This window comes from Spinacia oleracea, chromosome 1 (genome assembly GCF_020520425.1).
Source record: "Spinacia oleracea cultivar Varoflay chromosome 1, BTI_SOV_V1, whole genome shotgun sequence".
NCBI classification, from domain to species: domain Eukaryota; kingdom Viridiplantae; phylum Streptophyta; class Magnoliopsida; order Caryophyllales; family Amaranthaceae; genus Spinacia; species Spinacia oleracea.
Window position 1 is genome coordinate 17,771,668 of NC_079487.1, and position 58,351 is coordinate 17,830,018.

At 36.2% G+C, this 58,351-nt stretch overlaps 2 protein-coding genes and 1 long non-coding RNA gene across 9 annotated transcripts; 1 reads left to right on the plus strand and 2 right to left on the minus strand.

Moving 5' to 3' along the window:
* Positions 1-5,791: 5,791 nt before the first annotated feature.
* On the minus strand, positions 5,792-8,723 carry LOC130463030 (uncharacterized). The gene is made up of 3 exons (XM_056832050.1): positions 8,717-8,723; positions 8,412-8,607; positions 5,792-8,263 (listed from the first exon to the last, which is right to left on the minus strand). The coding sequence occupies exons 1-3, from the start codon at positions 8,721-8,723 to the stop codon at positions 8,014-8,016; spliced, it is 453 nt and encodes a 150-aa protein (XP_056688028.1). The 3' UTR covers positions 5,792-8,013.
* Positions 8,724-10,864: 2,141 nt separating this feature from the next.
* Positions 10,865-33,901, minus strand: LOC110803563 (uncharacterized). Of its 6 annotated transcripts, none has more exons than XR_008926355.1 (6): positions 33,092-33,901; positions 21,826-21,957; positions 21,560-21,753; positions 21,277-21,386; positions 11,305-11,386; positions 10,865-11,052 (listed from the first exon to the last, which is right to left on the minus strand). XR_008926355.1 is itself a non-coding variant. In XM_022009082.2 (5 exons), the coding sequence occupies exons 1-4, from the start codon at positions 29,136-29,138 to the stop codon at positions 21,311-21,313; spliced, it is 447 nt and encodes a 148-aa protein (XP_021864774.1). In that variant the 5' UTR covers positions 29,139-29,192; the 3' UTR covers positions 17,420-17,732; positions 21,277-21,310. The 6 variants fall into 6 exon arrangements, 3 of the variants coding, with proteins under 3 accessions (XP_021864774.1, XP_021864775.1, XP_056691099.1); XR_002537509.2 differs by lacking the exon at positions 33,092-33,901 and adding an exon at positions 29,107-29,192 and having other exon boundaries at positions 21,560-21,766; XR_008926354.1 differs by having other exon boundaries at positions 21,560-21,957; positions 33,092-33,900.
* LOC130466283 (uncharacterized) lies at positions 12,200-17,722 on the plus strand. Of its 2 annotated transcripts, none has more exons than XR_008926356.1 (5): positions 12,200-13,473; positions 14,817-14,910; positions 15,004-15,071; positions 15,455-15,498; positions 17,589-17,722. It is a non-coding gene; the product is annotated as an uncharacterized lncRNA (long non-coding RNA). The 2 variants fall into 2 exon arrangements; XR_008926357.1 differs by having other exon boundaries at positions 14,817-14,878.
* Positions 33,902-58,351: the final 24,450 nt, after the last annotated feature.

The window sequence follows — 58,351 nt, forward strand, 5'->3', positions numbered from 1 at the left end:
TAGAAATATGCAACATATAATACTATATCGATCGCGATTATCTGATTTAAATAGCATTAAGGGACCTAGAATGATAATCTAATTTCCCAAAAATATTATATTTGTTAGGCGTGATAGAACAATCAGATTTAGTTAGTTTAACAGTTCATAAAAAGGGCGAGGAAAGCAATTAAATCATCGAGAAGGGGCACATTACGACGCACCCTTGAGAGGTGCGTCACGGTTCTCAGAAAACTAACCACTTTGACTTTGCTATTTCTCCTTTTTATTTAACGAATCTCAATTATGGGACAGGATACGTTCTGTTCGATTTATGGATCGATTGCGACAGAACGTGTGAACAATTTCGCAGCGTGAGGCTTAGGCTAAGGGTTGGAGTCAATACTTAGAATATAATTGTGTTGTGTCGTGTTTCACGTCGAATATGGGGCTGTATTTATAGGGGAGAGTTCGTGGAAAGATAGAATTGCAAAGTTCTAATCAACAAAGAATTAGGAAAAAACACGTACCCAGGTACTTTCAGCGCCCAGCTTTGGGCGTCAAAGATTTCGGCGCCCAGCTCTGGGCGTTGAAAATAGGACCCATGCAATTTCAGCGCCCAGGGCTGGGCGTTGAAATTGATGTTTGGGCTGTTTTCTTAGTCAGATTCGGATTCCTGAAATCCGTAGTGTTTGAGACTTAATCGAGTCTTTTAGTGCGTATCAATTTCATGACGGAATGCGTCTGGGCCCGTTATGAACTCTAGGCTCGTTAGGATTTTAATTAATACGTAACTCTTATTTCCGAATCATATTAGGAATAGGATTCTCGCAGTTTTCTATCTCATTTAGGATTTACGTTGGAGTGCAATACCTAATTCTGACAGGTTTCTATCTTTTATGACTTGTCACTTTTAGAAGCTACCCTTTACGGCAGTTACTATTTTTAGCAGGTTTCTATAAATAGCAGGTTTCGGGTGAAATGAAAAGGGGAATTGAGATTCGTTATTTTATAGGAGATGCATTGTCAAGTGGAGATTTATGCTTTCATCATCGAACCTTTCCCTTTCGGGAATGGGGACAAAAGTAGCTGTCTACCCTCGCACCTACACGAGCGGAACCCCAGGGCATCTTTCTCGAAAGAAGCTACAAAAATCGTACGCCAAAAGGAAGCATCCCAACATACATACTTGGGGGCTCCAAGCTACGAAACGACTATACCATAATAAAAAAAAAAGGTCTCGAAGAAAATGTTTGAACAATCGAAAGGGTACGATGTTTGAGCCCACTTCATGTATGGGCCTGAACCCTATCAAGCTTCTAAGCAAACTATTCACAATCAGTCATTGCTCAAAAAACAAAAAAATGATTCAAGCAAACTGATTAATGGACCGCACACAACGGCCATTCTATGAACACTCGTTCACACATACATATCATCATTCACGAACGCGTTCAAAAGGAAAAATATACAACAACAAGAGCGGTCAAAGTCTTACGCCTCAAGGTATGTTCCTCGGGCCATATAGACTCGCCCAACTATCGCAATAACTGTACGCCTTAAGAGCAACAGTTCCTTAAAATAATCGCCCCAAAGGGACAAGCACCGTAGTCCACCAATCGGCTACGGCTTCTCAAGAAAATCATCACGTTCTAAAAACAAAGAAAAAACAAAAGAAAAGAGAATACATAGAACTTCCAAGTGAGATAAACGAATGAACAAGAGGCCAAACAACACTTTCAACGCCCCACCTGGGCGTGAATTATTTCAACGCCCAGGCCTGGGCGCCGAAAATGAACCCAGGCTCAAAAAAGGGCCCTAACTTCTACTGGGCCCTGCCGTATTTATTCGACTTGAAAATTGCCGATTCCTTACTGAAAGTCGCACCTCACTGCTTTGTTAATAGTAGCACACCACTACAAAGATCGCTCGCACTTACGAACACAATCCCAAACACGATCAAGGACATTAGAGAATGCGTACCCCCAAGGAACCTCTTTAACAAGAAATGACCGTCAAGCACGAATGCTTGGGGGCTCGAAGGAAAATATATATTATGCAAAGTAAAAACAATATTCCCAGAGTACGCTGTACGAAGTCCCGTGTTTGGATGACTCAAAAAATAAAACCGGTTTACGACCTCAAGACAAAGGTCGCCGTTGATGCTTATACATAGTCCCCTAATCAAGGACCCAGGTAGTGGCAAGATTGAGCCGTAAAGACTAGCTCAAAACCATGAAAGATGATGACCACAAGACAAATGGTCCGTCTAAGCACGTTGTCAACCCACAATCAGGTTACAACTAAAACCGAGCATCCCTCGAAAGAATTCGCTCCTGCGAGAATAAATAAGAAAAGAAATTCTCAAAGAAATCACAAGAACAAATGAAATAGGGATTCGCCCACCTCAATTGGGCAAGATCGCGCCACGAACCACACGAATCCCAAATCGAAAAGACGAATTCAGGTTCGCTCACCTCCAGCGAGCGGGGCGTCCACCCTTAGCGGACAGGGCTCGCCCACCTTCAGCGGGCGGGGTCTGCGTCACTAGCCGCGTAGGTCCTTATTTTCAAATTTCAAAAACAGATTCGTCCACTTCTATCGGACGGGGTGTCCACCCTTAGCGGACAGGTTCGCCATCTTTAGCCGGCAGGGTCTACGTCACAAGCCGCGTAGGTCCTTATTTTCAAAATTTCAAAAACAGATTCGTCCACTTCTTTCAGACGGAGTGTCCACCCTTAGCGGACAGGCTCGCCATCTTTAGCCGGCGGGGTCTGCATCACTAACCGTGCAGGTACTTAGTCGCTGCAGCGATAACCTTTTCTGGTTTTCCCTTTTCCAAAAATTAAAAGGATTGGTTTTCCGTTTTTTCCAAAAAAAGGGCGATATGCTGGATTTTCCTTCGTTTTACGTCCCATAAAAACAAGGGGGTTTTCTCGTTTAGCTAGCCCTGAAAATGAGAATCTTTAAAAACATTTTTACCTCGTGGTTGGGCTTGGCCAGGCCCAATTACACTTTATAGCTTTGATTTCGAAAACATCTGTAGCTACTCCCAATGACAAAGTGAGGGAGTTTCTATGCACCTTTAGATCCTTCCAATGACAAAGTGAGGAAGTTTCTATACTATCAGTTGACAAATCCCAATGACACGTGAGGGATATGCCGACACTTCAAGTGATGACCCTTAAGTCAAATGTTATCACTCGGGGGCTCGTGAGACCCTCGCAAAACAGGTCACATACACCATGGCTTGTGTGACGCACTCCGTCTAAAACTTTGACCATCGTCTCATCCCGAGACTCAGTCAAAGTGGGGGCTAACTGTAGACACCTACTTTTGTCCCCATTCCCAAAAGGGAAAGGTTCGATGATGAAATCTTAAATCTCCACTTGACAACGCATCTCCTATAAAATAAACGAATCTCAATTCCCCATTTCGTTTCACCCGAAACCTGATATTTATAGAAAACTGCTATTTATAGAAACCTGCTAAAAATAGTAACTGTCGTAAAGGGTAGCTTCTAAAAGTGACAAGTCATAAAAGATAGAAACCTGTCAGAATTAGGTATTGCACTCCAACGTAAATCCTAAATGAGATAGAAAACTGCGAGAATCCTATTCCTAATATGATTCGGAAATAAGAGTTACGTATTAATAAAAATCCTAACGAGCCTAGAGTTCGTAACGGGCCCAGACGCATTCCATCATGAAATTGATACGCACTAAAAGACTCGATTAAGTCTCAAACACTACGGATTTCAGGAATCCGAATCTGACTAAGAAAACAGCCCATACCCTATTTTCAACGCCTGGCTCCGGGCGCCGAAATCTTCGACGCCCAGGCCTGGGCGCTGAAAATACCTGGGTACGTGTTTTTTCCTAATTCTTCGTGGATTAGAGTTCTGCAATTCTATCTTTCCACAAACTCTTCCCTATAAATACAACCCCAAATTCAACGTGAAACACACAACACACAATTATATTCTGAGTATTGACTCCAACCCTTAGCCTAAGCCTCACGCTGCGAAACTGTTCACGCGTTCTGTCGCAATCGATCCATAAATCGAACAGAACGTATCCTGTCCCATAATTGAGATTCGTTAAATAAAAAGGAGAAATACCAAAGTCAAAGTGGTTAGTTTTCTAAGAACCGTGACGCACCTCTCAGGGGTGCGTCGTAATGTGTCCCTTTTCGATGATTTAACTGCTTTCCTCGCCCTTTTTATGAACTGTTAAACTAACTAAATCTGATTGTTCTATCACGCCTAACAAATATAATATTTTTGGGAAATTGGATCATCATGCTAGGTCCCTTAATACTATTTAAATCAGATAATCACGATCGATCTAGTATTATATGTTGCATATTGCTAAAATCAACTCAGATTATTTTAATAGTTAACGCATGTCCCTTCAATTATTTATGTTGAGCTAGTAAGGATATCCTGCCTCTGGAGTTATCGACGAGCGAAGTACTCCTCTCGGTAGTTACAGTCCCCCGAACCCTCAATTTCCACCTTGCGGGTGTATGTTGAGAGATCCCCACACCAGGGGTCACAAGGGAACCTACGGCCGTCGTGGTCAAACATAATTGCACTCCCTTTATGTCACGATAACCGGGTTTTGTCAGTTTTTCTCATTGTTGTTAAAAACTGAATGGCGACTCCTATATTACTAGTCAATTGGGTGTAAACTCACAGGAAATCCAATTACACTTGATTGAATAAAAAGAATCGTCACACCCACGAGGGACGAGGTCACGCATTAGCCTCGTGCTTTTTCGACCCCCTCACACTATTTCAAACATATAGTAACTATATAAACAATATAGTAACTATTGATGAAAATAAACATATGGTAACAAATCATGATAAAATAAACATAGTACCTATTTCAAAAATATAATAACTATATAAAACATATAGTAACTATATAAACATATAGGGACTATTATTATAATATAGTCACTATTGTACACATATAGTAACCATTATAATCATATAGCCACTATCTAAGAAGCGAACAAAAACATACTCTAAATAACATAGTACATAATATAATCGCATAGTAACTATTATTTATCAAAAAGTCAATATAAACTGTTCATAACGTAATAACTATCTTAAGCACATAGTTACTGTTTTAAACTTATAATAACTTTCTAAAAAATATAGCACTACTAGAAAAATTGCACACAGGGGCAAGTCAAAGTTGCCTCTAAAACGGGGATGTAGCCTCTAATGAGTTTTTGAAGCAAAAAAGTGGATGCCTCTAATAAGTCCGTCGCTAATTAATGGTTGCCCATAAAGACCCTTTTTGAGGCAATTTAATAAGTTGCTTCTAAAAACACATACATTTAGAGGCAAGTGTATAATCTTGCCTCAGAATATAATTAGAGGCAATATAAAAAGTAGGTTCTAAAAACCACATGTTTTTAGGGGCAACCATATAAATTTGCCTCAAAATATAATTAGAGGCAATATAAAAAATGCTTCTGAAAACCACATATTTAGGGGCAACTCTATAAGTTTGCCTCGAAATATAATTAGAGGCAATATAAAATGTTGTTCTAAAAACAACATATTTAGGGGCAACCATATAATTTTGCCTCAAAAAATTATTAGAGGCAATTTATTATATTGCAAATAAATTATCTTTTAGGTGCAATATGAGATTTTGTCATGAAATGTTTTTAGAGGCACTAAAATAAGAAATATATTCTGCATATTATTTCATACATTTTCAAGTACAATCACCTAAAAGAAGTAACCATAATAAAAATAGCAAAAGTAAATAAACAAATTTCATGAAAATCAATTGTTTTATTAACAAATATATGAAGTCATTACATAATTAGTCCCCTAAAAAACTGTCACGGACAAACCCCGAACTATGTACATCGCTTAATATCGAGATAAGTACATGACTAATTATTAAAACCAAAGAAAATAGGAAATAAGTTCTCATTTAGAATTATAGATCTAAAATAAGATGTTATTTTCTTCACCCGCTTCATGTTTGGTGACCAGCTTCATGTCTTTATCTTCACACCTTTACAGAAAAGAGTTGTGAGCATCTGACATGAGAAACACAAGGTTATTACATAGCTAACCTTATTCTGGTATATGCTGAAATTGCAGTCTCATTCAGCCATAAAAGAACAGCCATCAATCAACCTAATGAGAAAGTTAATGGTTGTTCATTGCAGAGAAAAGAAACATTCTTGGGTGACTGAATAAAGGAGGATAGTCAACATACGAGATTTTACAGCCAATGTGAAGGGTTGAATCTATGAAGAATTCCAGGGGAAATTTCAGGAAACATCAGTTATTTATGCATATTTCGATTGGGAATGCAATACTGTAGACTGCAAAGACAAGGTCCATATAGCAGAAAAAGTCAACAAATACCATTGATGTGATCGAACTAGAAAAGTAAGGTACGTTATAAAGAAATTAGAAGAAAATGTTGTGATATGCAGTTCATGGAGTCTCTGGTGTGAATGTCCTCTATGATTAAGAGAAATAGAAGAACTCACCCATCCCTTACCAAAAATATAATCAAAACTACTGTTAGGAGGAAGTTGACATAACATTTACCTTAAAGTATCGAATACCTTGAGGCATGGTGCAGCCAGACTCCCTTTCCACCAAAACAAGATAGATGCAACAAAGCACTAGCCTAACTCAGCAAAGTAGACCCATCTAACACACACACAAGTCAACTAAAGTCATAAAAACTCAGCAAAAAGTCAACCAAACTGCAGCCACATGATTGCTAGATCTTGTTAGATAAGCTGAACAAAAAACTGGTAAAAACCAAAAATCAACGGGCATGACAAACAGAATTAATAACCAAGTTGTGCCAAAATGACAAATTTGACAATGCAATTAAGCTACAAATCCAACTAGCGTCTAAACCATGATATCAATTCGAACAAAATGAGCAAACCCAAATTCATATAAATTCAATTTACAAGAGGGGACAAAAACAATTAAAAAAACAAAGAAAACCCAAATACCAACAGCTAAACCCCACCAAAATTACTTGCTCGTAAATCAAATTAAAAAAGAAAGCATTCAAATACACTAAATAAACAGCATTATGACGCTAAAACAAGTATAAATCTGCAATAAAACCAAAAGTAGTACTAAAAAGAAGTGGGAAAGAGACTAAGTATAAAGAAAAAGTAGCATATCTGAACACCAAATCAATTCATAAGGTTGGCTGCTTATTGATACGCCAACCTTTAGAGGATGAGGTTCCTGGACTTGTTGGACTCTATATACACCATACTTGAGCGCTTCGTTTTTCTTGAACTCTGCAGTGCCCAAGCATAAGTTGGCAAAAATTTGTTGTAATGATATGTCGAGGACGGTATGTTATGCAACTGGAGTCTAACTACTAACAAACTTACTTACTCACAGTTGACATCAAAATTGGTCCGCTATTCAAGTAATTCAGCCCACTATTATAATCCAAAACCACACAAAGCCAAATTAAATTTGAAATGTTCTTAGAAACAATTGGACATTTGATACAATAACTGGTACCATAATTAAATTCTCCAGTAACTTCAAATTAAATGATTTCCATTCCAAAACAATAGAAAATTAACCTAGAGAGGTGCAAGACTAGTACGATTACAGATTTACAGCCAAATCAAGTCAATTTTAACATTAATTATCAATATTAGGCATATCAACTGCTTAAATTTTGCTTCTTTGTTTTAGGTTTTGTAGTTTTACCAACCAGAAAGAAAATTGAAATTATTCAGATGAAAAACATGTGATAAATTCCAATTTAGATAAGGAAAAGTCTCACAAAAAACATTAGAGTCATAAAAAATGCCCTCATAGATCGACCAAATTGGAGAATTGCTCAATTAAAAAAGGGTTAGAAAACTTACCTGGGTAAGGAAAGGGACTCGATTGTGGACTCGAGTCACCCTTCACAGAGCTTTTTTGCTTCAGAAAATCCAAATACATTAAATTTCCCGAAGGCAAATGACAAATTGAATAAAAGCCAGTAAAATTTAAGAAATCCCCAGATAAATCGAACAAAAAGGAGAGAAAAAGAATGACCTCTCACCCATAATGGTGGGAAGAATAAACGAAAGGGCTAGATTTAGCAGAATTATCATGGATGTCGGAAGAGTCGATGTTGATATGAGAAGCTTCAGATCTGTTTTTCTACTGCTATTCCCATCACCATCGCCGGTTATTAATCGTCTCCCATCATCAATTTTGAGTTCTGCAACTGCAGGTAAGGTCTGCAAAACCCACCTGAATTAAAAACATATATCTTGTCAAACAAAATTAAGAACATATAAAACCTAAGATCTACACCGTAATCAGATACTAATTTAGAAAACCTATGATATAAACTTGAAACTAATGCAAATCAATAAAAGTTAGGTTTAAAATTACAAACCTTGAAGCGATAAGGGGAGAGTAGAGCGCGGCGGCGGTGGGGGAGGAGGAGCAGAGAGCAGCGGCGTCACGATAGAGGAGGGCGGCGAGGCAGAGAAGGGTTAGTGTAGGCTGTGATTTTTCTTCAAGGTCGCTCTCAAGAAAAGAAAGAATGTGAAGGAAGGAGGAGCGGGAAAATGAGAAAAAATCGCCTCTTACTTTGTTTAGAAACCAAGTTTGTGATGCCTCTATTTTTAGAGAACTTTGTGCGACTCGTTTCTAAACGAGCAACACTCGAGATCAAAGCCCGTACTTGAACTCAATTACTAACCATTTTTCAAAATGAGTTTTTATTTGTGAAAATGCATTTTTATTTTATTTTAATAGTGTCTTCAAGTGCTGTAATTTTACTAAATGAGTCGTACTCGACGATTTTTCAACTAGTACATGATTGTATAACAAACTTGTGAATTTTCCATACTTAAGTCGGAAACATTCATCTGGTGAAATTTGTAGGGTTGGAGAACTATAAGTCTAGTACTACTGAAAACTGAAAACAGTCGGAAAAATTGCAACAATATGCAGATCAATGATTGTCAATATGCCTGCTCTATAGGTTCACTTCGCTTTAATTCTTACCGGTAAAAGTTCATGGAAATTTTAATGCAGATTAATGGATTAGCAGGGTTTGAAAACTATGAGTCTTATCTCTGTAAACTAAAAAAGTTTGGCAAATTAAAATTTGTTGTAGGAATATAAATGAAACAACCACTACATGATAATCTACTGAACTGCTCACAATAACTCAACATATTACAAGCTAACGTGCAAGGTATAACAACTCACATTAGATTATTAATCTCGACCCATTCTATGAGGTTATGTATTTATCTCATGACTATTGATTGTTATCTCATAACTATTGTCATATATTTATACGAGAGTAGATAGTCGTATCCTACTAGAATTAAGATAACCAAAACCCTTAGAATTAGGATTTAGGTTAATCAAAAATTTGTAGACTTTAGGATAATCCAAACACTTAAGTATTAGGATAATCATAAAACTCTTAATCATGTAGGATAAGGAAAACGGATAGCTTGTGGCCCAAGCTACTTGTCGCGCAAGTAGTCTTGGTGCCCAAGCATAGCTTGCCTCACACGCCAAGGCTATTGGCTGCTCGCTGGCTTGCCGCCCACGCTAATGATCGCAAGCCATGTGATGGGCGTTGGGCGTTGGGCCTGGCCCTGGCTCTGGGACTTTTGCTCGGCGCTGGCTCATCGAGTGATGGGCTGACTCACTTGGATGCCTGTCGCTCGTCGTGCTCCCGATTAGTTTTCTGATTCCGAAATTTATTTTCGGTTCGAACAATATTTACAAAATATTTCCGATTCCGGTAATATTTCTAATTCTGAAAATATTTCTATTTCCTTTTAATATTTTCCGAAACGAATTATTTTTCCATTTGCGGCAGTATTTTCGACTTCGATTATATTTGTATTTCCTTCATGAATCATATTTCCGTTTCTGGCAAAAGTTCAATTTCTGAACAACATTACTCAATTAAGCAAACACATAATTTTCTCATCTAATAAATACTCAACTTAAACAACATTAACATTGAGAAAAAACAGAATGGCTAATTTTGATGTTTCCCTATATGCTCAATACAAGGTTTAATTAAGTACTTCACACATAAGGTTCCTACTTTTGCAATAATTACTTGATGCTTTCATATACCAAGCGTCTAACATAATCTCATAAGTTAAAGAGTTCCTTGGAAGCTTCAACAAGAGGCTGCAGGACTTACATTCATTCTATTTTATTGTCGATTATCTCAATAGGATGCCTAAATAACAATTTTATCAAAAAAACACAAAAACAAAACCTTCAATAAATGTTTCAATCATAAAAACAACATTATGATCGGAGAGAAAAATAAAATTATAATATAGGACACAATTGTATAATTTTTATTTTCAAAGATACACTACTACAAAAATAGGAATATAGAGCTGTTAAAATAGACTTTATAAAGCGCCTTAGAGGCGCTCTCCTGCTCAACGCTTTATAAAGTTTAAAAAGCAGTTGGAAGAGGCGCTTTATATGTCTAATCATACATTACAGTGGTTTGAGAAGAGCGCTCTATATACCCTTCCTAAAAACAATAAATGAAGAAGGAATATAAAGCGATTATCATAGTTATCCGTTAAATAAACATTAAAGTACGTAACGGTTGACGTAGACAACCGCTTTATATACTATTCCTTTTCCATTAGCATACAGAACAGTTGTTAAAGGCAACCGTTCTATATTCCCTGTTTTTAAATTAAAAAAAAATATATGTTATTTAGTAGCAACACGCCACCATTTTTGGTATATTATCTCCATAAAATAAATAAATATCTAAATTCTCAATCTGCAAAAGTGGAATACAAATTATATGGAAAAAATAAATATATTAACACATCGGAGTACTTCGTAATTGAATTTTCATATAATTCAACATTTAAAATACATAGTATTCTTTAATGGACAAAAGAGGATCTTCAAAGTACTACGAAAATAATAAATTGTACAAAGAGACTAAGAAAATATAAATTGTACAAAGATCTTCAAAGTACTCGATTCTAGTTCTCTGATGAGTTCTTACTTTGATTAATCTGCATAAAAAAGGAGAAAATTAGGTTCAAGCAATTATAAACAATGTTGGATTAAATCATCATCATTTTTGAAAGTACAACAATCAAATTATCCGTACAAAATTTAGAAAGTTATGTACCAAAAGAAAATTTAGACCTAAACGAGTTAAAACTCCGTAATATTTTGAATACATTCAAGTCAACTGAGAAATTACAATCGGAAAAAAATACAGATCTAGAAATAACCAAATCATGGAAAATATTTTATTTTACCTCTTAATCAAGAACAAATACATACGAGAACAGAAAAAATTCTTTGAGTTCCGGCTAATCTTCTCGTCTCCTTTAATTAAATCTGCAATAGACAAAAAAAAAATAATAAGAAACTTTGGTTAAAACTTACCGGAAGATGGAAAGATAAACGAATTGAGGCAAGGAGATATAACGACATATTTCTTCCACCAGGAACACCAAGGCTTTCAAATGGTGAAAGAACCCATTCAATATATTCGTAATTAACCAAAACTAAAAACCCAGAGATTCCATCACTATTTATGTTTACAAACCAACGAACAACAAGGATAGAGCGTTAATAAGCTTAATATGAAGATCGAAAGGTTGACGAAAACAAAGAGAGATAATCTCCCCATTTTTCGAATAAAAGCACTCTGAAAACATCGAATAAAACCATTTTGAAAATAGGTGTTAGGGTAATTTGACAAATTAATGTAAGAGAGGGGAGATCTAAAGTGACGATTTATCCATGGCAGTGAAGAAGGGTGAATGAAGGCGGATGAACCGAGGTATAGGGTGTTGGAGTTCTCAAGGAGGAGGCGAGGAGCTTTAGAAATCTTTTGGGGCTTTTATTCTTTCTTCTTTTTTCTCACCAGAGGGTTTCTCTCTCATATGGCAAATTCAGTATTTATTTATTTATTTAATTTGGTAAAAGAAATGAAGCAATTAGGTTACGACTGGGTATCGTAGAAAATTTATTGTTGAATTAAATTTTTTATTTTTTTTGTTCTTTATTGTTTTTGGTAATATATATATATATATATATATATATATATATATATATATATATATATATATATATATATATATATATATATATATATATATATTGTGAGAACATCACTAAAAACAGTTATCAAGGTAGGCGCTTTGTATTTCTTTTCTCAAATAACAGTGAACTAAGATAGGCGCTTTGTATACTTGCGGAAAACACTCTTCTAACTTAACCGCTCTATATCTTGCGTTTCTTATTCCAACTTTTTTAGTAGTGATAAAACACGTTTGAGATGTTTTCAAACACATTTCGCGTTTCCAAAACATAACATTATGAACATAAACGCCACATTTTCTTCTCTATTCTCGTACATTTCTTTTTCTCTCCTCATACTGATCTTCTCTCTGTTCAACTTCCTACAAATAAACCACTATCGACAACACGTAAAATTGAGATGAATATAACAGTTCTGATGTAGACAATTTTATCCTGGTTTGGACATATCGGTTCTTGTCTGGACATGATCTGGACATACTAGTTCTGATTTTGACATGACTTAGATGATATGATATGGACATATTGGTTTTGGTCTGGACATGATATGGACAAATTGATTATGATTTTGACTTGACCTGGATGATATGATCTAGACATATCGATTTTGCTCTGGACATGAGAGTACGTAATAAACAAATAGAAAAAAGATGGCCACAAGTGGTATATGTTAACCGTAAATAATACGTCCGCAAGTCGTACTCTTTTAGATAAAATTTAAGCGGGAAATTTCCTTCTAGCTATAATAAATCATATACTCCACAAAACACCGTAATTAGTTTTAAGGAGCTCGCTAATGCCGCTGGAATTCATTTCAATAGCCCGTTTTGACATTGTGCACTATTCATATATTAACTTTGATTCTCTTTTTACATGTACATAAATTGATAAAAAAAAAGATAAGATATTAAGAATAAAAGTTCTATATAGACAAATATAAAAATTAAAATAATACAACTATTTCTAAATAAAGAAAAGATAATAAATATAATATTAAAAATCGTATTAATTTGAAATTGTCATATTAAGCTCAAATAATAGAGATCAAATAAAATCCAATTAGACTACCCGCCCACTTTTCACGAATTTAACTCAAAACTAATACCCAATTATACTACCCGCCCTTCTCTTAGGCGAATTTCGCTCAAAAAATTCATTTCCCTCTTCGCTTAGCCATTTCAGCGCCATTTCTTCTGGATCTAGGTTTAGGAACTCAACTTGATTCTCCCCAAATTCTGAACCCAATTCTCACTCGAAATCCTAGCGAGAGAGCTCTTACTCGTTAACAACAGGAAATGGTTTGATAACTCTGGTGGTGTTTCATTTTGATTTCATTCATCTCAAGGGCTTAGATTATCACAAGTCCGCATAGTTTTCGGGTGATTATTTTCTTCAATCTTGTTCGTTAGTCTTCAATTGATTTGAAAGTTATGCTGCTTTTTTGTTATTCGTAATTGAATTTTGTAGATTTTGAAATTTGGATAGTTTCTCTTATGAGAATGAATTTTTCTCCACAATGAGTTGTGATGATTTAAATACATGTTCTTGTTGTTTACAATTTTCTTTGGGTCATTTCGTTGAACACTTGACCGGTCTAATTTTGTGTTTATTTTATGGGATTGTGGATGAACCTTCGTGTATTGGTACCATGAATTGGGTGCAATCCAATAGTTTTTGTTCTTTTGAGGGATTCTTGAAACTAATGTTTGTGATTGAGTAGTTGAAATTTGAGAGTTTTTAGGGAGATGTAATCCAATATAATCTTTTTTTTCCAATATAAGTGGGGTAGCGCGTATTGAGAACTTTGATGCCCATTTCGTATGAAAGGGGATGGGGATTGGTAGTTGGGCTGTGAACACATTTGAACCTTGTGTAAAGAACTAATTTAATGGTTCTTATTTTGTAGTTAGACTGTGAACATCTCTATAGGTGTTTGAAGTAACCTTCACCATTTGCTAAACTAATACAGGACCAAAGCAAAACTGAACATAACCAAATCTATAGGTTCTGATCAGTCTGCTACAAGACTTCAAGAACTCAGAAAATACATTCGAACTAAACCAGGCGTGGATATTCTTTTAGTTTTGGTTGATATGATTAAGAGAGGCAAAATGTTTCTTCGCATGATCAGGTATTTAGACATAGTGTTCAATTTTCTTTAATTTCAGGGTGTTAGCTAAGGCTTGTGATTATGAGCTGTAGCACAATTAGTTTATTTTTAGTGTACTTTATTTATGACAAAGGAAACTTCGCATAATTCAAAGGAAACAATGCAGAACCAGTTTGACTAATATAACCGGATAGGACATTCTTACTTGAGCTCATTGACCGTGGCGTCATCTGGAATCTAGTTATGGACGTTCAAGTGCCTGCCTGGTACAGAAATAAAGAGGCAGCTTATCACCTTTTAGCTTGGTTGTAAGCGGTGAATAGTTTTTTTTTTCTTACAGGCATTGTTTCCTTTGCACTTATGTAGTCAATATAATGGTTGTTGAGAGTTTTTCTTCAAGGTCGGTAACTGTTTGTTAGTTCATACATCATTGGTCTTGAAAAGGATTGTTTGGAAGTTGAAACCCTAGAATATCCGGAATGAGTTTTAACTTGACTTATTTTCATGTCACTGAAATGCTGGATCTGCCTGATTGAATCTAAAAAAGGAATCTTGTCTGTGCCTGTCTACATTTGTCAAACAATCTAATATAATTTTTTTTTTTAATTTCAGGAAAACAAAACTGCTCAAGGGGATCGGTGGACTGGAAAAGTTAACTTCGTTGAGATTCAAACGTATTAGCACGTCTTCAGAAGTTTGACAGAATGTGGAGCTTTTTTATTTTGGCTTTGCAGGCAACAGTCTCTTTTGTTATCTTAATCTGAATGTGGAATAATGTTGCATTTCTGATTATTTTCAGGCCATGATTATTATTGCACTGGAATGGCACAGGCGACCCAAGTGCAATATTCCAAGTGCAAAATTCTGGTATCTTTGCGTTCAATATTTGCAAGTTGTTATCTTTATCTTGGTTTATTGTCATTTGCAAGTTGGTTTTTCGACAATGGAAAAACTACGGGCTTACTTTGTTTATACACGACTGAATTTTGCGACTGAATTTTTGAACAAGATGGATTCAGAACCGTTTGAGAAGAGGACCGTGTCAGGTCTGAGATGATTCAACTACCGATGATGGTCTGACATTTAGTCTTCAGCTTAGATGTTAGCCTGTGAATTATTTGTAATGATAGATGAAATAAAAGAGATGGAAATTGAATAAAACTGGCTTCATTAATCACTATTTTGGTTTATTGCAACTGTTGTTCTGCTTTATATATTTATCTGCTTATTCTACTGCGATTCTTATGCAGTGTGTGCCATTGCAGCTGTTCTTAGAAACCTCTGCATTGCTGAGGTAACTCCTTCTATTGGACATTCAGTATGATAACCAGTCTTGGTTTATTGCCAATCCTTTTGATGGTATAATTTCCTTTATATTGATAAAGACTGTAGATAAATTAAGGTTTTATGCAACATGAGAAACTGGATTGAAAAGGAAAATTCTGTTGTCTTGCGTTTAATATTTTCTTTTTCTTTTGAATCCAGTTTGCGTTTAAAATTCTGTTGTCTTTGCAAAAGACTAATATTCACCAGCAAAGCCAAAAACTAATATTCATACAACATGACTCAATACAAAAGAATATTAGTCTAATATTTCTTCTGAAAGTCTTGATATTAGTCTTGATATTAAACTCTTGATATTAGTCTTAATAATAATATTCAGTAGTTATCAAGTGCCCCGAGACTTCAAGGTACGCCTCTTTGCTTCAATGGTTACTTGATGTCTGATGTCTGAGTTGAACTATCCTTTTATTTTATGGTAAACGCTACACTATTTTCTTTCTGGTTGTGAGCACGCAGGGGTCGGATACTCAGATGTTATAGCCTTATCTGCAACTACAAATAGTTTGTTGCATGAGAAGCTTGACTTGAATAATTTAACTTTACGCCATCTGTAGTTCGTTAAAATTTTGGTTACTACAAGAGAGATTTTAAGACCAAGTACTTATAATATGTTTTAATATGCTTTATAGGTGTCTTACTTTGGTGTTCTTTTTCATCTTAGTTACTTCAAGAGAGCTTTTAACTTTTTAAGACAGTTTGGATTCTCGTTTTTAAGCGATTGCTAGAAGTGCGTTTATATGGCACTAGCTGAGCAAAGCACTGGAACTTCCACCCTGGTTGTGCTCGACTACTGTGTCGTTGCTCATTAGGTTTGGTGCCTTGAGTTGTAATGTAACAATTTGTTATATGTTCATTCTCAGAACATGTTGGCTTAATCTGCTTTCTTACAGAAAGAAATAGAATAGACCATAAGTTGTTTCCTACTTATTACTGTGAGACTATCTGAAGGAGTCGTCAGTAGCTAAAATGTCCAACCTTTCACCAGTTTATATATCATGTGAACTTGCACACAAATTTAACCTAAAATAAAATACTACCTCCATTTCTTCTAAAAGTATACATCTACCATATTTGAATTTCTTGTTTTAACATATGGCACTCTGCATTTTAGTAATTTTGCTCTCTGTTTTTTCTATACTTCAGCTTATTTTACCCTGAGTGTTGTTGGAACTTCTGCATGTACAATTTCCAATTGGTCCTATAAGACTTATAGGTCATTAAATCATCTTGCATCTGTAAAATCTCTTTACCTCTTCTAAGGCTTTATGCGAATGAAACCCTTACCCTCGCCCTTTGATGGTTGGAAGATAATAGATCTGATAATTTTTTGAAAGTTGTTAGGGTGAAATATCTACTAGACTCCCACCTGGTTAATTTAATTTGATTAGCAGCCAGAAATGCTTCATATTCATAAAGGCATTAATACTTTAACCTTGCTGTTATTGAGTGAAATCTAGGAGGAGGATCTGACCTTTCTTGTTTGTTTCATTGTTCTATCTATAAGAATAATTTAATGAGTTATTAGTTTATGGTTGATAACCATGAGCGTTGGCTTTATATGATAATATTTCATGCTCCACTCTTGGATCTATACCTTAATCCAACAACCATACCCGACCATGTTTGTGTATTTTTTTTCTTAGACCGTATAACATCTATTTGGATGTATTGCATTCATGCCCGACATATCTGTCTTCTGCTAAATGCAGATATAAAAGTGAAGGAACCCTCACTGGAATCCCTCTGCAGGTTAACATTTGTTATCGATTGAATATATCATTTTTGTAACTGTTTCCTGTTATTGTGTTCATTGAGAGAGCTAATTTGTGGATTAGCTGTCCTTATGGCTGGGTTTTAATGTATAAACCTCATTTTCTTTTGGCTTTTTGTCACGATTCTGTCATTTAATGCTGGAATGTGTTATTCTTTTGCTATTGACCAAACTTTTAAATGTATGTCGCCTTCAGGAAATTTTGATCAACCTGCATTGATTCCTCATATAGCAAAAGCAAGTTCTCAGAGATATCCTTATGATTGCAGGGCAGCGCACTGAGGCAACACTTCTCAGAGATTCACTTTCAGTTGGAGGGTAGGAAAAGGAACAAGCTAGTTGATCAACTTGCTAGTATTACACGCCAGGAAAGCAGGAGATGAACCAGATCATGCAACTTCAGGAACCTACAGCTGAATCTTTAAAATTTTATTATGAGGACATCCATAATCGTAGTAGTAGTAATCTAGAAATTATTAGAGCATCTGGTTGTAGCTAGAAACTTGCGTTTTTGGAAGTCTCAAACAACTTGACCATTGAAGTTGAAATAGGAAATTTGTTAAGCCAAGCTAATAATTTGCTTGAAAAAATCCGATGATGGTTGATTGACAAGTGCGACACATTTGAATATCAAGCTACTAGCTAAACATTGTGGTGTAAAGTTTTTAACTACCTGAAAAGACAGTAGATTAAAATTCTATGTGAACTGACAAGCTATACAAACTAAGCTTACCATTGTACCTCAAAGTGGAGATATAAATTTACCGATATAGATAAATCGATGTTTTGGCAATGGTCGGCTTAAGACATGCCGAGTACTTCGTATATATGTCCTATTTGAATATTTACAATTAAGTTTATGCAACCCTTATTTTTTTGAGGGGGCTTGTAGTATAATAGGTTGGTGAGCAATATTGAAATAACACGAAATATCCGTGCATCGCACAGGGTTAAAATTAGTTATTTTATTAAAGCTAAAAAAATAGTTTAGGGACAACTAAAATTTCACTAATGTTAACATAATTTTTAGAGGCAACCATTACTTCATTAATGCTAAAAAATATTTTTTAGGGGTAACTTAAATTTCACTAATGCTAAAATAAAAGGTTTTTGAGGCAAACATTATTTTAATAATGTTAAAAAGTACTTTTTAGGGGCAACTAAAATTTAACTGATGTTAAAAATAAGTAATAGGGACAACAATTATTTTCTGATGCTAAAAAAAATGTTTTAGAGGCAAACTTTATTTCATTAATGCTAAAAAGTACTTTTTAGGGCAACAAAATTTTAATTGATATTAAAAAGAAGTTTTAGAGGCAATCATTATTTCTTAATGCTAAAAAAAATGTTTTAGAGAAAACCATTATTTTCTGATGCTAAAAAAAATGATTTAGAGGCAACGTTAATTTCATTGATGCTAAAAAAAGGTTATAGAGGCAACCATTATTTTCTGATGCTAAAAAAATGGTTTAGAGGCAACCATTAATTCATTAATGCTAAAAATTACTTTTTAGGGGAAACGTAAATTTCATTGACGCTAAAAAACAGTTTTAGAGGCAACTATTATTCCATTAATGCTAAAAGGTACTTTTCAGGGGCAACTTAATTTCTTTTGATGCTAAAGATACTTTTTAGGAGCAACCATTACTTTATTAATGCTAAAAAGTACTTTTAGGGGCAGACTAAATTTCACCGACCCTAAAAATAACTTTTAGAGGCAATCATAATGAACTAATGCTAAAAGGCACTATAAGAGGCCATAAAAAATGAATTGCCTCAAGGTGTTGCCTCTGTATCTAAATTTTCTTGTAGTGTAGTAACTATTTTAAACACATAGTTATTGTTTTAAAGTTATAGTAAGTTTTTAAAAAATATAGTTACTCTAAAAACTACTACTAACATAAACACAACGAACATTCCAGTGACTATTATTATACTGCAATTTGCTAAGATAAAGATATGGAGAGATAATACTATACATCATTCACATCTTGACAATTTATTACATTGTGTATGATAAAATTCAATTCGTATTAAATTAATAATTATTGTTGGTTATATCATGTACTAGATCAAGTTTCACTTTGTAATTCACTCTTTGCGACCAAGATATTCATCAATGAGGACATCTCAGAAGTGAATGATTATAAGGAAAGGTAATATCTCAATCTGTGTATTTATGGTTCTTTAATGACATGTGAATGATTTGTGCGGTAGAAGTTTTATTTATACAATATTTTGTTTTATAGCATCACCGATGGGGATGCTTCTCGCTCGCTGGGTATCACTCATTTGTCAAGCCAGAATTCACATTCCATAGAAGATGAGTTTATGAAAATGTCTGAACGTAAGCAATTAGATGAGGTACCCGATACTAGTAAGGTATTGTGTAGATATAACATTTAATAATTGATTTATTAATGGCTCAAACAATTATTGTCGATTTTAATAGTTGATATATGTTGAAAGTTAAAGATATTATGGATTTTCTAATAATTTATTGGATTTTCTAATAACTTTGATATAAATTATATATACATTATAGGAATGCTTTTGTGCCACTGCTGCTACAATTGTGGGTTTTGAAAAGGATACCAACTGGTATTATAACTCGTGCAAAAGTTGTAACAAAAAGGTTGAGTATGAAGGTGGTGGGAGATATTGGTGCATAAAATGTGATTCACATGTCAAATCTGCGCCACCAAGGTACATTTCGCCATATCTATACAACTAAAATATTGTAGGATCATTTAATAAACTCAAGAATATTCACCATATTACTTTATATATAAAAAAATGCTAGGTACAAGGTGACTGTATCAGTTGAAGATGACAGTGGATCAACCAGTTTTGTCATGTTTGATCGGGAGGTTTTTCAGGCTATACAGATATCGATAATGGACTTGAAAGATAAGTTATTGAAGGTATAAAACTAATGATCCTTATTAATATTACTGGTAAAAGTAATATGAAAAAAGTTTAATTTCTTATGTGTCATGATCATCATACATTGTTTATTTATATCAATTATATTTATGATTATAGGATGGTAAGGGTGATTCATTTCAAGAGGAACTAGAGATGCTTTTGGAGAGAAAATTTATATTTAGAATTCAAATCTCTAAATACAATCTTGATCAAGATTGGGATAAGTTCACTGTAGTAAGGCTAAGTGATGATGAAGACTTGATAAAAAGGTTCTTGGATGTGAATGAGGTGGCACAAGTAAGTATTGATCAAGTTTTTCACATTGAAATTCCTAATAAGAATAAACTGTCAGATATAATATTTATGTTTATTTTTATTCCTTTGACAGGATAATGATGTGGAGGTTGAATCTACTAATAATACGAATATGCCTTCAACTGAGAAAAAGAAGGTTTGTATATATCAATCCCTAAAGTTGATAACTACGTTATATATACTTAATATATAATATAACGATTTATGTTTACTAATCGTAGGACCCCGCACCTGTTATATGTGATAATGAAGATTTTATTGAGGGCACTATCACACCACAAAAACGACCTCTAGAGGAAGCTACGAGTGATGGGAACGTTGGTGAAACAAGTTCGGTGCAAAGATCTACTAACAGAAAGAAGGTTGTGATCAAGATGGAAAAGAAATAAGCAATGGTTTATAGGGCTGGCGTTTTTTTTTCCCTTTAGTAATAGAGTTTACTTCAAAACTTGTGTTTTAAGACCTCTCGGGGTTACAGTATTTTCAATCTAGAATCTATTTGGTTCAAATATTAGTTTCATTATGACATTAGTCTAATTATTATTTATAGTGTGACCCGTATTAATATTTACATTAAGGCCCGTATTAATATTTATATTTGGAAGTGATCATGTATTTCTACGTTTATATAACATCATATTTATCCCAATCATATATAACATCATATTCATCCCAATCAGATATATTACACTAGGTTGAATGTAATATAATTACCATGGTTTGTAACTTTAACCCGTTGTCCATTTATTCAAAGAGTTGAACCATCCACAGCTTTAATGCTTCCCTTGAAAGGTTCATGTGTTGAGTGACACTGACATGTGAGCCTGAGTAATAGGGATGAAAAAAAATTGAAATTAATACTGAGTACAAAAAAAATGAAATTAATACTGAGTACAAAAACAGATGAACCTTATCCAGAAAAGATAGCAAAGTGAAATTCAATTCATATTAAGCAAAATCAGAAACAATCTCCAGAAAAGATAACGATTTAACTGACCGCGTGGATAAGCCACAATGCACGAGTGATCCATGATTGATGCAACTGCATGTATGATCCAAAATCAAATCAGATTGATATGCAGATTGGTCCTCCCATCTTTGATAACTTGTCTTAGCCAACTTGCTGGACAATCTCTCAATGTTTTTGCAATTGTGCTCTCTGCAGCAGTTGTTCATAGCAGTAGCACCCCTCTGGATTTTCCCACTACAAATTTCATAAAAGTTGGACCCCATAAGGTAAGCTCCAAATTTTAAAACATTCACCTGCTTTCAAATGTGGAACAATTGAAGAACTTGCATTCTGGATATATGTGGTGGATAGTCCAATCAGTTCTTGATAAACCACATGAAGCCGGTTCAGAGTTCAGTCCAGTATCTCTGCAAGGTGCGGGGTGACTGAAAACAAGAAGTTAAAGGAGTTAGAAAAGAATACCAGCAGGATACACCAACAAAATAGTATAGAAAGCACACCAAATTTGGATCGTCTGTGCGTGCCTCAAGATTTTAAAAATATAAATATATTAAAAAGATATTGTATAATTTTAAAGTTTTGTACAGAGAATCATATTTTTGGGATAATAAAACACGTGTGTCCATTCCTTTCCTAAAGAATGAGTTCTCAAATGTACAGAGAATCCAGAAATCTTATACTCTGTAAAACGTTTAAGTACTATGCTTCAGATTTATTAGTACTAATAGCGGAGTATCAAGTTAAAAAGCCCATAATCTTTCATGTTACAAAAATCAAAATAATCTATTCACTGTACACTTATGAGGGGAACATCTAGCAGGGAAAATATAAGTTATGTATCACAATATATTAGAAAATTTATCGCACTCAAAAATATGTCACAAATCAGATATATATATATATATATATATATATATATATATATATATATATATATATATATATATATATATATATATATATATATATATATGCAAATATCTTCTTATTTATTTATAGTTACGTGTCTTTATGTATAGAAAATACTTGAAATATACTAAAATTGCTTTTCATTACAATTCCAGGATTCTTTAATGATGCTACCATTAAATTTATACAGATTTTATTTTTGGCTTGCTTTTTATTACATTCAAAGATTCAGAGAATCCGGATTTCTTATACTTTGTTAAACGTTTAAATGCTATGCTTCCAGAATCCAAAAAGAAGAAAAAATTAACAGGGAACATATAAGTTATGTATCACAATATAATAGCATAGATATCAAACTCAAAAATCTGTCACAAATTAGATATATATAGAATTTTAGTACGTAGTATATTAGCATATATCTTATAGTATATAGATATGCAAATATCTTCTGAATTATTTATAGTAAAATGTCTTTATGTATAGAAAATACTTAAAATATGATTAAATTGATTTTTATTGTACTTCCAAGATTCTTTAATGGATGCTAACATTAAATTATACAGATCTGATGTATGACTTGCTTATAGAAAATCTGACCAGGGTTAGGGAATTTTGATTGTATATCTCTATATCCTTACAACAAAATTCCAGGACAAATTCATTGTTTTATACATAACATCAATCTAAGGTACATTACATGAGATGATTTTATTTCGGATAGAAAAATATGCTGAATTGTGTTTTTAACATGTTATAGCTTGGTCTGTAATATATGGATTAAAATTTCTACACATTAATTACAGAATTCATCTATGGATCCAAATTTTCCATCATTCGCGAGGCTAAGGAGGAAGGAGATTATGGCAAGGAAGCGCCAAAGAAGAGAAATTGATAATGCCGGTAGTACCATAACCTCTCCTATACATTAACTATTTATCTATTTATTGCAACGACACATTATACAAACTTGAGAAATATTGATCCTGTGTTATAGAGCGACCACTACCACCAAGGCAACAAAGGGGAAAATCACTCAATACCGGTCAGAGAAATCCACTGAGCGACATTTCAAACGGTTAGATATATCACTTTTTGTTCGTTAATTTTATAAAGTTCAACGCATTTTAATCATTACAATATAATCTGGCATGCCCTAATAGTTGGTTTTCAGAAAGAACTATGAATTAAAAGACATGTTGAAACTCTTAGCTAAGCTTTATTAATGATATTGTATCATGAAGCAAATCTAGTTCAAAATCAACTTCAAGGGAAGGATGCTTACAGTCAATGTGAAAGTGAACAAAGAAGGAAAAGGGTGGCCACTAAGTCTATTGCAAAAAGCACTCCAAGTGGTAAGTAATCAGGAACACAATCAGATTTATGTATTATAATATACAAACCTAAATCAGAAGTATTTGGTTTTGAGAGTTCAATATACTATAATGTAGGAGCTGATAACTACGTTTCCACCAAAGAAAATATTCAGGGAGATCAAGGTATGTTATTACTAAAACAAATGAGGATAATATTGAGTACGGTAATTGATTTATATAATATATACTAATATACATGGATATGAGTAAACTATTAAGGGACACACAAAAATCTCATGAAGTCTACTGCAAAAAGAACTCCATCCACTGCTACTACTTCAAAGTCTGGTAAGTAATCAGATTCTTTAGGGTTTTATGCCTAAAATACTATTTATATTGGAATTTGATCGCACACATGATAATATGATATGTTATAGGTGCCAAGTCTGCCAACAGTTTTGTTTCTACCAATGGGATTACAGCGAATACTAAGACACAAGGAGTTCAAGGTATATAATATCATATGAAAAATTGAGAATACTTAAGATTAATCAATCTCTTTCAAATGCATATTAAGTTGTAGACTAACATAATTTTTAATGTTTGGACAGGGTATTGGGAACTTGGAGATCCGACATATATTTGTAATTTTTGTGGTGCGATGCATTGGCATGAGGAAAGATTAGAGAAGAAAAAAGGTGAACCAAAAGATCCAAAGTTTTCGTTGTGTTGTTTACAAGGAAAAGTGCTACTACCTATACTAAAAGAGCCACCACCGCCACTTTGTGGTCTTTTGAAGAATGAGGGCCCTAAAAGTAGGACATTTCTAGATAATATAAGACCTTATAATGGGATGTTCGCATTTACATCGATGGGTGGCAAGATGGATTCAACAGTCAATCAAGGGAGAGGACCTTACACCTTTAGATTACATGGTCAAAATTATCACAGGTTAGGAAGTTTGTTGCCAACTTCGGGATCATCTCCGAAATTTGCACAACTCTACATATATGACACAGAAAATGAGGTTTCAAATAGGAAGAATACACACAGGTCAACTACGTATTTCTAATGTTTATTATCTCAAATTATATGTATACCGCATGATATGTGAAAAAAAAACAGATTCTAACCATTCTTTTTATTAATTTTTCCAGTAACCCTGATGATTTTGATGATGAACTTATTAATGATCTCAAGAGGATGCTTGATCGACATAACCCTATTGCTCAAGCTTTTAGAATGGCAAGGGATCGTTTTAAATGTAATGATTCTCAAAATGTCAAGCTAAGACTTATTGGGAAAAGGGGAACTGATGGGAGGACATACAATCTCCCAAGTGCATCTGAAGTGGTGGTGCTTATTGTTGGTGATGTAGGAAGCTCTGGGGATAGAGATATTATTGTTGAAAAACAATCCGGCTTACTACAACGCATCACTGAGCTACACCCATCATACCTTGCTATGCAATACCCATTGTTATTTCCATATGGTGAGGATGGTTTTAGGGTTGATATTCCTGAAGGAAATAATGCCCTTGGTCCAAGTATGCATTTAATGATAAGTCTAATAAATGCGGTTCAGTATTAATTAACAAGTTAATAATTCAGTGAGATCAAGTGAGCTAAATGCCTAGCTAGAGGCCGCTTCAGTTCAAGTGGAATTAATGATATTGATCCACAGCTTACTCTTGACTGAACCCGTAGGGTCACACAAATACTCCATCTATGGATATTCGGAATCGACGGATCTTGGTTTCAGTGGGAGTTGAGATCGTCAAAGGCAAGAAATGAATACTCCGGAAACGATGATATTGCCGGAAACGGAAATATGGATCGTATCGGAAATGTAAGTATTATCCAAGTCGTAGATGTTGCCGGAAACGGAAACATGGTACGTATCGGAAAATATTTTCGGAAATGGAAATATTACCATAAAGGAAATATTCCCGGAAACGAAAATATTGTCAAAATCGGAAATATTATCGGAATCAGAAAATAATTCCGGAAACGGAAATATTAAATATTTGTTCGAAACGGAAATTAATTCCGGAATCGGAAATATTAAATATTGTTCATGTCGGAAATGAATTCCGGAATCGGGAATTTAATCGGAAAGCGCATCTTACGAATTAGCATCGGACGAGGCTTGCTAGACGAAGGCCCAGCACGAAGCCAGGCCGTCGCCCAGCAAGCCACACGCATCCTACAACACGCCAAGGCCTCGACCAGGCCCAGCGTAAGGCCATGCCCAGCCAAGGCTGGCGCGCGCGCACAAAATGGGTTGCGGGCAGTGGGCCTGTGCGCCGTGCGCTCAGCGTGGGCCGCAATGCTTGCGAATGGGCGTGTGGTGCGTGTGTACGTGCTATACGAATCCTAAAGCTATCGGAATTCGTGCATTGATTAAATCCTAATCCTAAAAGATTAAATTAATTATTTAGAGTTCTAATAGCATTCTAATTAATTAATTAGTATTCTAACAGGATTCGAAATCCTTTCCAGGGTTCTATAAATATATTCCTAGGGTCATAAATTTATATACGAGTTTTTCAATAAGTATTCATATAATAAAACAGTGATTTTTTAGCAGAAAAATCTGTCAAATTCTTGCCCATAATTAGCCAAAAATTATAGTACCTTAAGGGCGATTCTAGTTGGTCAATCTTAAGGCGGATCCGGACGTGCTGTGGACTATCTACGGAGGGACGACACTTGGAGTCCTAAAGACTTGTTCGGTTCGGGCGCAGCTAGGGAGGGCACGCTACAAAGTGTATGCACCTAAATTATGCTAAATGATTATGTGTAAATAATATGTTTCCTGGCATTAAGGTTTTCCGCATGATTTATGTTTTGTCATATGTATCATAACCTAACAGTGGTATCACGAGCCTCTTATTATTTTCATAATTTAAATTGCATGAAATGGTTAAATTTTACAAATTTGCAAAGAATTAAAAGGGTTGATTAATTTTCGTAATTGTTAATTAATTGCAAATTGCGTTTATTTAATTATATGTATGCAGTTTTTCGGCAGTTTCTTCGTTACTCATCCAAATCGAGTGATTTTTGTGTCAATTCCGCATGTAAAAGGCATTCTAAAATTTTGACAAAAAGAATCTTTTTTGGCCGAACCCAGAATTCCCGAATTCGAAGCCTAACTATGACTTTTTGGAGGTTTTAGTTTTTCGAACGCAAAAGTTTGTAAATTTAAGATGTTAAATTGAATATTTGCGATTCTTGTTGATAAATCTTGAGTTTTTGATTGACCTATATGTTTAACAACTTTGAATGCCTACACTTGTTAATTATACAACCTAATTTGTAATTATGATTAATTTGTTGAAATTCGAATAATTTAGAATTGATTTGTTTTTCATAATTAATTAATAATTTAATTAGGTATCCATGATTAAAAACCAACATAAAAATTGTTAATTTATGTTAAATTTTAAATTTTTATGACCTATATTTGAATCCATGTTAATCGGAAATTAATAGATTAATAAATTTTCGATTTTTTCCCCTAAAATTATGAAATTAATATGTTTTATTAATTTGTCATTATTTTGGAATTAAAAAATTTTAAATTTTTTGAAAAACGCCCATAAATGTTGCACGCACAAAGCAATGCAAGCTACGTGTTACCCTTAAGGGGTGTTGTAAAGTGCGGGCACGCGACGACGAGCAAGGGAGCTCGTCGCCCGTGCGGTACGAATGCAACGAGCAACCAAGTCATGGCGCGCGCGCGAGGCGAGGAGCCTGGGCGTGTGTGTTGTGTTGATGGGCGGTGGGCGAAGGGGCGTGGCACAAGGCCGAGGCGCGCCCGCGGGAGAGCGCAAGCTGGGTCGCCCAGCGAACACTGCTTCGCGCACAACGAGCGCAGCCTCACCAATGGTCGATTGCTTGCGCGTAGCAAGCGATGCATCCCACGGTAGCTACTGCGAGCGAGCAAGCATGCAGCGCGCAAGCGTGGCTTGGTTTGCTGCGTTTGCGCGTAGCTGCTGCTGCATTGTGCCATGGCCATGCGATCAGTCGTGCACTCGATGGGGCTTGGGCGCAAGCCCAAGTGCCTCGTCGTGTTACGATTGACTCGTTTTGAATTTTAATTTGAATTTTCAGTTCGGAAATAATTTTAATTAATTTTGAAATTAAAAAATTTAAATTGTTTTCGTTGGATTTAATTTTGAATATTATAATTATTATAAATTTTAATTTATACTAATTATTTTACTAAAATTAAACCTTGAATTAATTTAAATTTGTTTAAATCAACCGAAAATAAATTAAATAAATGGATTCGATTATAATTTTATATGAGCTTTAAATTTTAATTAAACTTGTATTTTTCCGGTTAGACTAGAAATACATTTTTATGTTTAAAATTAGTAAAGCATATAAAGTTATTAGTTTAAGTGGGAGTATTTTTAGTCATAAACTCTTGATTAGGTCTACAAATCCTTTAAGGTTAAACAACTTGATTAGAATTAATAAGGACTGAATAATTGGTAGATTATTGGTGCCCTTGATTAATTGCTGCAAATATTTATGTGATGCATAAAATGTGTTTTACTAACCAGCTATGTGGGCCATTCATGATAATGAATGGGTGAATGGTATATATATTGTATATGTACTACTTTGCAGGTTATGAAGTGACTAGTATGACCCAAATAGGATAGAAAATATGGTCTGCGTACCATTAATTTGAATGTAATTGGTCTAATGCACCAAAGTTTGTTTTTCAATTCAAATATGGTCTGCGTACCATCAAATAGTTGTAATTAGTTTAATTATAGCTTATCCTATTTGAAGAAAATGGCGCCTCCCACGGTGAAATTCAAGAAGTTTCCAATCCATTTTCAAGACGGAGTTTGAAGTTGAAGTTGAAGCTTCAAGATGAAGTCGGGCCATACTAGATCACATTTATCTTATGCATGCTTTAAGTTATTTATTGCTTTTAAATATGTCTTAAATATGCATGAGATTTTGGTTTGATTATGTTGCATGATTAAGGATTTTAGTTCACTTAAAATCTAACCAACATAATAAGAGCCTTAAGTTCCAAACTTTAAAAATTGAGTTAAAAGGTGCCATGCCAAAATAACACTTACTTGGATAACCTTTACATCAATCTAGTAATAGTTTTATGCTCAGCGAGGTGTTATTTATTGATCCTAAAGGGGTAAGGTACACAAATAATTGTGAGTACATGTTAGTTTTGGTGAAACTCAACGATATAAGTAAGGAGTCCTTTTATGTCGTGGCAAATTCGATAGGTTTTCCTAATAAGTTCTTAGACGTACCTATCAACCAAGAGTAGTTTCTAGACTATTAGCAAAAGGCTTTTGCTTACCTGAAATATTTTAGAATTGAGTCAAAATACATAATGTGCTTAATTCTTCAATGATTTAAGGATCTTGGAATCATTTTATTCACACCTGCCGGAACAATAAATTCGAATAAAATGTCAATAACTTGTTTAAATTGCATGATTGGTTTAATTTTCAAGTTATTACTCATAATAAATGTTTAGACTTTGCATGCTTCAATGTATGTTTTAATTATTGTTTATAATTAAATATCTTGCACTGCAGTAAATCCTTTTAGAAAGTTAACAGTAAATTTCCTCGATTTGTAGTGAATCCAAGAGCGATTCACGGAAATGAGAGAAAATGAGCAATTTAAATGTACGTTTCTTATAGCGGCTTTTATGGTTGTTTTCGAGTATCAAAGTCGAATGGCAAACCGATTGGTGCTTGTCAATTCAAAATACAATGTAGTTTTGAGATCATAAAGCATTGAGTTTAAACTCTCAACTTTACCAATGGTTAACAACCAAATATCTTTGTCCATTTAATTCTCGAATGAGTCTAATCCCTAGACATTCGGATAGATCGATGCTTAGAGAACTTTGGAAGCTTCTGGTAAGATCATCTAGTTGAAACAAAAATATTCAACATAATTGGTAAGAACTTTGTTAGAATGACATTGGACATGTCTAAACAAAGTATAAAAGTCAACACTAGAGAATTCAATTCTTAAGGCTATTAGAAAAGGTACAAGAAATAGGAAAACAAAGGAACAAATGAAAGGAATTTACAATTCGATTTCTTCCTATAAGTTTATGTTTAAAGAGAAGTGACCTAGCAATCAAACTTCCTTGGTATCATATACCACTTGAGGTTCTTACTTCGGTAATAACTCAAACAATGGAAGCTAGGCTACACTAATGGCCTACAAGTGGGAAATGAAGCATGGAAATGCTACATTAGTTCTAGGGTCATCTAGTTTTTTTTAAGTCCTTTCAAAGGCTGGAACTTAATGGCTATTTTGTTCGATAATCAACATACCTAAATTTCTGCTTCAAACACAGAAAGACTCACATTCAAGAAAAACAAAAACAATGTTTGTTTGTTTATTTGAATGAAATGGTCATTTACGGGTTGAGTCAATATGCTTGATTAAGGCCAGAATTTGTATGGAATGCGACATGGCACTTATTATCGGACGATATTCTTCACAGACAAAGGCGGGCAATTTAGATTGACGGTAACTAAAAATTCTAATATATATTATTTTTTTTATCTTAAGTTATAGAATACATAGCACCCGTTTTAGTAGAAACTAAAAAAAGTATAATTAGATAAAATAAATACTGTTTTACCAAAGAAAATATATTATATACAAATCTAGCTTATAAAAAGTATGGTCACGTAACATAAATACTATTTTAATTATTAAGACACAAGTCTTATTTGTATACTACTATTTTTGTATTAATCTGTATACTATGTTTATATAAAATACAAATAATACATATAATAAGACCATCAAATATCTATATAGAATTTTTATATACTATTTTTGACTTTTTTTTTGTGTAAACTATCTATATATTGTTTTTGACTTAATTTGTATACTTTACACTTTGTGCAGACTTGGAGTTATCAGATGACCAACTAAAGAATTACACTTTATCCGAAGTCGAAAAAATATTGCGAAGTAATGGTAACACACCTAGAAATTTTTCGATGATACCATTTCCAGATGATATGCTCATGTCAGAGGGGAGAAACAAGTTGATCCAAGATGAATTGCAATATGATAAAGCAGTATTACATCAAGAGCATGAAAAGCTTTTTTCAAGTCTTATCGATGAACAAAAACAAGTGTACAACAAAATCATGGGTGGGGTGGAAAGAGGTGAAGGGGGTGTTTTCTTTATATAGGGATATGGCGGCACAAGAAAAACTTTTATTTGGAGAACTCTTTGTGCTGCTATAAGGTCTAAAGGAGAAATTGTGCTACCTGTTGCTTCAAGTGGAATTGCATCACTTCTCCTTCCCAGGGGAAGAACGACCCATTCTAGGTTTAAAATTCCTTTGAGTGTAACAGAAGACTCAACATGTAATATAAAACCGGGGAGTGATTTGGCTGAGCTTTTGATGAAGACAAGTCTTATCATTTGGAATGAAGCTCCTATGATTAATAAGTTCTGCTTTGAAGCTTTAGACAGAAGCTTAAGAGATGTTCTAAGACCCTCGGATAAACCCTTTGGGGGTAAGGTAATCGTCTTTGGAGGAGATTTCCGACAAATCCTTCCGGTTATTCCGAAGGGAAGTAGACAAGATATTGTTTTTTCCACAATCAACTCATCTTATCTGTGGAAGTTTTGTGAGGTCTTAAAGTTGACAAGAAACATGAGGCTTCAAGTTGGACGATCAGATTCAAACAATAATGAAATAAGAGAGTTTTCTGAGTGGATATTAAAAATTGGAGATGGTAAGGTCAGAGAGCCAAATGATGGTGAAGGTACGATAGAAATTCATGATGACAACCTGATAAAGGAAGCAACAAATCCAGTGAAAGCTATTGTAGATAGTACTTATCCATCTATTCTTCAGAATTTATGGGATCCAAAGTACTTTCAGGAAAGAGCAATTCTTGCCCCGACTCATGATAATGTAGAAGCTATAAATGATTACTTGCTATCCTTAATGCCAGGAGAAGAGAAAGAGTACCTAAGTTCTGACACAGTTGATCAGGCAGACACAATTATGGGAATGGAAGACGTGTATCCAGTTGAGTTCCTTAATTCCATTAGATGTTCTGGCTTACCTAATCATGGGTAAGATGAAAGTTGGTGTTCCTGTTATGCTTTTCGGAAATATTAATCAGTCATCTAGCTTATGCAATGGTACCAGGTTGGTAATAACTCAACTAGGAAAATATATTGTTGAAGCTAAAATCATTTCAGGTAGTAACATTGGACATAAAGTGTTCATACCAAGAATGGTCTTGAGTCCATCGGATACTGGCAACAACTTGCCGATCAAGTTTCAACGAAGGCAATTTCCGTTGGTAGTTTGTTTCGCTATGACAATAAATAAAAGCCAAGGACAATCGCTTTCACATGTTGGTTTGTATCTACCTAAGCCCGTTTTCAGTCATGGACAACTTTATGTTGCAATCTCGCGAGTTACAAGCAAGAAAGGTTTGAAGGTTCTAATATGTGACAAGGACAATCAGGTTTATAATACTACAAGCAACGTTGTATACAAAGAAGTCTTTCAGAATTTACCATGACAAGGTACTATTTATTTCATAATTATATTTATGGTTGATTCATTCCTTTGCTAAATATATTGATATGATTTAATATCACAAATATTTATATTTATTTTCTTATGTGCAGTGCATTACTAAATGGATTTTCAATTATTGAGGCGCAATATTGGAGTGCTCTGCTTTTTTTTTGGTTTTTTTTCTGTTCTGAAAGTCGTTCACATATTATTGGTTGTTAAAGACCATGAAGTTTTTATTTATGACTATTACTTTTTACGATAAATAACAAACTGTTATAAAGATATATTATGATTTGTGTCTTATAATTATTCAGCTGTAATTTATTCGTTATCTTATTTACTAAATTATTGCCTATTATTTTTTAGGATGCATACAAACTGATACACATAAATAGGTACTACGGAGAACATAAAATTGGACACATACACTTCGGTATTTAAAAAATAATCAAAATTTGCGGTATTTCAAAAAATAAACCATTATCATAATTAGCAATATGGGTATTTCAAAAAAAAGTAAAAATACCTGGAATATGCAGTTAGTTGGACCGTTTAAACCCAAAATTCACACAAAATTACACAAAATTCACGTCATTGAATTTTAATTTGGCAATCCTTCATGCAAATAAATAAGTGTTTGGAAATTGGTTAAAAAAACATGACTTAAACAATTTACAACAAAATTCAGAAAAATTGGCAACTAAAACATTAGAATTATAGAAACAAAGATTACTAAAGAAATGAGTAATATACCAGAAAAGCAGTCTGGATACATGTAGAAATGGAAGCGTTAATTCTTGCCTCTCCACCCGACGATTGTTTTGATTGCGTCACCTCTTGCTCTTTCCAAAGCCGTCATTTATTCAAAATTCAAAGATTCATATGCACCGAAAAGATGAAGAGGAGATGAACATTTTTGATTTTTTTTTATTAATTGGGAATGGAAGAAGTGGAGAGCAACAGGAAGATGAAATGCAAATCTTGGAAAATAGAGATAAACAACAATTTCAATCAACAATTAATATATTGAAACTAAAGACCTAATTCGTATTCAATAATTGATTTGATCAAGAATTACTTAACTGGTCTCCAATCAAATTGGGCTTGAACTGTTTTGTGTGAAGCCTGGAACATCGATCGTCATGTACGCGTGCATAGATCTTAAACATGAAAGACGACGCAGCTATATCCACCATTGTTGTTGATCTGAGTTACTTTCTCTCTCCTATTTTAGCATTGATTTGGATCTAAGTTGAACATCAGTTGTTTTATGAAGCTGGGATGATAAAACAAAGACATATAATCGCCTAATTGGGTAAATAAAGTTCAGCAGATAGGCCGATGATCTTATACGAGTTGAAGGAACTGATGATTTGCGTAGAATTTTGAGGTTTGATTGAACAAAGATTAATGTAAATCTGACAAGATCATTGAAGATCAAAAAGAAATGGGAGTTGAAGATGGTGAGTTGATTGTGGAAATGGTTGGGCGGAGTAAACAAAATTGTCGGTGATAATATCTCTATCCACTTTCTCTTCTTTATTTTTTCCTTTTTTTCATAAAACAATGATAATGATTTACTAAGTTACTTGGTAATAATAACAATGACTATACTGTACTCCGTATTAATTTCTATTCTACTACTACTACTACTACCGTTTCATAATGATCTTTATTTTCACCCTTCAAAAAATAATAATGACTAATTGGTAAAACATGGTTCACTTTTTTTTTTTTAATATTCAATATATGTCCACTTTTTTTTTATAATATTCAATATATTTCCAACTCTTTTTTTTTATATTCAATATATTTTCATTTTTTTTATTTGTTATATCTCCACTTCTTATTTTAACATTATGAAATATTCTACTACGTATATATTATATGAAGGTGATCCAATATGATACGGAATAATATATGTGTTGTACGAAGTATCATTTTATGTCTAAAAAACATGTAGATTCTTTATTATTAGATTTCATTTTATTTACCGTATAAGGTATGTGTTATGTACTAAGTTTATGATTGTACATTTTATATCCCGATGAGTTTGTTAATAAATCCTAATTGTTCAAGAGTAGTGCAAGTTTAATAGTAAGATTTCGTAAGTCGTGCATCGCACGGGTATCATACTAGTTGTACACATATAATAACCATTATAATCATATAGCCACTACCTAACAAGCGAACAAAAACATACTCTAAATAACATAGTACATAATGTAATCGCATAGTAACTATTATTTATCAAAAAGTCAATATAAATTGTTCATAACGTAATAACTATCTTAAGCACATAGTTACTGTTTTAAACTTATAATAACTTTCTAAAAAATATAGTAACTATTTTAAACACATAGTTACTGTTTTAAAGTTATAGTAACTTTTTAAAAAATATAGTTACTCTAAGAACTACTACTAACATAAAACAACGAACATTCCAGTGACTATTAAAAACACTATTTTGCAACATAAATTAAAGGTAACTATATCATTTATATACTAACTATGTGAAACACTAACCCTAATTTCAACAAAACAACAAACATTTCAAATGACTCAACAAAACAATAACTATTGTACACATATAGTAACTATTGTACACATATAATAACCATCAAAATAATATAGTAACTATTGTACACATATAGTAACCATTAAAATTACATAGTATCTCTTTAAACCATATAGTTACTGTATTACTCATATAGTTACTATTTAAAATGGTGAAGTCACTGATCGAATTCGCGAAGTGAAAACGTTATTTCGGCAAAACACAAACATTAATTTCCCCAAAACAACAAATATTTTCAATTTTAAATAAAAATAGACTTAAAATTCTTTAAAAAACAACAGATCGAGATGTGATCTCTAAAAATTCTTGCGAAAATTTGTAGACGAGCGCAAATTCTTCGATTCGGTTTCGGCAACGACGAACCTCCTTCTTGATCTAATACTTCCGCCAATTTTTCCTCACCTAATAGATCAAATTATAAGAATTATAAGATAATTACGAAGAAAATCGAACATAACCTAGAAATTTGGGCTAAAATTTGAAAAGCATAGAGAGAAATGAAGAGAGAGAAATGAAAGAGAAATGAAGAGAATGCAGATCTGAAATTTTGAAAAATAAAAAAGTTTAAAACGTAGATAAAGTGCGCTAGACAAAAATCGCATTGAAACTCTACAAAACACATAGTAACTCTTTACAACACATATATAGTTACTGTAATACGCATATAGTTACTATTTAAAATCACAAAATAGTTGTCACGTGACGTACATTTACACATATTGTCCATACAAATTACTCTGTTGCCCTGGTCCACGCTAAGTTAGCGTGGACCAGGTTTACATTAGTGTATATAAAGAAAAGTAGGGCAAATTTTCAATTAATTCTGAGTAGTTTAGGTCGTGCAATTAATTAAAAAACTTTCCAAAATTGTTAATTTAATTCATTAATTAACAAAAACGCCCAAAAACTCGAACTCCGGGGCCTATTTTTGCGATTCTGTTCTCATTATTTGATCTTAAAACGCCGTTTTCAATTAGATTAGGGTCAGAAAAATCGAATTTCCTACATTTTACGAATTCAGAACATATTCTACGATCCATCCAATAATCCAGATATATTTCGTAAATTCATGAAAAACTCAGAAAAAATTCGAAAACATCACAAACATATTAACATGCCAAAAAGTACTTAAAATACATGTTGCTCATGACACCATTGTAGGGGAATACAGTTAAAAACATATTAACGCAGCGGAATAATCCCCAAAGTCAGGAACCATGTATAAAGTACAGATCAAGCAGACTTACATTTGTAGCGGGTTTTCCCTAGTTCAACGAATCACGAACACGAACAAGAACTCCAAATGTCGTTCCTCTACTTGGTTCACCGACACGTTCAAATCCGTCTTGAGATTCGTAGCTTAGACGTCACTCAAGATATTTTAGCTTTTAGGGAAGAACAGTTTGAACGGAGGCAAAAAAAGAATAGGGTTTCTCTTTTAGGTTAAAAATGATGTACGTAAATGAGTTGTGTGTTGTGTGGAAAAAAATAAGGAGAGGTGAAGTGTTAAAACCCTGAAGGTTATAACATGACCGGCCAAGGCACAAGGCCTCAACCGGCCAGCTTCACGCACAAGCCCACGAAGCAGCGCGCACAAGGCAACGCAGCCATGGGCCTTGGGCCTCACTGCTGCTTGTTGCCAGGGCTGCTGTCCGCGCGCGCCCAGCCGCAGCCTTGCGGGCCTTGCTCTCGTGCGGGCGAGCTGCTGGCTCGTTGGGCCTTGCGTCTTGGCTCGACGGGCCGGCAGCCTTGCCTTGCTCGTATCCGCGACCAATGCCTTACGGCTATTGTTTATCGTTTATTACTTGACGAATCACCTTTGTATGATACGATTATTTGTTTCGCCTAGCTTACGAATTTTCACAGTACGATATACGATTCCGATCCAACGTCATATCGTATATTTATGTTTTTCCGAACTAATTCCCAAAAAGCTATTAAATGAATTTCCGATTCATTTAATCCGATGGTCTGTTACATGCCAATGGTGTGACCTTATAGGTTCAGTCAAGAGTAAGATGTGAGTCTAATATAGATTAGAACTCACTGATCGGAAGCATTGCTCCAACTAGCTGTTCCGATTACTTGATCTCACTGAATTAATTGTTCGTAATTAATCTGAACCTTGGTATTAGACTAATGCACCTTGGGTGAAGGACATATTTCCTTCAACTGGAAATTAAACATGGTTTTGAATTCCATTAATTGTTTTAAGATGGGTTAGAGGCCCATGGTTGTAAAACATTCGGGTTGAACATTTATCGTATATGAAATTTATTTTCATATTCCATTTATTTCCATATTCCATTTAATCTTGGTTTAGTATTAAATGATGAGTTCTTTGAATTTGACCATACATTCAAGATAGACTGTCAGGACCAGTCATGTGACTAAGAAACGTCTATCAAGTGAACTTGAATCTCAAAAGTTGAAAATGGTCCCTGGTTGGAAGTTTTCTATAAAGGTGGATGCATAAAAAATGTTAGACGACTGGAATGCAAGATGACTAGTAGTTCTGTTTCTTAAACTATGTGGACATGGCAATGTTGTAATCATTTGCATAGATACTTACTTGATAAGATTAGTATCGCACAAACCTATGAAACTTTACTATAAGAGATGAAAAAGTTGTCATAAGTAAATTTCATAAACTTATTAGACACTAATCCTCAATACCTGAGTGATTTGAGATTACTTGTTTGATAACTGCTTACATTGGCATTGTAAACCGCCACACTGTAAAAGGAGGCTATAACAGCAAAGCTCGGGTAATCACCTATCAAACGAAGTCTAACCTAAAGATCGCAAGATTGGGATGATATTCCAAAAATTGTACAAGGCAATTTAGAGAGCTAGTAACTGTAAAATGCATGGCCGTGCTCAAATGAATCATAGGCTATGATTATCTGTTTATTTGATCAGTTGAACTTTGACACCAAGAAATACCTCTAAATGTAATAAGGATGAGCAGTCTTAGATTATGTTCATGAGCAGGCATCAAGCAACAGATTAGGAAATGTAATAGATTAGGAAATGCACCCTTGTCGCTAAGTACAAGTGAAGGAGTGAAGGAAATATGCCCTTGGACCAAGTTTGCATTTAATGCATTAAATGCTAAGTCTAATAAGTGCGATTCATTATTAATTAAGAAAATTAATTATTCGATGAGATCAAATGATCTGAATTCCTAGCTATAGGCCGGTTCAGTTCAAATGGAATTAATATTATTAATTCCATAAAAAACAAAACCTGCTTCTCTCTCTTCCATGGAATAGGTGCACGATAAGGTTACTTGCTATCGTGCACCTCCCTTCGAAATGACGAAGAAGAAAAATCAGAAGCATGAAGTTCGCGAAATCAATAAGGAGGCCTCTACTCTTCTCAATAATGTATCGTTGTGTCCGAAGAATCAGCATCAACTGAGAAATGTGACAACCAGCAATGGTGGTGAGGTACGACTGACGCCGGCAACTTCTGTGTTTCCATCACATCCAAACATTGAACCACCTACTATGGAGATGCAGGAAGCCATTGATGCTTACCATGTTGCGATTAACTACTCACCCCCTTCCTCAGTGACAACCCAGGTAATTTCTCCGAAGATTTCGGGAACTGTGGAGGAGGGACAATTTGGTGGGATGCTTAGAGGGGCTACGCTGGAGAAGGTGAGGTAAATGGTGAGGAATGTGAATGATGTGCTTGGATTGAGAAATGGTACGGAAACCCTTACTGAAAAGGGGTTTTTGGGTCATCAGAAACAAAGCATGTTCGAGGCCATGGTGTTATTGAAGAACATGGAGTGGTTCCACCTCTTGAGCAACATAATAGCAGTGTGGATCAGAAAACACCATGGGTGAGCCTCTTTCGAGGTGCGCAGCTAACTGGTAAAGGTAATGTTCTCTCTTTTATTGCTCCAACAATATCGGATGGATGTCCTATTGTTGTGCTTGATAGTGTAGATATTAAGAATATGGCTGCCTAGTGGGATGCAACAATTATCATGTATGTTGTAGGGGAAAAGCCAACTATTAGGGTTGTGATTAGATACATTGCAAATGAATGGAAGCACCTAGTAAACCTACTATTTTCTTACATGATGAGGGTTATTTTGTGGTAAAATTTGCCTCTAAGAAGGACATAGATGATGTTTTGTTGGCTGGCCATCACACCTTTTATGGTAGACCTATGATAACAAAGGCATGGTCTAGTTTTGACTTCTAGGAAGAAATTTTGAGGATTATTTCTTTGTGCATGGGTGAGATTTCCTAATCTTCCTCTGGGCTTCTGGGGTAATGATTCTCTTAGCAGGATTGGGAGTTTGATAGGAGTGCAATTGTTTCCTGATCAATGCACTTCTAAGAAATTAAGAATCTCCTTTGCTAGGATGCTAATTGAGGTGGATGTTACAAAAGACCTACCAAAATCTGTTCTTATACAAGATGCCTCAGGAATATCTATTAGGAAAAAGGTGGAGTATGATTGGTCCCCCCCCACCCCCCCACCCCTTCTGCAAAGATTGTAATGTTCTGGGCCATGATTGTAGCATAAAAAAGAGTAACACTACTAGATTTCAGCCTGCAGTTTTTGCAAAACCAGTGCAGCAAAGAGTTTAGAAAGTTTGGAGACCTAAGAAAATTAGTGTGAACGCTACTAAGGTGATCCCTGGAGCTACTGTGGGTTTGCCTCCTGGTGAGTGGTGTCCAGGAGAAGAAGGGATCCTAGATCTCAAGTGCCTTCTATTGGGTTATCCCGAATTCATGTAGCTGCTGCTAACTCCTCTGAAGATGAAGGTGATGAGGGGGGGGGAAGGGAGTGTAGATTTCCCTCCATGATCATTTGTTCCTGGAATGTGAGGGGGTTGAATGCCCCTTCAAAGGTGGTGGAGGTGAGGATATTTTTGCATAAGAATAAAGTAGATATAGTAGCTTTGGTTGAAATAGGGTAAAAGAAACTAATGTGAAGAAAATTCAGAATAAGTTTGGGGGTGACTAGAAATAGGAAATGAATTACTCTTTTTCACACAAGGGGATAATTTGGGTAGGTTGGAGACACAATCTGATTACTTATCAACTGTTAGTAAAATCTGATCAGTTTATCATGGAATGTTCTATACTAAGACTGGCTTGGTCAGTGCAGAGTTCACTGTTGTTTATGGGTTGCATACTATAGACCATAGAAGGCCTCTATGTGCTGATTTGATTAACATTACAGGCATTGTTAACCACTCCTGATTGCTTATGGGGGATTTCAACTCTGTACCGTATTCTGGTGACAGGATTAATGGCAGTCAGGTGCAGGATGCAGAAACTGAAGATTTTGAGAGGTGTATTGATATTGTTGGTCTTTCTGAACTTAAGAGCTGTGGCCACTTTTTCTCATGGAGTAATAAGGGGCAAGGTGATTTTATAATTAGCTCTAGAATTGAGAGAGCTTTGGGTTGTGGTAACTGGAACACTGTGTTTGATGATGCTGTTGTGGGCTATCTCAATCCAGGGTTATCTGATCATTCCTCTATTGTTCTTACTTGTAAAAAAGATGGTCACACAGGGAGTAGACCTTTCAGATTTTTCAATTACATGGCTGATCACCCTCGCTTTAATCAAGTTGTTCAAGATGGCTGGAAGACTAACATTCAAGGCACTGCAATGTACCAGATTTGGCAGAAACTGAAGTGTGTTAAACAAGGTTTGAAAACTTTGCACCAGAAGGATTTTGCAAATCTCGAGGAGAGAATTGATACAATTAGAAATGACCTTGATGTTGTCCAAGTGCAATTGGATTCTTCCCCCTAGCAATGCTGACCGCACTATTAAAGAAGCTCCTTGGAATCCAAGAAGTGCCTATAGACAAAATTCAAGAATACAATGGTTGAAAACTGGTGACTCAAACTCTAAATTCTTCTTTAGTGCTATGAAGGAGAGATACACAAGGAATAGTATTCATTTTCTTTATGACACTACATGATAGAAGTTGTCTACTACTGAGGAGATTCAAAAAAAAATTGTATGTTTTATAAGGAGCTTATTGGCTCTGCATCAGACAGTCTTGTTGGTATTGATGTTGATATTGCCAGAAAGGGGAAGCAGTTTTCTCCTGGTGCTGCTCAAGCTTTAGTTCTTCCTATTACTAATGATGAGATTGGCATGGCTTTAAAAGGTATTAATGTTCATAAAGCTCATGGGCTTTATGGCTTTAATATCTACTTCTTCAAGAAAGCTTGGGAGATAGTGAAAAATGATATCTATGCAGCTGTTCAGGAGTTTTTTGCCATTGGGAAGTTGCTAAGACATGTCAATAACACCTCAGTGACCTTGATCCCTAAGGTTCAAAATGCTACAGTGTTAAGGACTTCAGACCTATTGCTTGATGTTTTATTGTTTACAAGTTGATCTCAAAAATCTTGACCTCCAGAATGGAGATGTGGTTAGCAATCCTCAGGCAGGGTTCATTTCTGGTAGGAGTATTTCAGATAACATTTTGTTGGCTTCAAAGTTGGTCAAGTGCTATTTAGAAAGTATATTTCCCCTAGATTCATGATCAAGGTAGACTTAAAAAAGGCTTATGATTCTATTGAGTGGCTTTTTATGAAACAAATGCTCCATGAGATGGGGTTTCCTGTTAAATTTGTTCATTGGGTTATGCAATACCTTAACACAGTTTCTTATTCTATTCTGGTGAATGGAATACCCACCTCTCCTATTCCTGCTAAGAAAGGTTTGAGGCAGGGTGATCCCATGTCTCCTTATTTGTTTGCACTTGGTATAGAATATTTGTCAAGATGCCTGGGTTCTATTTCTGCTAATAAGAAGTTCAAGTATCATCCAAGGTGCAAAAAGTTGGGTATAACTCATATGATGTTTGCTGATGATCTTCTAATGTTTGCTAGAGCTGACATCCCTTCTGCGTCTGCTTTGTTTGGAGCTTTCTCTAAATTCTCTCTTGCTTCTGGTCTTTTGGCTAACTTGCATAAGAGTGAGGTTTACACTGCTAGTATCTCAAGTGATGTTACTGATCAAATTGTGGAGCAGATTGGTATTCCAAAGGGTTCTTTTCCCTTTAGGTACCTTGGAGTCCCTTTGACAACCAGGAAGCTGAGCTTTGCTGACTGCAATCCTTTTATTGAAAGAAATGTTGTTAGAGTGAGAAGCTGGTCTTCAAAATTCTTGTCTTATGCTGGTAGATTGCAACTGATAAAATCAGTTCTTTTTGGCATACTATTATACTGGTGTCAAATATTTGTGATGCCAAAGAAAGTCATGAAGGAGATCTAGAGGATTTTTAGGTGTTTTCTGTGAATAGGTTCAGAATTGGGTTCCAAGAAAGCTCCTGTTGCATGGGAGCAAATGTGCTTTCCTAAAGGTTGTGGTGGGTGGAACTTGAAAAATCTGATTACATGGAATAAAGCAGCTGCAGTGAAGCACCTTTGGGCTCTTTCAATGAAACAAGGCAGATTATGGGTTAAGTGGATTCATGCTTATTATGTGAAGAATCATAACTTTTGGACTATGCCTATTCCTAATGGTCTTACTTGGTCATTAAGGAAGATTTTGCATAGCATGGGAGATTTTGATGCAAGCTAGGGGTGCTTATCAGTTCATTCATGCTGGAAAATTTAAAATTAACAAAATGTACAAGTTTCTACATACTATTGGGGATCAGGTACAGTGGAAGAGAGTCACTTATAACAGTAAAGATACTCCTAAAGCTACATTTATTGTGTGGCTGACATTACATATTAGATTGCCTACTAAAGATAGATTGAGCAAATAGGGTATGACTATATATTGCCAACACCTGTGAGTTGTGGCAAGCTGCTGATGGAAACTTGGCTCATTTGTTCTTTGATGTCCGTTTTCTAGGGAGGTGTGGAGTGATGTTCTTAGCTATTTTGGGGTGACTAGAGCAATGCAACATTGGGGCCTGGAAGTTCAGTTGAGTATAGTTAAGAGTAGAAGTACCAGGGTGTAGACACCTAATTTGTGTCTCCCCTTTGGGATGATGACGAAACCATTATACTTGTTAGGCGATTGGAGTAACTCCAGGCGGAAATCCCAATTGCTAAGAATACCTCCGAAATCCAAAGTCCAAAATCCAATCCCCGAGGCCGTTCCCCTCCCGGAACTCGGTACAAAATACAACTTCCAAAATCCAATTTCAAAATCCAAGTTCAATCTCAACTAGTGGACCATCCCATTGGTCTTACTAGGCCTTTTCCACTCAAAATCATATAAGGCAAGTCAAATTCGGGCGCCGACCCACAAAACCGAGCATGCCGGGCCCCGTCCCGCAAAACCAGAATTCGAAAACCCGAGAAAGGTTTGTTTTTAGACCCAAATTCAAGCCTTAACCTCCAAGAAAACACTACAAGCCAAACATCGTACTATTCGTACGAAGGTACACCCATACAAGACAAATCAAGGACAGCATCTTTCCGTCCTTTTTGGCGGCATTCAGCCCACGTCAGCAGCGCCCAACGCTGGCCTGGCGCCAGGCGCTGGCGTGTGCTGGCGTTTTGCACCATTTTCCTCCTATAAATACCCCTCATTTCCTTCGAAAAAAGAGAGAGCACAACACACATAACGTCGTAATTTCGACATTACTCCTCACAATACAAACTTCAAAACTCTTCAAAACACATACAAAAAGTCCTAAATTCAAGAGCAATTGGGAGCTCGAGCCTAAGCTTAACTAGGTAAATCCGAATCCCATTTCAATTAATCATGCTATTTTGGTTTCAAATGATTAGCAAGTTGGTGTTCTTTTTGTCATAAAAAAACACCACTTGCAACAATCATACATGCTTTTTCAAAAATAAAAACTTTTTCAATATACAAAATACAAACTTTCAAGATTCAAGGATGTTCAAAGTTGCTTGCATTCATCTCTTTGAACTAGAATCACCTTCAAGCATGGAGTAATCAAAGATGACACCTTTTAGCATTTATAGGTTTAATCTTTTGAGATTCAAAACTCCATTTTTTCAATATACAAGTTCAAGTCTTCAAATTTCAACATACAAGTTCAAGTTTTCAAATTTCAATCATTTCAAGTTCAAAGTTTCAATCTTTTCAAGTTCAAACCTTTCAGTATTCAAGCTTTCAATTTCAAGTTCAATATGCAAAATCTAGGACATTTGGGTTGAGCAACCTCTCCCAAGTTGAGATTTTTGGCTTTGAATTCGTGTCGGGCGCACTTATTTTTAAGGAGCCGCTTGGCGTTCGAATCTCATGTGCCCAAGTACAAATTTCAATATCGCAATTTCAATATCGCACTTTCAATATCGCACTTTCAATACCGCAATTTCAATACCGCAATTTCAATATCGCAATTTCAATTTCGCACTTTCAATTCCGCACCTTTACTTGCCTAGTCCATTTCTAGGCAATGTGGACCTACTCCCTAGTCCTTTTCTAGGGGGTCTTGTATTTACTAATTCCGCACTTTATTTAGTATTGTGATGTTGCTTTATGTGCTTTATCGCTTCCATCACCAACATGCTAAATACAACAAAATACAAAGGTTACATCACTCTTAACGAAGATATTTTTGGACAAACCGGTCTTAGGTTCCTTAAATCAATCTTTAAAGCAAAGTGACCACCATATAATTAGAAATTCTATTTTGTTCTAATTTGCAAACCCGCGTAGTCTAATCTTAGGGTTTATTTTCGAAACAATGTTGTGCCAACGTACTTGAATATTTCTAAAGCTCGCCGAATAAGCATTTTCATTCCCGAGCCCGGATCTCACCCATCCGTTTCAAGGATTCAAGGCCTTATCCAAAAATAGAGTCATTGTGCGGTCTTCCCGAACGAGACCTAAAATAAGTTTGGTGGCGACTCCTTCTAGGTGCGAAAACAATTCAACGGTTCTCTAAACGAACCGCCGCGTGCCAAACCCCCCATTCGTAGGGAACGGGATCAAAAAACCCTCCTACACAGGGGAGCTGATATCTGTTGTAGAGTCTGTAGTATTGCCTTTTCAGAAACTGTTTATGATTTGTGGTCCAGAGGAACTCTAAACTTTTCAGCAATAAGCTTGATCATGTTGATTGTATTATTAGGAAGATTTTGTTCATTGTAGCTTGTAGGAGTCAGTAGTTGTTAGTTGCTGATGTTTTTCTTTGTTCTGGTGGTGCTTGTTCCCCTTTATTGTAGGTTGGAACTCCTTTGGTGTTTGGGTGTAATTCCTACTTTAGTAATAATATAAGCTCTTATTATTTGCCAAAAAAATATTATTAATACCACAACTTACTCTTGACTGAACCGATAGGTTCACACAATAGTGCGTGAACAGATTAAGTATTTAGGTGAATATTATATTTAGTAAATACTCTAATAATGGATATTGGGAAAGATGGATGTTGGTTACAGTGGGAGCTAAACAAATCATCAAAAGGCAAATACGAGAATATTTGTCTGAAACGAAGATATTGTCGGAAGAGGAAATATGGTTCGTATTAAAATATTATCGAAGTTATAAAGTTTACCGGAAATGAAGCATTGTCGGAAACGGAAATATGGTTCATATCGGAAACATAAATATTACCGGAGTCTGAGATTTTACCGGAAACAGAATTATGGTTCGAATCGGAAAATATTATCGGAAATAGAAATATTGCCGGAAATGGAAATATTGTCGGAAACGGAAATATTACCGAAATCGAAAATATTGTCGGAATGGGAAATATTGTCAGAATCGGAAATATTATCGGAAACGGAAATATTGTTCGAGTCGGAAATAATTTAAGAATGGAAAAACAAATCGGAAGCACGAGGAGCGACAGGCCAACGGGCAAGCGCCAACCCATCGCTCGATGAGCCAGCCCGCAAAGAAACATCGCAGCTCCTAGCACAACACCTAAGCATGCCAGGCATAAGGTCCAGCACACCAGGCACAAGGTCCAGCGCGCCAGCGCACAGGTCCAGCGCCCAGTGCATGTGCGTGCTGGCTATGCGTGGGCTTTGCGTTCATGCTTGGGCGCCAAGCTTGCTTGCTTAGCAAGCAATTTGGGCCACAAGCAAGCATGTTGGCCGACTGCCTTAGGGTGTTTAGGGTTTTTAGATTTTTCCCTAAACTACGTAATATGCTTCTAGGGTTTTGGCACTTTAAGGTTTTCCTTTTTCCTATAAATACTAGTGGTATGATGGTGAAAATAATACAACACACAACGTAACATACTTTTCCTATCACATAAAGTGAGATCCCGAATTCGTAACACCTTAGATTAAATCCTAGTTGGTTGAATTTAGGGCGGATCCGAACATACTGTGGACTTTCTACGGAGGGACGGAATTTGGAGTCATAAACTTGTTCTTGTTTGGTTCGGGTGCAGCTACGGAGGGCACACATCATTTATTGTTTGTCACCTAAATTATGCTAATTGATTATGTGCATTTAAGATGGATTTTGGAAATTAAGGTTTTTTCGCATGTTCATTGTATTGTTCATAACCTAACATTGTGTTAGGTTATGATACATATGACATTACATAGATCATGCGGAAACAACCATTAACCCAGGAAACATATTATTTACACATAATCATTTAGCATAGTTTAGATGCATACTCTTTGTTGCGTGCCTTCCTAGCTGCGCCCGAACCGAACAAGAACAAGTCTTTTAGGACTCCAAGTGTCGTCCCTCCGTAGAAAGTCCACAGCACGTCCGGATCCGCCTTAAGATTGACCAACTAGAATCGCCCTTAAGGTACTCAGAAAATTCGGCACTTTTGGGGCAAGATGGGTGTTTGAATTTTCTCTCAAAAAACTCACTTTTGAATACTTTGAAACTTGTGTATAAATTATGACCCCTAGGCCTTTATTTATAGAGTTATGGAAAAGGAATCGTAATCCTAGTAGGATGCGAATTAATTGGAATTAGAATTCTACATGAATTCTACTTAATCAATTTATCCAATAGGAATAGACATTTAATCATACACTGACTCTTGCAGATTCAGGAATCTCGCATGAGCTCAAACTCACACACACACGGCAGCCACAAGGGCTGCCCACGCATGCGAGCAGCAGCCCACGCAGCGCGGCCCACGCATGCGTGGCCTTGTGCGCGCTGGGCTGTGGCGTGCGTGCTTGCTGGGCGATGGCCTGGCTTCGTGCTGGGCCTTCGTCCGGCAGGCCTCGTCCGATGCTAATTCGTACGATACGCTTCCGATTAAAATTCCATTTCCGGAATCTATTTCCGATACGAACAATATTCAATATTTCCGATTCCGGAATTAATTTCCGTTTCGAACAAATATTTAATATTTCCGTTTCCGGAATTATTTTCCGATTCCGGTAATATTTCCGATTCTGACAATATTTCCGTTTCCGGCAATATTTCCGATTCTGGTAATATTTCCATTTCCAACAATATTTTCCGATACGTACCATGTTTCCGTTTCCGGCAACATCTACGACTTGGATAATATTCATATTTCCGATACGATCCATATTTCCGTTTCCGGCAATATCATCGTTTCCGGAGTATTCATTTCTTGCCTGTGACGATCTTAGCTCCCACTGAAACCAAGATCCGTCGGTTCCGAATATTCATAGATGGAGTATTTAATGCCATTAAATACTTGATCCGTTTACGTACTATTTGTGTGACCCTACGGGTTCAGTCAAGAGTAAGCTGTGGATTAATATCATTAATTCCACTTGAACTGAAGCGGCCTCTAGCTAGGCATTCAGCTCACTTGATCTCACTGAATTATTAACTTGTTAATTAATACTGAACCGCATTTATTAGACTTAACATAGAATGCATACTTGGACCAAGGGCATTATTTCCTTCAGTCTCCCACTTGTCCTTAGGGACAAGTGTGCATTTCCTAATTCCTTTGTCGCTCGATGCTTGCTCTTGAACATAAGGTAAGAGTTGTCATCCTTATTATGTCCAGAGGTGTTCCTCGGTTTCAGAGTTCAACTGATCAAATAAACAGATAATCATAGCCTATGATTCATCCGAGCACGGCCATGCATTTCACAGTTTCTAGCTCTCCGAGTGGCCTTGTACAACTTTTAAGCATCTCATCCCGATTTATGGGAGGACAATCCCAATCTTGCGATCTTGAGATTAGACTTCGTTTGATAGGTGATTACCTGAGCGTTGCCTTTATAGCCTCCTTTTACGGTGCGACGGTTGGTCAACGTCAAAGCAACCAGTTCTCAAACAAGTAATCTCAAATCACTCAGGTATTGAGGATTTAGTGTCTAATAATTTAATGAAATTTACTTATGACAGATTTTCATCTCTTACAGTAAAGTTTCATAGGTCTTGTCCGATACTAGTCTTCCCAAAGTAAGTATCTATGCAAATGATTATGACATTGCCATGTCCACATAGTTCAAGAAACAGAACTACTAGTCATCTTGCACTCTAATCGTCTAACGTTTTCTATGCGTCCAATTTTATAGAAAACTCCAATTAGGGACCATTTTCAACCTTTGACATTCAAGTTCACTTGATAGACATTTCTTAGTCACAGGACTGGTCCTGACAGTCTATCTTGAATATATCGTCAAGTTGAAGGGACTCATCATTTAATAAACCACAAATTAAATGGAAAAATGAATTTCTTTCATTTATTGTGAATGATTAACCAATAATGTTTTACAAAGATTTAAACTCTAAAACTTTAAAACATTAAACAGAGACATCAAAGCCATTCTCCAATATGCTTGATTCCCATAGCTGCAGTGTGCGAGTTGTGCTTCGCTTGCGGCAGAGGTTTAGTTAATGGATCTGATATGTTGTCATCAGTTCCAATTTTGCTTATCTCGACTTCTTTTCTTTCAACGAACTCTCGTAGAAGGTGAAATCTACGAAGTACATGCTTGACTCTCTGGTGGTGTCTAGGCTCTTTTGCCTGTGCAATAGCTCCGTTATTATCACAATACAGGGCTATTGGTCCTTTAATGGAGGGGACTACACCAAGTTCTCCTATGAACTTCCTTAGCCATATAGCTTCCTTTGCTGCTTCATGTGCAGCAATGTACTCCGCTTCAGTTGTAGAATCCGCAATGGTGCTTTGCTTAGCACTTTTCCAGCTTACTGCTCCTCCGTTGAGGCAGAAGACAAACCCAGACTGTGATCTGAAATCATCTTTGTCGGTTTGGAAACTTGCGTCCGTATAGCCTTTAACAATTAATTCATCATCTCCACCATAGACCAGGAAGTCATCTTTGTGCCTTTTCAGGTACTTCAGAATGTTCTTGGCAGCAGTCCAATGCGCCTCTCCTGGGTCTGACTGGTATCTGCTCGTAGCACTGAGTGCGTACGCAACATCCGGGCGTGTACATATCATAGCATACATTATTGAACCAATCAATGATGCATATGGAATCCCATTCATTCGTCTACGCTCATCAAGTGTTTTTGGGCACTGAGTCTTGCTTAGAGTCATTCCATGAGACATGGGTAGGTAGCCTCGCTTGGAGTCCGCCATCTTGAACCTATCAAGCACCTTATTGATATAAGTGCTTTGACTAAGTCCAATCATCTTTTTAGATCTATCTCTGTAAATCTTGATGCCCAATATGTACTGTGCTTCTCCTAGATCCTTCATCGAAAAACATTTCCCAAGCCAAATCTTGACAGAGTTCAACATAGGAATGTCATTTCCGATAAGCAATATGTCGTCGACATATAATACTAGGAAAGCAATTTTGCTCCCACTGACCTTCTTGTATACACAAGATTCGTCCGCGTTCTTGATGAAACCAAAGTCACTGACTGCTTCATCAAAACGTATATTCCAGCTCCTGGATGCCTGCTTCAATCCGTAGATTGACTTCTTTAGCTTGCATACCTTTTTAGCATTCTTTGGATCCTCAAAACCTTCAGGCTGTGTCATAAACACAGTTTCTGTTAAAACGCCGTTTAAGAAAGCAGTTTTGACATCCATCTGCCATATTTCGTAATCGTAATATGCAGCGATTGCTAACATTATTCGAATAGACTTCAGCATTGCAACTGGTGAAAAGGTTTCATCGTAATCCACACTGTGGACTTGCCTGTAACCTTTTGCAACCAATCTAGCTTTGAAAACTTCAAGTTTCCCATCCTTGTCCTTTTTCAGTTTGAAAACCCATTTGCTTCCAATGGCTTGGTAGCCATCTGGCAAATCGACCAAATCCCATACTTGGTTTTCAGACATGGAGTCTAATTCAGATTGCATGGCTTCTTGCCATTGCTTGGAGCTAGGGCTCGTCATAGCTTGCTTGTAAGTCGCAGGTTCATCACTTTCAAGTAATAGAACGTCATAGCTCTCGTTCGTCAAAATACCTAAGTACCTTTCCGGTTGAGATCTATATCTTTGCGATCTACGCGGGGTAACATTTCTAGATTGACCATGATTCTCACCAGATTCTTCTAAAGATCTCTGAGTTTCATCCTGAATGTCATCTTGAGCATTCTCTAGAGTTTGTTGTTCGACTCGAATTTCTTCGAGGTCTACTTTTCTCCCACTTGTCATTTTGGAAATGTGATCTTTCTCCAAAAAGACACCATCTCGAGCAACAAACACTTTGTTCTCAGATGTATTGTAGAAGTAATACCCCTTTGTTTCCTTTGGATAGCCCACAAGGATACATTTGTCAGATTTTGGATGAAGTTTGTCTGAAATTAATCGTTTGACGTATACTTCACATCCCCAAATCTTAAGAAAAGACACATTTGGAGGCTTTCCAAACCATAATTCGTATGGAGTCTTTTCGACAGCTTTAGACGGAGCTCTGTTTATAGTGAGTGCAGCTGTATTTAGTGCATGTCCCAAAAATTCTAATGGAAGTTCGGCCTGACCCATCATTGACCTGACCATGTCTAGCAAGGTTCTGTTCCTCCGTTCTGACACACCGTTCCATTGTGGTGTTCCAGGAGGAGTCAATTCTGATAGAATTCCACATTCTTTCAGATGGTCATCAAATTCATAGCTCAGATATTCACCGCCTCTATCAGACCGCAGTGCCTTAATCTTCTTGCCTAATTGATTCTCTACTTCACTCTGAAATTCCTTGAATTTGTCAAAGGATTCAGACTTATGCTTCATTAGGTAGACATAACCATACCTACTGAAGTCATCAGTGAAAGTGATAAAGTAGCTGAAACCACCTCTAGCATTTGTACTCATTGGTCCACATACATCTGTATGGATTAAACCCAATAGTTCATTTGCTCTTTCTCCAACTTTAGAGAAAGGTTGCTTTGTCATTTTGCCAAGTAAACATGATTCGCATTTACCATAATCCTCTAAGTCAAATGATTCTAGAATTCCTTCCCTTTGAAGTCTTTCTAAGCGTTTCAAGTTTATATGGCCTAATCGACAATGCCACAGATAGGTGAGATCTGAATCATCTTTTTTTGGCCTTTTTGGTATTTATGTTATATACTTGTTTGTCGTGATCTAATAAATAAAGTCCATTGACTAATCTAGCAGATCCATAAAACATCTCTTTAAAATAAAACGAACAACTATTGTCTTTTATTATAAAGGAAAATCCCTTAGCATCTAAGCAAGAAACTGAAATGATGTTTTTAGTAAGACTTGGAACATGGAAACATTCTTCCAGTTCCAAAACTAGCCCGGAGGGCAACGACAAATAGTATGTTCCTACAGCTAATGCAGCAATCCGTGCTCCATTTCCCACTCGTAGGTCGACTTCACCCTTGCTTAACTTTCTACTTCTTCTTAGTCCCTGTGGATTGGAACATAAGTGTGAGCCACAACCTGTATCTAATACCCAAGAAGTTGAATTAGCAAGTATACAGTCTATAACGAAAATACCTGAAGATGGAACGACTGTTCCGTTCTTCTGATCTTCCTTTAGCTTTGGACATTCTCTTTTGTAATGGCCTATTCCATCACAATAAAGACAGCTTGATGTGGACTTGTCCTGCTTTGATTTAGCATTGCCCTTGGACTTTCCACCTTTCTTGAATGGTCTCTTTCTAGCCTTGAGTAAATCCTTGGCTTCACAGTCCAGTACTATTTCAGCCTTTCTGACAAGGTGAATAAATTCTGCAACTGTTTCTTCTCTTGGTTCACTTAGGTATTGTTGCTTGAAGCGACCAAACCCACTGTGTAGTGAATTGAGCAAGACAGAGACTGCCATCCTTTCGCTTATTGGTGTTCCTAGTAGACTTAGGCGATCAAAATATGAACACATAAGATCCACATGGAACCTCAGTGGGACGCCTACCCTCTGTTTAGTGCGAAGGAGCTGAACATGTGTTTCTTGGACCTCCATCCTATAACACCTGTTGGGAGAACTAACCTTTAGTCCAGACATTGATTCAATCAACTCATGGACGTTCAGGTCCCTGTCCTCCGTACTTCCACGACAGATATCCCTCAGATTCTTGATGAGCGTAAAAGGTTCATAGGCTACAAACCTTCTAGCCCAATCATCAGGGATATTGTTCAGCATGAGACTCATAACCTTTTTGAGATCCGCATCCCAGGCGTAAAATCTCTCAGGGGTCATGTCTCTGGCATAGTAGCTTGGCATGGGATGTGATAGTACATACTCAAGTCCATTGAGTTTGACTATTTCAACTAGCTTAGCTTCCCATTCAAGAAAATTTGTCAGGTTCAGCTTGACCATAAGCTCAGAACCCATGATGATGTTTTGATTGTTGTTTGCCATATTAAAACTACAATTGAAAAGAATAAACAAATAAATAACCATTCACAGTTTCTCTTAATAAACTTAAATTCTAGCATACATGCATAATTCAATGTTTATTAAGCATTTTATTCAAGTTATGTGTTCCGGCAGGTGTGAATAAAATGATTCCAAGATCCTAAAATCATTGAAGAACTAAGCACAGTTTGTCGACTTAATCCTAGAACATCTTAGGTAAGCAAAAGCCTTTTGCTAATAGTCTAGAAACTATTCTTGGTTGATAGGTACGTCTAAGAACTTATTAGGTAAACCTATCGAATTTGCCACGACATAAAAGGACTCCTTACTTATATCGTTGAGTTTCACCAAAACTAACATGTACTCACAATTATTTGTGTACCTTGCCCCTTTAGGACCAATAAGTAACACCTCGCTGAGCGAAAACTATTACTAGATTGATGTAAAGGATATCCAAGCAAGTGTATATTTTGGCATGGCACCTTTTAACTCAATTTTTAAGTTTGGAACTTAAGGCTCTTACTATGTTGGTTAGATTTTAAGTGAACTAAAATCCTTAATCATGCAACATAATCAAGCTTTTGATCTCATGCATTTTAAGACATATTTAAAGCAATAAATAACTTAAAACATGCATAAGATATTTGTGATCTAGTATGGCCCGACTTCATCTTGAAGCTTTGACTTCAAAGTCCGTCTTGAAAATCTCCGTGGGAGGCACCATTTTCTTCAAATAGGATAAGTTATAACTAATTACAACTATTTGATGGTACGCAGACCATATTTGAATTGAAAAACAACTTTGGTACTTTAGACCAATTACATTCAAATTAATGGTACGCAGACCATATTTTCTATCCTATTTGGGCCATACTAGTCACTTCATAACCTGCAAAACAGTACATATACAATATATACCATTCACCCATTCATTATCATGAATGGCCCACATAGCTGGTTAGTTAAACACATTATGCATCACGTAAACATTTGCAGCAATTAATCAAGGGCACCAATAATCTACCAATTATTCAGTCCTTATTAATTCTAATCGAGTTGTTTTAACCTTAAGGATTTGTAGACCTAATCAAGAGTTTATGACTAAAAGCACTCCCACTCAAACCAATAAATTCATATGCTTTACTAATTTTAAACATAAAATTGTATTTCTAGTCTAACCGGAAACATACAAATTTAATTAAAATTTAAAGCTCATATAAATTTATAATTGAATCCAAAAATTTAATTTTAATTTCAGTCACATTTAAATTAATTTATGATTTTAATTTTAGTAAAATAATTAGAATAAATGCCATTTATTATAATTATAATATTCAAAATTAAAATCCAAGAAATTAATTCAAATTATTAATTTTAAAATCAATTAAAAATTACGTGAACTGAAATTTTCAAATTAAACATTCAAAACGATCTAATCGTAACGCAAACACCCTACGCGTTGCACGCCCATGGGCTGTACGCACACAGCCATTGCTGGCCATGTGCGCGCAGCCCATGCGCTCGTTGCATAGCTGCTGCTGTCCCATACGCAAGCCTCCGCACAGCGCCCACCGCACGCGAGCTATCGCTCGCAGCGCGCGCGCGTTACCGCGCTCGCTGGTGCGCGCGAGCCATCGCTCGCTGGGGCGCTGCATCGCTCGCTGGCGCGCGAGATCGCGCGCTGGCGCGCGAGATCGCTCGCTGGTGCGCGCGAGCCATCGCTCGCTGGGGCGCTGCATCGCTCGCTGGCGCGCGAGATCGCGCGCTGGCGCGCGAGATCGCTCGCTGGTGCGCGCGAGTGATGCTGGGCGCAGCGCTCGTGGCACGCGAGCTTGCGCTCGCTGCGCACGAGGCTGCGCGCTGTTGTGCGAGGCAGCGCGCGCTGTGGCGCAGCTCGCTTGCTGCCCACACGCGACTGCCTTGGCTCGCCCCTCGCCCATGCCCATCCGTTCATTGCTCGTGGCACACGACACAAGGCAGGGCTGCTGCCTTGTGCTCGTGCACTACGCCCTTGCTTATTGCATTCGTGCCGCACGGGCGACGAGCTCCCTTGCTCGTCGTCGCATGCCCGCATTATACAACACCCCTTAAGGGTAACACGAAGCGTCCATTGCTTCGTGCGTGCAAGTTATTTGAACGAATCGCATAAAATTTAAAATTTATATTTAAAATTAATGACAAATTAATAAATAATATTAATTTCATAATTTTAGGGCGAAAAAATCGAAAATTTATTATCCAATTGATTTCCGATTGATATGGATTCAAGTCTAGGTCATAAAAATTTAAAATTTATCGTAAATTTACAATTTTTATGGTGGTTTTTAATCATAGGTTTCTAATTAAATTACAATTAATTATGAAAATCAAATTAATTCTAAATTATTCTAATTTTCAACAAATTAATCATAATTACAAATTAGATTGCATAATTAACAAGACTAGGCATTCAAACTTGTTAAACATATGCAATAGGTCAATCAAAAATTCAAGATTTATCAACAAGAATCGCAAATATTTAATTTAACATCTTAAATTTACGAAATTTTGCATTCGAAAAACTAAAACCTTCGAAAAGTCATAGTTAGGCTTCGAATTTGAGAATTCTGGGTTCGGCAGAAAAATACTATTTTTGTCAAAATTTTAGAATGCCTTTTACATGCGGAATTGACACAAAAATCACTCAATTCGGATGAGTAATGAAGAAACTGCCGAAAAACTGCGTACGTATAATTAAATAAACGCAATTTGCAACTAATTAACAATTACGAAAATTAATCACCCCTTTTAATTCTTGCAAATTTGTAATATTTAACCATGTTCATGCAATTTAGATTATGAAAATAATAAGGGGCTCGTGATACCACTGTTAGGTTATGATACATATGACATTACATAGATCATGCGGAAACAACCATTAACCCAGGAAACATATTATTTACACATAATCATTTAGCATAGTTTAGATGCATACTCTTTGTTGCGTGCCTTCCTAGCTGCGCCCGAACCGAACAAGAACAAGTCTTTTAGGACTCCAAGTGTCGTCCCTCCGTAGAAAGTCCACAGCACGTCCGGATCCGCCTTAAGATTGACCAACTAGAATCGCCCTTAAGGTACTCAGAAAATTCGGCACTTTTGGGGCAAGATGGGTGTTTGAATTTTCTCTCAAAAACTCACTTTTGAATACTTTGAAACTTGTGTATAAATTATGACCCCTAGGCCTTTATTTATAGAGTTATGGAAAAGGAATCGTAATCCTAGTAGGATGCGAATTAATTGGAATTAGAATTCTACATGAATTCTACTTAATCAATTTATCCAATAGGAATAGACATTTAATCATACACTGACTCTTGCAGATTCAGGAATCTCGCATGAGCTCAAACTCACACACACACGGCAGCCACAAGGGCTGCCCACGCATGCGAGCAGCAGCCCACGCAGCGCGGCCCACGCATGCGTGGCCTTGTGCGCGCTGGGCTGTGGCGTGCGTGCTTGCTGGGCGATGGCCTGGCTTCGTGCTGGGCCTTCGTCCGGCAGGCCTCGTCCGATGCTAATTCGTACGATACGCTTCCGATTAAAATTCCATTTCCGGAATCTATTTCCGATACGAACAATATTCAATATTTCCGATTCCGGAATTAATTTCCGTTTCGAACAAATATTTAATATTTCCGTTTCCGGAATTATTTTCCGATTCCGGTAATATTTCCGATTCTGACAATATTTCCGTTTCCGGCAATATTTCCGATTCTGGTAATATTTCCATTTCCAACAATATTTTCCGATACGTACCATGTTTCCGTTTCCGGCAACATCTACGACTTGGATAATATTCATATTTCCGATACGATCCATATTTCCGTTTCCGGCAATATCATCGTTTCCGGAGTATTCATTTCTTGCCTGTGACGATCTTAGCTCCCACTGAAACCAAGATCCGTCGGTTCCGAATATTCATAGATGGAGTATTTAATGCCATTAAATACTTGATCCGTTTACGTACTATTTGTGTGACCCTACGGGTTCAGTCAAGAGTAAGCTGTGGATTAATATCATTAATTCCACTTGAACTGAAGCGGCCTCTAGCTAGGCATTCAGCTCACTTGATCTCACTGAATTATTAACTTGTTAATTAATACTGAACCGCATTTATTAGACTTAACATAGAATGCATACTTGGACCAAGGGCATTATTTCCTTCACATTGTCCCCTCGCAAGGCTACAAAAGTGAGAAGGGTCCTCGTATAGTTTGCTAGAATTAGCACTCAACTTCGATTTTGTATCAACCGGTGTAGGAGATGGCTTACAAGTGGATATGCCAGCTCGTTGAATAATCTCTTATGCATACTTCTTTTGAGAGAGAAATTGGCCACCTGCATGACGATGAACATCAATACCCAAAAAATAACTTTATTGCCCCAAGTCCTTCATAAAAAATTCCGAGCTAAGAAGGGATATGATAGATATGAGAAGAGCATCAGAAGAAGCAATATAATATCATCCACATATAAGAGGAGATAGGCCATAGAAGCACCATTATTGTAGACAAACAAAGAATGATCTGACTTGTAATGAGAAAACCCAAGAGTAGTGACATAATCCGCAAATATCTTCTACCAAGCCCGGGGTGCTTATTTAAGCCCATACAACGACTTCTTTAGTAAACACACATGATTAGGTCGATATTGTTAGGTTATGAATAATACAACAATATAATTCATGCGGAAAAACCATAAAGCCAGAATCCAAATTAATTGCCACATAGTCAATTAGCATAATTTAGTATACATACTATGTGAAGCGTGCCTTCCCTAGCTGCTCCCGAATCGAACAAGAACTAGTATAGGACTCCAAATGTCGCCCCTCCGTAGATAGTCCACAGCATGTTCGGATCCTCCTTAGGTTCAACCAACTAGAATATTCTCTAAGGTTTTATGTATTCGGGCAGGCTTGTATTGTGTTCTCCATTGAACACAATGGGAATAAAGAATTTGCTTTCAATTCAACTGATGTATGATTGATGTGTATATAATTATGAGTCCCCTAGCCTTATATTTATAGTGTTGGAAATAAGGAGTTTGAGTTTTACTATGAATAGAATTACCAAACCTAATAGGATTGAAATTCTTATTTAATTAGAATTACAACTATAATTAAACTCTTAATTATTTGAATTCTAGTAAAACTAGGAATTAAACTAATCGGATATTACTTAGAGCCCAAGACGAACAACCCACGTAGCCACAAGGGCCCACGCTGGCTGCCCGAGCTGCCACGGCCCACGGAGCTGCGGCCCAAGCCTCGGCAGGCCTCGCAGCGAGTTAGGCGCAGCCCATGTGTTGTTGCCTTGCCGCAAGCTTGGCGCGGCCCATAGGGCAGCTGCCTTGCTCGTAGCTTGGCGCGGCCCATGGGGCTGCCCTTGCTCGTAGCTTGGCGCGTCCTCATGGTTGCGGCCTTGCTCGCAGGGCGCGGCCTCATGGCTGTTACCTTGCTCGCACGCGCGACCCATGGTGCTGCCTTTGCTTGTCGAGCGATGGGCCGACTCGCTTGCCGGTTTGTCGCTCGTCGAGCTTCCGTTTCGTTTTCCTATTCCATAATTCATTTCCGATTAGAACAAATATTTACTTTTCCGTTAATATTTGCGATTCCAGAAATAATTTCTTTTTCCGAAAATATTTCTGATTCCGGTAATATTTCCGTTTTCGGCAATATTTCCGTATTTTCCGATACGAGCCATGTTTCCATTTTCGGCAACATCTACGACTTGGATAATATTTATAT

Coding starts and splice junctions, on each gene's coding strand:
- LOC130463030 (XM_056832050.1), bottom strand. Junction 8,264..8,411: donor TCTCCCCTTATCGCTTCAAG/GTTTGTAATTTT, acceptor TTTTTAATTCAG/GTGGGTTTTGCAGACCTTAC.
- LOC110803563 (XM_022009082.2), bottom strand. CDS start 29,138: ATGTATTTTGACTCAATTCTAAAATATTTCAG. Junction 21,767..21,825: donor TGTTCCACATTTGAAAGCAG/GTGAATGTTTTA, acceptor TGAAATTTGTAG/TGGGAAAATCCAGAGGGGTG. Junction 21,387..21,559: donor CATTGTGGCTTATCCACGCG/GTCAGTTAAATC, acceptor CCTATTACTCAG/GCTCACATGTCAGTGTCACT.